This window comes from Haemorhous mexicanus, chromosome 1, assembly GCF_027477595.1.
Source record: "Haemorhous mexicanus isolate bHaeMex1 chromosome 1, bHaeMex1.pri, whole genome shotgun sequence".
In the NCBI taxonomy this organism is placed as follows: Eukaryota; Metazoa; Chordata; class Aves; order Passeriformes; family Fringillidae; genus Haemorhous; species Haemorhous mexicanus.
Window position 1 is genome coordinate 135,293,869 of NC_082341.1, and position 71,718 is coordinate 135,365,586.

General features: G+C 46.8%; 1 protein-coding gene across 1 annotated transcript; it reads right to left on the reverse strand.

Annotated features, from left to right (window-relative positions):
* Window positions 1-30,430: 30,430 nt before the first annotated feature.
* On the reverse strand, window positions 30,431-41,394 carry GDF6 (growth differentiation factor 6). The gene is made up of 2 exons (XM_059864144.1): window positions 40,982-41,394; window positions 30,431-31,349 (listed from the first exon to the last, which is right to left on the reverse strand). The coding sequence occupies exons 1-2, from the start codon at window positions 41,316-41,318 to the stop codon at window positions 30,487-30,489; spliced, it is 1,200 nt and encodes a 399-aa protein (XP_059720127.1). The 5' UTR covers window positions 41,319-41,394; the 3' UTR covers window positions 30,431-30,486.
* Between the last annotated feature and the right edge of the window lie 30,324 nt (window positions 41,395-71,718).

The following is a 71,718-nucleotide window of genomic DNA, read 5'->3' on the forward strand; positions in this document are numbered from 1 at the left end:
CCTGATGGTACTGCGTGGGTGCTTTTTTTTTTTTTTTTTACATATGCCAGCCAGGCATCCTGCAAACCTCTGCTCTCTTTTTTGTTGTTTGGGGTTTTTTTATGGTTTGGTTTGGTTTGGTTTGATTTGGTTTGGTTTGTGGAGATGAGATTTCAGGGGCTTTTTTCCCCTTCCCTTCCCTTCCCTTCCCTTCCCTTCCCTTCCCTTCCCTTCCCTTCCCTTCCCTTCCCTTCCCTTCCCTTCCCTTCCCTTCCCTTCCCTTCCCTTCCCTTCCCTTCCCTTCCCTTCCCTTCCCTTCCCTTCCCTTCCCTTCCCTTCCCTTCCCTTCCCTTCCCTTCCCTTCCCTTCCCTTCCCTTCCCTTCCCTTCCCTTCCCTTCCCTTCCCTTCCCTTCCCTTCCCTTCCCTTCCCTTCCCTTCCCTTCCCTTCCCTTCCCTTCCCTTCCCTTCCCTTCCCTTCCCTTCCCTTCCCTTCCCTTCCCTTCCCTTCCCTTCCCTTCCCTTCCCTTCCCTTCCCTTCCCTTCCCTTCCCTTCCCTTCCCTTCCCTTCCCTTCCCTTCCCTTCCCTTCCCTTCCCTTCCCTTCCCTTCCCTTCCCTTCCCTTCCCTTCCCTTCCCTTCCCTTCCCTTCCCTTCCCTTCCCTTCCCTTCCCTTCCCTTCCCTTCCCTTCCCTTCCCTTCCCTTCCCTTCCCTTCCCTTCCCTTCCCTTCCCTTCCCTTCCCTTCCCCTTTCCCCTTTCCCCTTTCCCCTTTCCCCTTTCCCCTTTCCCCTTTCCCCTTTCCCCTTTCCCCTTTCCCCTTTCCCCTTTCCCCTTTCCCCTTTCCCCTTTCCCCTTTCCCCTTTCCCCTTTCCCCTTTCCCCTTTCCCCTTTCCCCTTTCCCCTTTCCCCTTTCCCCTTTCCCCTTTCCCCTTTCCCCTTTCCCCTTTCCCCTTTCCCCTTTCCCCTTTCCCCTTTCCCCTTTCCCCTTTCCCCTTTCCCCTTCCTCCTCCCCTTCTCTGTCACCCTCTCTCTCCCCTTCTCTCTCCTGTTCCATTTTTTTTTCTTTTTTGTGTATCTAAGGACCTGTCTTTCAAAATAAGCTGAAAATTGAATCAGGGGAATGTTGGGAAGGAGAAAGTCCAAAGAAAATATTGGGGCAATAAAGAAGACCTGGTTGAGGGAGAAATCATGAATGAGAAAAGGATTTTATACCTGAGTTACATCTGAGTTTCACACCTCAGTTACTTCTGTCTCAGGGATGAGGGAAGTGTGGTTTCCCCAATGAGAAGGTAGCAGCAGGGTGGCTGGGGGTGATTCCCCAGCAGCTGGGGTTGCAGCAGGGGCAGAGTCACCTCTCCTGACCCTGGGTGTCCTGAGGGACACCAGCCTGTCCCCCCCAGTAGCACCTCAGGGAGAGCAGTGAGGGTGAGAGGTTCTCAAAGCAGAAATACCAGACATCCTGCACCTTGGAAGGGGGACAAAGGGTCACAGGACAAAGGCTTGTCCATGAGAAGATAGAAACAGGTCAGTTTTTCTTCCTGTTTCTGCTCCTGCAGGATTGTTTAGTGAAAAATACTGGGCTACACTAAACACTCAACTTTTCTGCAACTATAACAATAGAAGAAGCAATTTCTTGTGATTTGCTTGTAAACCAAAGCGAGTTCTTTTACAGTGCACCTTTTTGACAAGTCAGGAAAATGTAGCTTTTACCTAATGAACACCCTCTGCCCCCTCACCCCCATGCACCACACATACTTTCTGAATCCCAGACAGCTCACAGATATCAGTACAAAGATGAAGGTAAAACAGTCATTACTTGCATGGCTAGGGGGCATCTGATGTAAAGTGCATTCCCTGGGTTTTGGGTTATGGTTTGTAAAGAAGTGCAGAACACTTTCATCTCCCCTTTCAGCCCATCTGTGGCTTCAGTTGACAGGACAAAATGTGGCACAACAGAGCCAGACAATAAACTATTGTACAGTGGAACAGGAAGCAACAGGTAGTGTTTAGAGGAATTAAATTATTTTTGGATCTGATACTGATAATCAGTTTAGGCGAGGGGTATCCAGTGCAAATTTATACAACATTTTTAAAAGACTGGGAGCACTCAAGAAACAGATAAGTTAAAGTGCAGTATAAATGAACCATTCATGAACTCTGAGATTTCCTTGCCTGCATACAAAACACATGAGAACAGGCCTTGTTGCCTGTCATCCCAGACTTTCTTTAATTAACAGTTGTGAGCCATTCTTGTGCAGCATGTCTGATACTGGTGAAACAGTTTTGTTCCTTTTGCAGAGGAACAGAGAACATATTAATATGTCATTCCTGGAAATACAAAAAATACTGGATATCTTTCTATCTTCAAAAATCTGTATTTCATCCAAATGATAATGTGAAATCTTCACATGACATTCATCTATTAAAAACTGAGGTGCTGGAAGTCAGTCTAATGTACAGCTATTTAAAACAGCTGCTAGAGTAATGCTTATTTAATTAATCTAAGCTTTGTGACATCCTAGATGTGTGTGGAATGGTTCCCATCCAAAGCCATGCCACTTTTTGAAAGTAGCCACCGGAGATGGGCCAGAGGTCCCACCACCTGTTCTAGGCAAAAAATGCTGGAATCACCGCGGTGTAGGTCAGTAAAGTTCTCTGCTCTCATGGTGTATATTCACATATAGAAAATGCCTGGGTCTGCAGCCCTTGCTCCAGCTCTGCTTGGCAGGACCCCTCCCCTGCCAGGCTGTGCTGGGTGCTGTCACTGGCCAGGCAGCTGAAGGGGAAGCAGCACTGACGCTCCCTTTACAGGAAGACAGGGGATAAGAAAGAAAGCAGGCTCCTCCTGGTTATCTGGTAAAAGCAATAAAGGGCTTTCTACAGCTGTCAGGATGACCCAGGGAAATCTACCAGGCAGCATCAACTCGACCCTGTTTTCTGTCCCAAAGCCAAAGAGCTGACACGTCAAAACCTCGCTGTCAATTCCTGCCTCGGCCCAGATCTCTGTGGGGGCTGATCCTGCAAGGTGCTGAGCACCTCTGAGCAGAAGCCTGAAAACCCTTTGGTTTGTGAGAAAGTATTATTTGCAGTCAATGGGGCCCACACTGGACTGTTTGTTCCCATTGTGCCCGTTTTCACTGTCATTCTGCAGTGCTTGCACTTGATACAGGTATATTTTCTATGGGATGAGTCCATCTGAGGTGCCTTGTCACCTGTTCAAGGCAAAGCATTCACCTGGAACTACATAAACAGACTTAAGTCAAGTGAAGAGCAGCCCCAGAATCTATTCCATCTAGCCCCAAACAGCTATTGCAAATAAGGGGAATATTTATTTGTGTGTGCTGTTCTCATCTGGCCTGGCCCTAAGATACCATCAGTACATGTATGTGGAGGAAGTCTGTCAGAACTGAGCTCATGCTGTCAGGGATCCCGAGAAATGAGGGGAAATCAAGGACAGATGTAAAAAACCAGTGGGTTGGTTTTTTTGTTTAAGAATGAAGGAAAAAATCAGATCTTTTCTGAGGATCTGTTTTACCCTTGGAAGTCTCCATGTCTGGAGACATCCAAGGGTAAAACAAGAAATTTAAATTCTACTTCAAGTGAAAATATTAACTCAAACTTTAACATGGAGCTGCTACCAACATCTTCATTTTATATCATGTAAGCACATATGCCACAACAGAGCTATTAATTTCCATGCACAGAAACTTTTGAAGGCACAGCACCAGCTGCTTAAATATGTCTATAATTATTCACGCATTAACACCTACTGAATTAGCAGCATTAGCACCTACTGAATCATCTTGTGTGCATTTAAATAAATTAAGGCTGGGATTCAGTAGCACTGGCCTGGGAGGCTGCAGTAGCTGCAGTCATGGATGCAGTGCTGCTTGACCTGCAGAGCAGGTGAGATGTGTTGCAAGTGCCTTTTTGAAAGAGCCTGTCCTCTGACTGGCAGCAGTGCAACCCACCAGGCAACAGTGGTTGGCACTGAAACACATTTCCTCTGATTCTTTGTTTTTGTTTCAATTGAGGAAGATTCTTATAAACACCCCCCCCTTTTTTTTTCATTCCTGCACTCTTCTTACTAGCCCCCATTAGGAAACTCACATTTCTCCATCCGTCTCAGAGCTTATTTTATGTGGAAATATTTCAAACCTCACGCAGCTCTTGTTCAGTCCCATACAATTGAAAGAAGTTCAAAGTTGGGCAGGGCACCAAGTCAGCAGACATTAATAACATTACTTGCAACCATTGAAAACCTGTCATTTGTTAAGTCTGTCCCTCTCATTCCAACAGCCATAAATCATGTGTATAAATGAGCTTCTACCCACAAAGGAGAGTTGATTTTAACATCTAAGCCTGCGCTGTCACCATCAGGATTTTTTCTTTCCACTATTTTATTTTTGAGTCCAAAACCAGAAGGAATGTGACTCAGTGCAAATACACCTCAGAAACGTTTTGGGAAAAGAAGTTGAGCAACTTCTGCACAAAAACTTCAGCTCTTCCCACTCAGATCCCATATACACATCCAGCACAGCAGAAGCATCCTTCACATCCCTCTGTCAGCACCTGCATCCCTCAGGTGGGGAGAGGCTGCCCAGGGAGAGGGCAGTGGGTGTCCCTGCTGCCTGAGCAATGATGGGGCTCCAGAGGCACCATCCTCCCACACAACCTATCTCTCTCTTGCCCCCTGCTCTTCAAGCACTGAAAAGTCTGTGTCCAGTCATGTCCTTCTGCAGAGGAGTTGCCAGATCTAAAAAGAAAGTAAATCTTGACACCACCACACCAAATTGCCATGGGCCTGAGGGCTGGTGCTTCTAGAACATCCCACTCATCAGGCAGGCTCTCATCCCTGCCCTCACCCTTCTCCTGCAGGCGCCAAGATGCTGCTTCCTATGAGATAGCCTCCCAGGCACTGGGCACTGACCTCACAAATTGAAACACAAGAAATGTCATTTAAAAATAAGAGAAAAACATTTTTATGTGGAGGGCAGTCAAGCACTGATACAGGCTGACCAGGGAGGCAAAGTCTCCATCCTTGGAGATATTCAAGGTCTGACAGGGCACAGGCCTTATCAACCTGCTGCAGCTGATGGTGTTGGAGCAGGGGTTGGACCAGATGATCTCCAGAAGTGCCTGTCAGATTCAGATATTTTTCCATACTGTGACTCTGTGACTTTTCCTCCCAGCTACCCTCAGACACTGTATTTCTGCTGTGTGCCTCCCAACTCTAATACATCTTTAGTCCAAACCACCTTTCTGTGGCCAGAAAATGTCCTCTACTGCACTGTGAGGCAACAGCCCTGAGAGCACATTCACCCTGGGCAGGAGTGCCTGCTGCCCTGCAGGTCATGGGGGAGAAGAGGCATCCTTCCCTTTTCATGCATTTCTGTGTATTTCCTGCTCATGTCTGGTGCCCCCAACTAGGGCTGGGAGACCAGGCTCTGGAAGGAGGTGGTGCCCAGGACTCTGCACAGCTGCAGCCCTGCAGCACTGTCATCTTCCCACACACAGTGTCTGAGCAGCACATGTGGCTGCAGATGATCATGGCAAGTGCTGTCCCAACCACAGGCTTCCTGCCATGAGAAATTATAGTGACTGGGAAATTGTAGCTTTCTGGGACAAGCATTACAAATAAGATCTTTAGAACATACTCAAGTTTTTTGTGTTCAAGTAGGCCTGAGTCACCCTAGCTGGCATTTTTTGTTCATACTTTCACTCATGATGAACTTGGGGATTTGAATTTTGTTTAATCTGCAAAAATACCTAAGGATGATTTTTGCTTCAGTAAGAGTTGTGGAATCTCACTCCCTAGAGATATTCATTTTTATATCTCTGGAGCTAGGCAAGATGACTCCTCTAGGTTATGAGTAAACTAAGAAAGTGCTAAACCCAATTCTATTTGTCACAGTAGAATCCAGGGACTGTATGACCACTGTGACCTTCAGTGTCCATCTCAGAGTCATAATGCATGCACTGGAATCCTCACATCAGTCTGCTTCTGCTGACAAGTTTCAAACCAATTAGAAGTTTCATTCAGTCACAAGTTGCTTGGGCTCCTTCCTTCTAGTGAATAATCTCATGTGGAATACAGCAATCAGGCTATTAAGAACCTCAGCAAAGCCTTTGCTGATTTAAAATACAGTACCTAGGTGGCTTCCCAAGATGGTGAAATGCTTTGTAGATGCTGTCTTCAACAACTTTCAATCTAAGGCTTGTTCCTTTGCCTTTTTGGGAAACTTCCAGACCAGACATTGCTCTCATTTTTTTGCAAAGCCTTCAGCTCATATTTTATACCCTCTTTTAATTCCTCCTTTGACATCTCCAGCTGCTTCAAGTCTTAATTCCAACTGCAAAGTCTGTGGTCTTGTTTTAGACCTTGTCTGTGATTTCTTCTTTCCCTAATTCCAGACAAGTAATTTTGATATCTCCACCATTTGGTTCTTCTCATTTCAATGACACCATCAGCTCCCAGCCCTTTTGCCATGATTGCTTTGCTGCCTGGCTCCTGGTTGTGCTTCCCAACCCAGGCATTACAGGGAGTTCTCCTGCTCATTTCAGCTAAGAAAAGAAGATGGCAGAATCAGGGATTTCACTGAGGAGATCCCACTCAATGACAAAAATAAAAAAGAGAAAACATGTTCCACAATCACGTTTGGACTCAAAATAGCAAGATACCATTTCTTTGTTATTTCTGTCCCCCATTCCCAGGCAGTTCTCTCTTCCAGGATCACATTGCAAACACTTCCCTCTGACTGTCTTTAGCTGAACTCTGCCATTTTTGCCTACTTTTCTGCTGACCTGGCTTCATTTTTCATGTCATGGTTCTACAAGAAGTAACAGTCAGTCACTGGCTACCTGCCCCCAGTGAAACCTCTCTGCCCACACAGCTTGTCTGCCACCAGCCCTGCCTGCTGCCTACTGTTTCATTGGTGGATTTTTTTTTTTTTTTGGTTTTGCTTGTCATATACTTGCAATGAGTTTCCCCATTTCTTAGAAGTAATGTATAGGATGATTTATGCTGGCTTGTGTTGTGAGTAAGCCTAGGAAATGTCCCTGGGTGAGCAGCACCTTTGCCATCAAACAGCTGTGCCCAACACACCCCCTTTCCTACGACATCAGAGAAGGGAGAGCTGCAGGATACTCTCAACCAAGGAGCAGTGGTGCCACCACCTTATCTCAGCCATCCTGACAGTTCCTACTTCTCCTCCCTTTCTGAAGTTCTTGGGTCCTTGAAATGAAAATAATCTGTGGCCAGAAGTAGCTGATACAAGGGATGGAGGTACAAAGGATGAATTCCATGTGAGGATGAATTTATCAATTATTGTTTTTACCTATAAAATGCAGGAGCACAGAATCACAGAATCACAGAATTTCTAGGTTGGAAGAGACCTATAAGACCAGCGAGTCCAACCCACGCTCCAACACCTCAACTAGAACATGGCACCAAGCGCCACATCCAGTCTTTTTTTAAACACATTGAGGGATGGTGACTCCACCACCTCCCTGGGCAGATGATTCCAGTATCTGACCACTCTTTCTGTGAAAAACCTCCTCCTTAATTCTAGCCTGTATCTCCCTTGACGCAGCTTGAGACTGTGTCCTCTTGTTCTGTCTGTTGTTGCCCGGAGAAAGAGACCGACCCCCAGCTCACCACAACCACATCTCATGCCATCCTCACCACTCACCTCCTGACTGCTTACTACACTTTGTGCTTTCTGAACTCAACCCATCCTGCTCCTTACAGATGTAGATAGATATAGACGTCGATGATATAGATATAGATATAGATAGATATAGCTATAGATATAGATGATATAGATATAGATGATATAGATTAGATATAGATATAGATATAGATATAGATATAGATATAGATATAGATATAGATATAGATATAGATAGATACAGATATAGATATAGATATAGATAGATAGATATAGATAGATAGATATAGATAGATACCTGCAAAGGCCAAGGCAGCAGCACCAGCTCTGGACTCTGCCAAGCACCAGCTTTCCCTGGAGATAAAGGACACCTGGCCAACAGCATCTGTAGGGGCCTGTATCAGAGCTACCAGCATCCATTACCCCTAGCTTTAGATATGCTGCTTAGAAGTGCTTTGGGGTCAGTTAGGGACCAGTCTGGGACTCTCTACTGCCCAGAAAGCCAAGTTTTAAGTTTTTCAAAGATAAATATATTCCCAGAGCCAGATGCAAGTAGCTTTTACAATATCTGCAGTTTTGCTTTGCTTTATACCCTGATCCTACTATCCCAAAAGATTAAAATTTGATTGCTGCTGTCCTGGGAAACCAGAAACCGACTGAAGACCAGTTAAAACATAGCTGGGTTTTTTCTGAGCCATCATCAAAATAGCATTGAGTTTTGCATGTTTGCAAAGGTACCAGAAAAAGAGTATCAGATGCATACATAGCTTAAACACCCCCCTTCCACCCTCACAGGCACACACACACCCAGAGCAGAGACCAGGAGGAACACTAAAAAGTTCTGTAGAAGTATTTATTTTAAAAATAGAAGCCATAGCTCAGCTCCACACTGACTTGCATGACAGTTGCCTGTGCTGACTCTTTGCAGGGGTCTGTGAAGCGTTGCCTGTAGCAGCCAAAGAGGCTGATAAACCCCTGAGAGATCCTGCAGGGCTGGAGGCACTCAGCACAGTGATTCTCAGAGCCAGCCAGCAGCACCACTCTGTATTGACATTGGCAGGGCTGCATGGGGCTGTCAGAGGGAAACTGGTGACATCATGCAGCCTTCATCCTTGCACGGTGACCCACATCAAAGGCAGTTTAATGGCTGCCCAGAGGAATGGACGTTCTGTAAAATACAATGAATCACGTTTTGAAGGTCATACACAGCTCCTGGCAAATCCTGTGGAGGAAGGTGATGTGGATGACAACCCTTTAGAGCAGATCCCAGAGGGATTGTAACTGATGATGAACCAGCCCCCTCAAAGGCTTAGCCCTGCACACTGTAATGCCCGGACATGCACTGATCAGTAGCTCTGTAGGGACACTACACACCGTGGTTATCTGAAGTGTTAATACAGCTCAAGAAAGGAAATCCTATTGTACATGTTCTTGTAATGGTCAGAAGTTACCAGGAAGGTTAAATCAGTTGGATATCCATGTTGTAGGATTTAGCTGCACACAACTTGGGATCCCAGTGATGTTCCAGGCTGCCTTTCCTCCTGTCCATCCAGGTCTGCTGGGCAAAAGGCACGGTCCTTTAGCCAAGCCTTCCACCAGCAGCCAGCTCCCTTAGCTCTCTGGCTTCAGCAGTACTGCTGCACCAGCAAGGACATAACAAAGGACCATTACTTGCTTAGCCCTACCCTGCTCTTGAAGAACTGTATAATGTCTAATTGTATCTCAGGGCTAACTTGAAGCTATGCACTGACATTTAAATAGTGCTCTTTGTTGACCACTGTTACACATATCAATTTTTACTTACAGTGTTAAACACAGATGCACACTCATATGCCTATAAAAAAAATGTGTTCTTCATGACTGGATATCAAAAAAAGGTAAATAAAAATGTTTGTGAGGCTCTCTAGCATGCCTAGGTCTGCAAAACATTAATTTAAAAATTGCAAAGTCCAGAATATGCAGGGAGATGTAGCATCCCTAAAGTTCTGTCTTATTGCTCACTGCTAGCTAGGCCTATTCAGAAAACCGGGACTCTGCTTTGTGTGAAACATGAAAGTCAAGATATTTTATTTCCCTGTAGAATGAAATCGAAATACAATATTCTCCACGGATGCTACCATGAAAAAACAGACTCAGTAGACATCTGGTGGCCCTACAGGTGACCTAGATTCTCTAGTTTAGCTGAGGGGGTTGAATCTCAGTCACTGATATTCCAGGTTCTCTCCAAGGAAAGGTAAAATTCCTTCTGGATGTGAGAAACTTACTCGGCAGCTTCAGTTGGGTAGTGCTGTGTTTTAGCAAAATGTTCTACAATTATATTTTTGGATGAATCTGTGATTCTGTGAAGCATTTCCCACTAAAAGCCTTGTTCAGCTGGATAACAAATGTTTTATTCTGGTTAGTCCTACAGATGAACTCATTGGAGCCACACCTTGTCTGTCCATGAGTACCAGCTCCTCCTCCCCTTTAGTACATCTCAGGGAGGAAAGATCATAAACACAGGAGATGCAATGGGAGTTTCTGGATATCTGACATCAATTGAACATGTGTGGGAAACTCTTAGGACACAAGTGGATCTGCCTGCTGGTGCAGCTACCCCTCTCAAGTCCATCCTGTGCAAGGCCAGGGCTTGTTGGTCATGTACAGCCCCCGAGTGCCTCTGAGCCCATAGCTGAAGGCGCTCTGGGTTCTCAGCATCTGACAACACGTGCAGGTACTTCAATGCACTGAGAACACTAAGGAGCAGGACATTTGTGAACAGCTGCCTGGGAGACAGAGGTGAGTGGAGACCTTTGCCTTTTTTTATGAGCGCATTGCAGCTGCTGGCAGGTCTGTGTTCACAGTTGACAAAACAGCAGAGGAAAACAAAGGAGGAGAGGAGGCCTGTGTCTGCATCTGCAAGGGAGTGGGAATCCAGAGATGATTCACTGCAGCTGCAAGCTTCATCATGGGCAACTTCAGCAGGAAGAGTTTTCCTACTTGCCAAAAAGATCACCTCGAAGTGTTTAGTTGTCCCAAGCTGTGCTAAACAAAGTAGAAAAGTCATTGTTTCTTTGATCAACAGCTCAAAGTGGGACTCAAAATGCTAAAGCTGTTTGCAAACTCATTTTTAGTGGAACCTAAAAAAGTTAGGGGCAGAGCATGTTAAGAACTGGTAGTTACCATGTGGTGATCCACTCTCCCAACCAGGTTCCAAACAGAAAAGTGAGGATTTTCTCTAAAAATCTGGCAAGTCACAGGTTTCCTGAGTCAAGTGAGAGAGCTGCTATTTGCATAAACCACTTTCAAAGTCCTTGTATGAGAGAAAAGTTTCTTTCTGGTCTGAATACAATCAAATCAGAGCATGGAACTGCTCACCAGACTCACTCCAACTTCTCTGGCCATCTCAAAGGCAAAGCTGATGGTTTGAGAGGAGCTAGGGACAGATTTCCCGCTGACATCACTTTCCCAGCTATGGCAGGAAACCACGACGTCTTTATTGTTCAGGTGTTTAATGCAGTCAGAGCAGTCAGTAATAAAAAGTAATGACTCTGTGTATGTAACACAGACCAAAATCCAGTGATATGCAATTCTGTGCAGTCCTCAGGCTCCCTCCCTATGCTGCTGTCAGTTGTGTTCCTCTGCCGTGTAACTCTAGAATGTCTTTTTCCTATGAAATATAATTGCCTGTGTCTTTTCCTGAAGATGGCAAGAAGATCTCTCCCATGTACTGCAGGGTTCACTCTGCAAGGACCTCCACAGAAAGTGAACACTGGAAGCCTTGTATATAGGATTATGCTGCTCCAGGCACTCCAAATCACACCTACCTGGTACCTCCACTGAAACACGTTCTCAGAGCTCATATTTTCTATTACTACTGCTAGTGGGAATCCTCCCACCCTTTCTTCTTTCCTGTGTGATTAAGTCAACTTTTTTAGAAAAGCGGGTTTGCAGGAAGTTGTACTTTTGAAGGCATGATTGCACTCCTGCTTAGACCTGGACCCAGTCCTAAGGCCTACAGAGAGTACTACCCACTCTGCAAACTTGGGTCTAGTACACAGCTCATCTGTCACTAAACCCCAGGCCCTGCCCTAGACAATGACAGCACTGTGCCAGGAAGCCTTCTGCAGTTCTGGAAAAAAACCTCAGCTCCCTTTTGAAGATACACTGGATAGGATGTATGTTCATGTTTTGACACGTAAGTAGGATTTAATTGCCTCAGCTCTGGACTTTTTGGCTATTTGAGATGCCCCAGCCAGTGTCACCTGGCCCCATTCAGCTGGAGAGCGGAGTTTCCCATAAACCCTCTCCCCACCCACCACCAGAGGATGCCTTGGTGTGTCAGGTCCTCTCAAGTGTCACTAGATATCTACAGCTGGGAAGCTGCACTGGCTGGTTGGTGCCTTCACTAGGAAACTCCCAAGGGGAGGTTAGAACACAAGTGTAAATGCTTAAATAGACACTCAGTGTTTATGGTGAGCTACTTATTTTCTAAAATGGTTTGGAAGTGATTTTGTTGTCTGACTTAATTTGCAAGCAGCAGTGCATCAGCTTACATATGTGAATGTGCATTTTTTCTCTGTCAGAAAAACAGCACACAGATAACACTCAAAAAGCACCTAAGCAGGTGGAGATAATGTAGGTCTGGCTTAGCTCTAGTTGTAGGTCTTGATTCCTTCAAAGTCAGGAGATGCTGGGATCTGAGGTTTTGCAACAGACAGAGCCCTGCAAACCTCAGCTTTACTTGCTCCCTTCTTCTGTCTCCCACTGTGGAATGACAGAGGAAAGCAAGCAAAGCTGATTGCCAAGAGGGCACAACCCGAGGGGAGAATTCCTCCTAGCCTCTGCAGGGGAGCTCGTGTCTATGTTGCTGCAAAAGGCACACTTACCTCAATCTTTGCTTGTCCAGTTCCAAAGGTAATTAATTGACATAAAATTATCCAGCCATTTTTCAAACCCTGACCCATTGTTTGAATCAGCAACCTCCTGCAGTACCAAATTCCACAGGTTGACTACATACTGTGTGAAGTAATATTTCTATCCATTTACTAGCCATTAATTTCTGACCTTTGGGAAATCTGAAATATGTATGATCATGTGAAGGATCTTGAGCCATTCATAGTTGTGTGTTGTGCAAAACACATTTGTTCATTTTACCAAGTCCTGAGTTCATTTGGCCCCAACTTGAGCACCAGGCAAGACAAATTAGCCCAGAAAGCAAGAGAAATAGCAAGAAGCAAGCTGCCAGCTGTTAGATGAGCAAACAGGGAGCTAAAGAGATTCCCAGAGCCAAATTGTTATCTTATTTATGCTAGCATAAATCTAAAGTAACTGCACTGAATTACCCTGGATTTATCCTTCTGTGAAAGAGATCAGAATCTGACACTCGCTTTGGAAATTTCCTACCTCCAATTTCTATTCTTCCTAGAAACAGAATGAGACACCATTGTGACACAGCTTTGTCAAATATTTCTTTGCAGAAAAGTATCAAATAACCAATGGTGTTGAGGAAAAACAAAATCCCTTGCAAAATTTTCAATAATCAAAAGAAATCCCACAGTTTTACAAATCTAGAGGTCGCAATACCAAGAGAACAATACAGAATTAATTTTTAAAAAGTGTCCTTTGTCTCTCTGGTCCCTGCAACTATCTGCTTCTGTGAAATCCAGTTTTGGGTCTCAGTCAATCCTGGCTGTGGAAGCGAGTTTGATCAGCATGAAACACAAAAAGAGAGCAGGAATGGAGATGTTGCAAATGAAAGAGAAAGAGACACAGGCAAGTTTGAATGCGCTCTATAAATTCAAGGGCCCTCTTGTTCTTTGCTTTATTTTCTCTTCTCATTGTCCCTTACAATTTTATCACAAGGTTGCTGCAAGAGCAAAGCAAAACACAAATATTGCAAAAGAAATGCAGAAGAGATTAAGTGATACAATAGTATGTTATTCTGAACCAGTCTGTCCTGAAAAGAAAATTACTACTTCCCTCATTTCTAGTAAAGTCCTCAGCGTATTTTTTCTCACACATACAATTTTATTGCCAGGGTGTTTTATGCAAGATGTGCTCAATTTGCAAAAGTAGTTCTGAAAAGTTTCTTAAATTATTACCTTGCAAAACATTCTAGGGTATTTAATTGAAATGGCATCACTCTGTTTTAAAACATTGTAGTGTTAAATAAACTTGACCTGTAGCACCAAAGCACTCATTTTTCTCCCGCTGCGTCATACCCTTGAAATGTGTGTGTACAACAGCCTGACTTCTCCAGCTGAAAAACAAATGCGAGCCCCCATCAAAAATAATGACACTACCACCTTTCCTCTTGTCACTGAGACTAATAGAGGAAGAGGCTTTAAGGAAGAAGTGGCCCCATCTTAACTACCAAAGGAAAATGAGGTTGAACAAGACAGGTATTGAGGCATAATTGCGCTCTGTGTGAAGATCCCCCTTGTGCATTCCCAGAGCTCTGCCTACAGCCCCAGCTGGCAGCCAGCTCTGCCTGCCCATGCTCTGGGGAGGGGAGGGCAGGAGTGGGCAGGGGGATCACACCAGGAATGTGGGGTCAGGGCCATGGGCAGCAAGGGGACAATGCTCCCAGCAAGATCCGGGGCGACCCAGGAGAGCTCACCATCTCACAGCCAATGTGTCGATGGTCTCCAGCTAACCCTGCCCTTCACAGGGGCTGTGGATGTCTCCAGCTGCCTGCCAGGAGCCATGTATAACCTTTGCAAAGCTCAGGAGTCCCTCATCCCTTCCCCCTCTCCACAATTTGATGGCTGTCCATCCTCCAGCACTGACTTTTTTTGGGTCAGAATTAAAGAAAAGGAAGGCACAGCTCAGTGCAGTTACCCAAATTGCATAATGTGTGAGGACCAATAAAACTATTAGCTGCTGGCATCAAGCCAAGAATCCATTAATGACCGACTGGTATCTCTCCAGGAATGTAAAATGTTTTATTAAATAAACATTAAAACCAGGAAACTTTCAACTTCTGTCACAAGGTAAAACTTCATTGCAACTCTATTGGATAGCCAGAAGGTGGGCAAGGAAACTTCGTGACACTGATAAAAAACTATTTAGTACCAAGAAGGGCTGGTGCACTGTGTTTTTACAGTGGTTTACAAACCATGATGAATGAAGATCAATGCTTTAATGGGGTCAACACACTGACTAGATGGAAAGGAAAGAAAGCAGTGTTATGTGCAGGCAGAAGGTTCCATCATGCAGGATGACAGTCAGAAACCAGCTCACTGAATTTTGTACCTTTTCCTGTGTGGCATCACTGCGCTGTTATTTAGGGTTTTCCAGGGAAAGAGACCTGCAAATTGGAAATACAGACACTTAAGTTCCCACAGTTCACAGGAGGCCAGGGAAGTGGTCACAGCACCAGCCTGACAGAGCTCAAGAATCATTTGACAATGTTCTCAGGCACATGGAGTGACCCTTGGGGTGTCGTGTGCAGGAGTTGGACTTGATGATCCTGATGGGTCCCTTCCAACTCCGCATGTTCTATAATTCTGTGATAGCTGAGACACAGAAGGAATTCCTCTCTTGGAATTCATGAGGAAAAGAGAAAGCATTGTTATACAGCTACTTCTAGGTCATGCCATTGAAAGGATCACGGTGTGCTGAAGGTGGGCTGCAGGATAGGTATTAACACGGCTAAGGGGTGACTTAAATAATGGACAGCTGAAGACAAAAACACATGACAGGAAATTTTGAAGGCTTTCAGGGCCAAGACTCCTGTAAGAAATCCTGTGGCTTTTCTAAACTCATGCACAAAGTCATTGCAGAGAAGCAGTTAAAATATATATGCTGCCAGACAGAGCATGGCATAGAGATAAGAGAGCTTAAAATGTATTGTGAGGGTCAGTGTAAGCTAGTGTCACCCTTCTGGGAAAGGGTGGGATATCCACCAGAATCTGAAATCTGTGGTGACAGTGCTGGGTGCAGTCTCAGTGGTGCCCCCAGCCTCAGGCATCCCACCAGGTGTTTCATACCCTGCACAGTTTTGTCTGCAGAGAGCCCATGGAGCTTCCCTCACCCTTCAGCCCTGAAGTCAACCTGTCGGTTTGGCAACTGGTGCCCCAAATATACAAATTCTTCCATCCAGGTCTTCCCCAAGGAAGAGACCTCTTTGGTAAGTTCAGAGCACCCAAAATTTTAGATTGTCAGTCCAGATCTGAAACTGTTCCTGCAGCCTTGACAAATCTTCTCATGTCTGTTCCTATCCTCTGTAGAAGAAAAGCAGTCTGACACAGGTGGATGTGGTCTCAGTTGCAGGCTGTGTATGAAAGGCACCTGGGTCACACTTCCATCCAGCTTCCAAGGCCAGCATAGAGTCTGAGGAGAGTACTCAAGATATAAGAAGGCAGAAGGAGCGAGTCTGCCAGAGAGAATGCAGCTTGCCATCCCCAAAGGCAGTGTGCTTCTGCCAGGGCAAGGGCAGGAGCTACTGCTTGAACAGAAGTTGAAAGACAGGGGCATGAAGGGCTTTGGGGGGTCTCGGCAAGGGGTAGGAGGGAGAGGACTCAGAGGGACAATAGAGCACTGCCTGGATCAAGTCCTGTGGTGACTGAAATCCTGAGCTACAGGGTGCAGATCATTTGGGTGCACTCTGGCCTAGAGGCAGGGGTTAGCTGAACACTGCCATTCTGTGCAGTGCATTCTTTAAATTTTACTCCCCCATTTGCTCTCTGTTGATTTTTACACAGGATGCTCATCTGCACTGACATGTACCAATTGGCTTGACTGCAGCTACATCTATGAGGAAGAAAATGGTTTAGAGCCAGATCCTCAGCTGGAGTAAATCAAGCAGATGTGGACTCGGGCCAATTGAGACCATGCATGAGATCTCCCAGTTTCTCTTCTCAAACTGTTATATTAAACTAAACATAAGATACAGTAGCTGCCTATCTTTGCCTTGTTTTTGCACACTGATGTTTTGTCCAACTTCACATGCCAGGGTAAATACAAGGAAGGTGATCACATGAAAATTGTTTCCAAATTGCCAATGACTCACCCTCTCAGACACTTGTAAGGATATATGGGGATAGCTGTCACCACTCACTGTTTTAGGAAAGCAGAAACATAATCCATGGGATCCTACATAGATATCAGACCTCAAAAGCTCTTTATAACTGCACCCCAGTGTACAGGATCTAAGAGGCAGCCCTGCAGGAACAAGAGGGTCTGGGCAGCCCTGCCCAGGCATCACATCTCTTGAAGCTCAGTGGTGAAGAGATGTTGTGGTTCCATAGGGCACTGCCCACAGGAGACCACCTGATGCTGAAATGAGAAAGCAAAGACCCAGCACATCACCCTTTCTGGGGATTCTGCAGGATGCCACCATGTCACTCTCCATTTCACATGAGCCACCTGAAGGCTGCTGTCACTTGTTTGGTAATATTTGCAGAGCTGGTGGGCTCTGTGAGGTGTTGGTAGGAGGTGCTTTGCCCCGCCTTTTCCATTTGCACCCTGGTGTGAAAGGGACCATTACACAGCTCCTTTCAGAAAAACAAAAGAATCCCTCAACATCATGACCCCACTGGTCAGGCAAGCCAACCAGAAAGGTGCCTTCATAAGCAGACTAAAGCTTCAAGCAGCCTTTGCAGCACTGTGGGTCTTGTACCAGGAAATCCAAGAGGAGCCATGGGTGTTCCAGCACACCATGCCCCAGGACAGACCATGGGCACTTCCATCATCTGCAGTGCCCAGAAGGGCACCTCACACCCCAGCCTATTCCTCTGAGACTGGCTAAACTGGCTTTTATGCCATTTTGAGAACTCAGGTGTGCTGCATGGGAAACAGCAGCTCTATATAAGGCATAAAGGCAGCATCAGGCCCCTTGGCTCAGATTCCTTTGGAACTGTGTTTCAGTGAGCAAAAGGTTGTAGATAAAAAAGATGCTGGGTTTTTTCCCCTCCAACAGCTTGCAAATAGTACAGAAGTATTCACTGGCCTGGGCTTCCTGACTCCATAGAGATCATTCCTGTGTACAGCCCATCTAATAAACTGATGAACAATGATTGTGGCATCCAAGGGTGGCCAGTGACTTGCTGGTCTGCAACACTCAGGGGAGGCTCTTTGGTTTTCATATCTGGCCAAACTCTAACATTTGTATGACCTTTCAAAATCAGGGGAACTTCCCACGAAATACACAGGCAGCCAAATATTTAGGTCTGCAGAATTACTGTGGGACATTACTTACTTATCACAAACACAAAACTCAGGAGAGACAGAGCTGTCCAAAGTTTGGATAGCATGTCAACTCTTCACATTAATGCACTTTCTCTATTATTAAACAGAAACATTATAATTCTCCAAGAGCTTAGTCAGAGCCTGAGTTTGATATGAATAGAAACCTGGCTCCTCTATCCCAAGGTATTGATCAGGACTTTCCTACAGCATGTGTGCCCTAATTACAGGTAGTCCTCTCCCTATAAAAGCACCTCTTCTGTCACAATAATGCTGAGCACTATTCCTCCATAAAGCAAGAAATCATGGAAACCAAAGTTTGTGTCTCCTTCCAGGGTCAATAACAACACAAGGGCACCACCTCACTCCCCACCAGCACAGCTGGCGTGCCCCTCCACCACCACCCACAGTGGGCCACAGCCAGACCTGCCACCAACTGCTGCGTGGTGGCCTTTGGGCAGCTTCCAGCAGCCACTCTATTCCCAGGGTCACTTTGCTGCCACGTGAGGCATAGACCACACTTTCCAGCTGGGATCGCTTTCCTCACTTTGGAACAGGTGCTGTTTGCAGAGCTCTGACCTGCTTTGTTGCTCTGGCACACGAATTATCATCTTCTCATGGAGCATCTGCTCCCTCAGAGAAGTGACATGCTTACGTCCTTCAGCTTCTCCCCATCCTGAATGGGCAGCAGAGTTATCCTCTGCAAGGTCCAGGAACTAAGAAGGGCAGGAAATGGAGATGGCCATGAGATCTTTGAACTCCCTCTTCTGAAGTAAGAGCCTCTCACAGTGACTGGACATGTTGGAAAGCCATGAGCACCTCCATCAGCTACCCCAGGGTCCCTGTGAATGCCTCAGGGGTGCATATGAGCCAAAACCCAGAGCAGAGTGTTCACTACACTTAATAACAGCTGCTGTGGCTTTTTTTCTAACCTGACATTTATGAGCAGCTCCATCCCTCACACACTTCTGGGCATCGTCACTGTTTTGACTTTGGTTTGATTACAAACATCCAGACCTGGGGCTGTGCTGTTAAGCTGTTGCTCTCATATAAGTGACATGACCTCCTGCTCCCTTCCAGAATAAATAAGAGGAATAAGAACCCTGCAATTTGTTCTCTACCTCCTCTTTTTAATTTTTAAAAATTTTTATGCTGTTAATGAAACCAACATTTTAAAATGCAGAGCATTTTTTTGCCCATGGAACTCAAACTTTGCCATGCTCATGCACAAAGGGGACAGGAATATGCATGGAATATGTTGAAAATTGCAATGTATAAAGGCAGAAAATGTTGCAATTTCCATACTCTCCATGCAGGACATCTGTCTTTTTTTTTGCCTTTTTCAGTCCTTATTGCAACATGAAAAACCTTTTAGAAAAGTCAGTAAAATTACAGTATTTTCTTCATCAAGGTACATTGCAGGCTGTCTGCAAAAGGGAAATGCTGAGCTGCTCCACAGTCTCTACCATGGGAGCTGCCTTATGCTTGCCCTCAGGTCACATACATATTTCTCTGCTTCCCACAGCCTTCTAGGAGGAATCTCTGAATTTGTGGAAACAAGGGATGGGTTGCACCATGCCAGTTATGTCACTTTAGGTGAAATAGGAGCCAGCAGCAGGCTGGGGAAAAGCCAGTGCAGCTGAGCACGATGTCTGGGTTTATTGCTCAGCCATGCCAGGGAGGTGTGCCTGGCAAAGGCACAGTCCCTGCTCTTGGTGTCACTGTCACGTCCCAGGAAGCCCCTTGGGGCACCAGAACCAGCACATTCACCTGCACCTGGCTCCTGCAGTGCTGAACCTGCCAGGTCTTAGAGCATCCCAGCTGCCCAGCCACTCCTGCTGCGGAGGGGAACAGTTGCTGACTTTGAAAAAACCACAAAAACCAGAATGCTGGGGTGAGAAGGGTTGCTGATGAACTGAGCCTGTAATGAAATTAAAATATTCACTTTTTTTTAGAAAAAATTAAGTCTTTAGTCTTTCCTATTTTGTTTGGTGCATGGTATTTAAATAATGGAGAAGGCAGAGATGAAAAAACATGGAAAGTGATATTTTACCTCCAACCTTCTTTAATATCAACCGTGAAATTTCTTTCAGTGATATTTTTTTCACATATAAATCTCTTTTATTCTTCTTAGGAATATGTCTGTTCCAGTGAGGGGGCAGAGCTTTGCATCATAAAAATTGTAGCTTTTTTTATGTAAAAATAAGAAAGCAAAATAAAAGCTGCTGGGGAAAGATTTTGTTTTGTTTTGGTGGTTTTTTTTGTTTTGGTTTGGTTTGGTTTTTTTTTGCATAGCAGTCAGCCTCTACTTTTGCTATCAGGATTTTGCCAGACTAGTCTTTTGTGGGGGGTGGAATGGTGCGAATTGAACTAGCAGAATTTCAAGGTTACAGTGATAACTGAAGATAATGAAATTTGTGTAGCTATGACAGTGATGCTAGGCTTTAAATCTGGGAGTAAGGAAGCGTTGACTTACATGGAAAAAGCCACAAGAGGAAGAGGGAGAAGGAGGAAATAGCAGATGCCATCATCTCCAAGAGGCCAGAGAAAGGACAACATTCAGCATGGTTATTAGCTGCACAAGGTTTCGAAAATAAAACTAAGAGCAAGAGGAGTAGAATCTGCATAAGAAAAAGCAGAGGCAAGGGTGTGAGAAGGGAACATCGTTAGCCTGATCACAGGAGAGAAATTGTTATTTACTCACTGTGCTTGGCTGGGATGGAGCAGAGCAAGGCTGGAGCCTGGATGGGTGCAAGGGAGCAGAGTGGGTGATCAGCAGGCAGGGAACAGCAGCATTGAAAAGGATGGATCCCTCCAGGGCAATGGTTTATACTTGCTTCATTATTTTAAATAGGCTGAGGCAGGTAATTACTCATGAGTCTGACCACGAGGTATTTAGCAGTTGAACCACAGAAGAAGCTGTATGCACAGCCTACCTCTGCCTGGCAGAAGGCATAAGTTGATGATTAATACAGCTTAAGTCACATCTCACTTCTCCCGTTGGCCAAGGGCCAAAATGAGCCCATTTTCCTTGAGGGATAGGTCTGTCATGTACAACTCAGCTCCTGCCTGCTTAGGGATACTGTGAAATTATGCCTGCACCTTGCCAGACCATGCAGGACCCAGGCAGAGCTGCAGCTCCTCTGTCCAAAGGCAGCATTGCTCCCATCCAGATGCTCACTGCAGCACCACAGCCAGACTGAGCAAGACGTGGGCTGCAGGTGGGTGCTGCAGCCAAGGGGATCTCCAGGTTCAGGGGATCCCTGGAGACATGGGATGCAGCCCCAGAGTCAGGGGCTGGTGTCTGTGGTGTCTGGAAGAAGTGCCTCAGCCTGAGGCAGCAAGGGCTATGTTTTCCCTGGGGACAGGAAGGCAGAAGGCATGGCCATCCAGCCCAAAAGCAGCCCAGCCTGTTTGCATATGTTGGCTTGTCCACATGTACCTGTGGGTGTAGAGCTCAGCAATAGGTTGTTGGGGTTTTTTTTTCAGTTGCACTATGCTCACTGTGATAACAGGAGGCTTAATTGTGAACAGCACTATGAAACCAGTGAAATAGATGTAAGTATTAGCTGATACTCAATACCAGGAATGACCTGTCTTTTATGTCCTCTCACTGTTCTGGTGGAAGTCTACCAGAATGCAGGACACATGTTTTCCAACTCAATAACAGGTATCCAGCTGGAGAAATGTGTTTCCCTGAATTATAGCCATATGCTATATATCCCACTTCAACATATCATATCATGTTCCATCTGCACAGAATTTGACACTGCATAAAACAATCTGCTTTGAATTCAAATGCATATACTTCCTCACACAAAACAATACCCTCTAGCTAGGCTATGAGTCTAAATGCCTCAGAGCTTCTGGCAAAGCTTGTGCCACAAACAGAAAAGACCAGAGCCAAAGCTGTAGGGAGGAGAAGGCATTATCTCTGGGCTGTTCCATCTGAAACAAATTCTACCTTCACATCGAGGAATTTGTCCTGGTGGTTGCTGATAGAGAACAGAGCAGAACCCAGAGCAAGAAATATTTGCAAACCCACTAGGACTACCAAGCTGTACAAAACATAATGCCCAGAAGTGCATCCTCCTGGCTTTCTCTAAGCTGCTCTGAACCTCTCACATCTGTAACAGTGTGATATTTAAGGGACAGCTAGAGAGTACATGCCTCAGCAATTTTGAATACCATAGCTCTCACAATTAGATAAAAAAATGGGTTTTGTTGTCTTTTGAGCAAATGTGACTGCTTTCCAATTGTCTGCCACACTTCTAATGGCCCAAGGTCAAGCCCGTCTTCCTTGCCATTCCTCTTAATGTAAAGAGTATCCTTCTTCCTGAGATAAAATGTGAAGTCAGAAGTACTTGAGAAGCCTTTAAATGATGAACACTTCTTCTTTATTTCCTTTTTCTCACTCAAAACATTTCAGCCATACCTACAGTAGATGCCTAATGTTTCATGGCTCTGCTGCTTGTTTTGTCATGAATTTGTTTGTATTGTCTCCCAGTAAAACAGCCTTTGGTAGAGATACATCCCAATTTATATAGGTTTTTAGACTCTGCTCCAGAAGAACAAAAAGAAAGAGCAACTGAATAATAGAAAGATCGCTACAACTTCAGCACTGTTAATGAAAATATTCTGCTTGTAGGGTATGGACAAAAAGGGACAGCAGTATGGTTTACAGAATTCCAGCTCTAGATTATGACAGTAATTTATTTCTCTCTAAAAAACAAAGCAAAAAATATTTGGGGGCTTGTGTCATACTGGATGTTCATCTTCACTAATCAAAGAGGTGTCTAAGAGAGTTGATTAGCAGGTATGCTGTACTCTGTTCACAGCTGTGCCAAGGGTTTGCAGGGTTTCTGGATCAAGATGGACCAGACTTTTCATTGCTTTTATTTGTCTGGTCACAGTAATACCCAATACTCCTCTCTAGAGCTCCACATCTGAACCAGTATGAAATAAATGACAAACAGAACAGGAATGTTAGATTAAAACTCTTGAGGACACAAAAACAAAACCTAGTTCCTGAAAAGTATTTCAGAGTCAGCTGTAGGACACAGCTGGCTGCAGAACATCTGCTGGAAAGTGCAGATAACTGGTTTTAGGCTGATTGAGGTTTGGGAGATTTTTTACCAGAATTGGCATCAAAAGCAAATTATGCCTGGTGAATTCACAGAAGCACATTTTTGTCATGCTATGACCCATTGTCTGGTTTATGATGGCAACAAGAAACTCTCATCCAGGGCCGGACCCCATCTGAGTGGAAGTGAACAAAGGGACTCCCTCATTGTGAAGCATTCATCTGGCTGCATCAAACATAATGTCTTATACAAAGTTATGAGAGACATTTATTCCACTCTGCTCAGTACTAATGACATCCCAGAAGGCATACAGTCCAGTTTAGGTGCCAGAATAGGCATCAAAATAAATCCCCTTTGTCCCATTTCAAGAGGAAAATTCAGATCTGTGTGTCTCAAGGGAGATAACTGCAGCTGAGTGCATAACAGTTTTTAGTTCTCCTCAGAGTCAGGCATTTTATGATGTACAGATCTCAGGCACTGTGGCACTGCACAGTTCTCCACACAACAGCACCTTGGGAGCTCTACTCCCTCCTCTTTTGATGGCAAGGGACTGAGCAAGACCCACCCTGGTAGACATAACTGAAAATATTTTTCAGAGCACACAGAGAAAGAGCTGGCCCTAAGTGAGTCTTACATAGGTACTTGTTGTGCCCAGATATACTGATGTACCAGATCATGTTAGCCTGTGGTCAGTAGGCTATCAATGATCCAGAAGATACCACAAAATGATCTGTTAGATCATGATCCCTAAAACTGGCCACAGCACTTCACCTGAGCCCTCAGTAGTCTAGGTGTCAGAATATTTCCGACACCTAATATTCCAGTTGTTATTCTCTGGAATATCCTGGGCAATTAAATGAATTGTTCATTACCTTGTATTCAGAACTCATTTCACTAGACAGTCCAGATTCTTTCTTGTATGAGCATTATTAGCTAGGGATTTTTTACATTTTGCTTGATGTTATCCTTTCTTAAGTGTAATATTTTACATAAAGTGCTTAATTGTAAATTGTTGCTGTTACATTTCACTGTACTTATACCAAACTGTCCCTTTAATGTAGCAAAATCATGTTGGAAACTTACATGCTTGAGTTGCATGTCACTCTTACCAAGAAGAACATGGGACTAATTAGATATGATTTGTTCGGGATAAATTCACACTGGATATTTTATCACATTATCATTCTGCAGTTGCTATTTTATGAAACACTTGAATTTTCTGCAGTAATTCTCAAAAGTATTGGAGGTATCTGAGACAGGTCTGTAATTCTTGGTACCTTTTAAATCTTCTCGGTGTTCCTAAATACATTTGTTAATATTTCAGAAATTCCTGTGGTTAGTTCTTTAATTATACCAGGGTAAACTTCCCCAGGACTTCCTGCTCTGAGTATATGCCTTCTACTCAAAGGTTCCTTCACTTGTCTCCGTGAGCTGCATTTCAATTCCCTTGATAGTTCTAAGTGTGTTCAGCCTCTCATATCAAGTGTCTCCTACTTGCAAAGGTGGTGTTTCACACTTCAGCCCACTCTGTCATTTGTCCTTTGTTTAACATCCCCATGAAGTAATAATGCCTTTCCCTTTTTCCTAATTTCTTTTTCTGATCCCTTTTTGCACTCTTTATCCTTCAGTCTTTCCCTTTTACTTATCCTAATAGTGTCTTTGCTCATTTTCTTTATGATGGGTTTTTGTCAATAGATAACACAACTTCTGACTCAGACCTCCTGATTGTCTCCAAGGTTGTCCTCCTTGCCAGCAGGATAGGTTCCTATGAGACTTTTAACTAAGGATTTCTTCCAAACTTCCTCTTTTCTTAAGATTCTTTCTCCTTTTGTCTCCTCCCTTCAAAACTTTCCCTATCAATTGCCCAAAGTGAGGAAATCTGCCATATAGGAGTCTTTTGGTCTTGCTCTCTTCCTCCATGAGCTCAAATTGCTTTCTAGCAAGTTTCTCTTTATTAATCATATCTATCATATCTTATCTGGCCATGTCTCCCATAACTGCCTTAATACTTTGAAAGAAAGAGTTGTCCAAGCACATTCCAAAAACTCAAGGAAGTTTTTGTGCTGTGCTGTGCTGTGCTGTGCTGTTAGGTTTTGTTTTGTTGGTTTTTTGAATTTCTGATGGCAGATAATCTGGTTAGATGAAGTTAGATTACCACTACCTCATATCCTCAGGACACTCCCAGAAGTTGCTCAAAAATGTGACATCAACCTCCTCCTCAGTCAGTTATCTTTAGCAGGGTTTTACTGCTCCTCTGTTTCATCTCCAACCACTGTGTCTTTCCCTCTTTCTGGCCTTCTATACATTCCAAATATACCAGATAATAAACTTCCCTTTTTTACTGCCTCTACTTCCTACACAGATTATATTCTCCCTGCTAATATTGAAGTGCCACAATTTATTTCACTGAGCCTATGTGATGCTGATTAAACTGTAGCCTTTGTTGTGTCCCAAGACTTCTTGTTCTTCCTGTTTATTCTCCATACTCTTCCCATTAGAGTGAAAACATCTCAGATGTTTGGCAGGTTGCCCTTACATTATCCCTTTCGTTCTTCTATGGCCCTCCTGCAACTTCCCACTTCCACCAAAGCAAGGAGTTGTCAACCAGACCTCTACTTTTCTTACTCACCTGAGGTCTCTCCTGCCCACTCACTCGAACTCTGCTGTCCTAGGAGCATTTTCACTCATTTTTCTCTAGTAATAAAATTCTCACATTCTGGAAAGCAATGTTTTTTTCACTGATTTAACAATGCTCCATAGGATGGAGATTCTCCCTAAGGTTTTCCTAAAAAACGATGCAGAAAGTTGTTAGTAGGAAAGCAGTCTTATTGGATAAAGGTCCACAGTTCAATTTCAGATTTCTCAGTTCCAGAGAGGGGGTTGACAGCAATCACAGTTTAAACAAACCCCAGTTTTGTCAAAATGCTAGCACATAGGCAAATATCAAGTCCCATGCTCTGCATCAGGCTGATGTGCAAAATTAGGTCTGGGTAAAACCTCAGGAGAACTGAGGTTTCTAATTCCCAACAGCATAATACACAAAGTAGTAATGTATATTAACTAAGACAGTGGTACTTTGCAAGGCTGCAGTCATCAAGCAATAGGCAGGTGATGAGTGTAGCAGGGACAATATGTTGATTCTCCTCCCTCACAATTATGAACAGCTGGAACATCCTCAGTTTACAATGGGTCTGACACTGCAAAGAAACAAGAACAAATATTTGGAAATCTAATCACATAATATAGCTGAATGCTGACAAGAGGACCCTGCTCTAGGGGAATATACTCCTTTATAGCACATGGTTGCTATGTGAGAGAACAAATTACATGCTATTGATACCTGCTGTCCTGCTGCCCAGCTCTGAATGACTGACAAGGGTGAAGTTCAGTCACTCAACTTCCTCAAAGTTTCAGATGTGCTTCTGAAGCAAAGATAAGAGTTTGTGAAGAAAGAGGTTTCACACAATGTGATCACCTCAAATAATATTTCAGGTTAAACATTGAGTTGTTAAAAATCAACCTGCTTATTTTATAAATGCAGTAAACAGACCAACCTCTCATCTACATGGAGATAACAAGCAGGAAGACTGGATCTGCTCTTGATGGGGAATTTCCAGCTTTTCTCCCCACAAAAAAAAACATTTTCAGAAACACACTCCTCGGACAAGTGAGAGGGAGTCTGTGGTCTAAAAAGGAGTTTACTTATAAAAGGGATTGAGTCCCATGCTGGTTTTTTTCATTCATGTACTCAGAATTTGTTCCAATGCATATCTACACTTCTAAGATGAGTCAGTGATTTTCTTGTGCTTGAGCAGCACAGCCAGTGTGATGGATGAATTGTATAACGTCTGTTGATAAGTATCACACCATCAGCCAGACCAACTTCAGCTGTCTTCTGTCCCTCGTTGTCTATTCCCACTATTTCATAGATTCTGCTCCCTCTTCTGGCCAGCAACATAATAAAGGAAATAATTTCCCCTTTTGAAATGTAATTTTGAGCATGGGGAGTTGAGAAATGGAAAAGAAACTTCATATTACTTTGGCAGGACAAAGAGATCTGAGCTGTGTATCCACTGCATTTCCATATTTGGATTTCGCTGTAACAAAGGCTTGCAGTATTTGTAGCAAAATAAGCTAAAAAAATAATTACAGGTATTTTTTGTTACATTTTCAATTTACTGGGTATCTCTTTGGGGGGAGGGCAGGAGAGAGGATGGGAAGTGCAAGGAAAGAAATACCATTGATTAGCTTTGCTGTATCTATTCACTTCTCCCTCTCAGCATGATATTGGCTTTTCAAATTTGTGCAAAAGAATACTGCAGACCTAAAAAGGAAGTGAGCAGAGATCCCATCTTTAGGAGTAGCAGACTTGCCAAAATAGGTACAGATAATGTTATATTAGCTACAGCATGCAGAGCACATGCTCAAAAAGGCCAGTGTTTTCTCTGCTTCAGTAAGCAATATCCAAAAGGTGCGCCTCCAAAGCAGATACTGCAGTTTCTAACTATCTTTGGCTTTTTTCTGGTTCTCCACTCCTCTTGGAGCTAACCAACCACAGGCATTTGGGACAAAGGCCTTCAAACATTTTTTGGCCATTAAAGACATCACCAAAAATTCAGCTAATGTAGAAGAAGGTACAAACTGCACTACACTGTACACCCAGGAGAGAAAAATGTTGCCTCTTTAACAACTTCCTTTGATGGAAGTTTTCTTAGGCCTCCCACAGTTGAACTTTGCCTGATGAAGCTCCCCAAAGCCGTGTCTGAGGCGGAGCAGAAAGGACAACTCAGTGACAGCTCAGCTTGCCACCACGCGTGTGATGAATGGGCTTGCAACAGAAGCGATATTGGTTTTTACATGGAAAGGAAATTGCATTGAAACTCTCAGTGTATGGTTTTAGCCAAAGCATTGTCTGTACACACAATAATTCATTTGCTCAATAGACAGCAAAATAAAGAGATGATTCATTCAGCCTTCTCTAGCTGACAATTTTGTAAAATTTCAGATTTTACATCATGTTCATTTCCAGTTGACAATGTCTTACATATCTCAATTACCTTTCCTCAGAGAGTATATTGTAGCTTGTTGGACATCATTTGCCCATTCTTTCCCTCATTAAGAGAGCAGAGTCTTGATCCATAGCAGAAGACAGAACTGGTGTGGTCAGAACAGCAAAAAAGTTCACACCAGTCAGAACTGCACAAGGTGAAGCTGGCTTAAGAACAAAAGCCCTTTTTAAGCTGTAACTTCTAAATCTACTATTAGTAATGAACTTGAAGCATTATTAAGTATGAGAAAGCAGTATTCCTCTGGCAGCTGTACCAACTCTAAGGCTGGAGTCCTCTACAGGTCTCTGAGCTGCTGCTATTCAAACACCCGGGCCCGATTCTGCACTCCTTTGTTCAAGCACCAGTCCACGGGAGTGAAAGCTGGTCAGAGAAAAACGTGTGGGATCAGATTTTGTGATATGGCAAAAAAATTCCACTTTCCATGAAAGGAACCTTGTTTTCAAACACATTCCACAAGGTGAGCAGCTCTTTCAGCCCTTCTGCATTTAAGATGAGGCTTTTATTTTTTTTTCCTTGAGAGTGGGGCTCACAGCCCCCAAGCTGCCTGCACCACGCATCACTGAGAGAGGATCCTTCTCTTACTGAAACAGCTACTCATTGAATAGTTCTTCATTATCTAAGAGACAGCCAGGAAATATTTAATAAATATATTACCCATTGCATCAAAATAAATATAATTTATAAAACATTCATTGTCTTTTGCTCATCATCATCATACAGTGTATATTAATGTCCCCAGTACAGATGAGATTTACAAACGTTTGCCTGAATTTTTCCCCCTTAATGCATTGTCCCACTTACAATAATCATTGCATAAAATGCATAAAAACACAATGCAGCTTTATGCCACTGGCATATACCAAAGACGAAACTAAAGACTTTGTGAGAGTACAAAAAGTCTTCAGACAGGAGGAATGGCTTTAGGTGCGCCTTCAAGTGGCACTTGATCCAACTCAACTCTGCAGCATTTTAGAATTAGAGCCAATATTTACTTGAGAACTCAGAATTACTTAACCAAATAATAGAACATATAAAAGCAAGCTGACTTTTTGGGAAAAAAAATGTTTAATAATACAATGATAGTTGTAGTATCGTCCAGTAAAGGTGTATTGTAAAAATGTTCTGAATATTAATTTACCTCAGATTACTTTAGAGTTGTAAATACTTGCATTATATTGAGGTAGACAGTAAAAAAAATTATTTTCTCCATTTTTAGCACAGAATTAAAATCTTGTAATAATATCTTAAGGAAATGATAATGTTAAGTAAGGATGAAATATTTGATTAATGCTTAATTCTGTACAACTCAAATATAAACTTTTAAAAATATTAGAAATTATAACATTTCGAGTGCATATCATGTTTTGTACATTAAAAAAAGAAATGCATGTTGTTCATCTCCATTTTGCACTTTTCAGTCTGTTTAAATAAACAAATATTTACAACTTTTACATGAACAACAGTGCATCCAAAGCAAAATGTGCATTTTAAATTAATGCTCCTGGTCGAGTCTTTTTATTAGCATTTTATATTATTATTCTCTTCTCTTTTTTATCTTTTTCCACAAGTTTGTAGCTCTGCAATACCAGAAAAGCCAACAATTCTAGAAATCGGTGGGGAAAAGCTTGAAACTACAAACATTATAATTACATTAAGAAAGGGCTAGGCATAGCTTCGAAGTGCACTTTCCTCAGGTGAAGCCAAAGGTGGGAAAGAACCAGAAATCTTACACAAAACGCCTTTTCCAGCGCAACATTTGCATATAATACTGCTGCAAATTGCGAGGGCCGCCGAGACACAGCTACCCAGAGACCTGGCCATGGCATCCTTGGACTCTTCGTGGGACCCGAAGCAGTTTCCTTTCCAATCCACCCCGGTTGTGCTTTCTGTAACACTTCGCTCTTCACAGTTTGCTGTCTTAAAATAAAACCTAGCTGATAATTACAATCTTAAGCAACTCTCGGTTGATTTTCTTTTTTTTTTTTTCTCCTTTTCTCTTTTTCTTTTTTCCCCTTGGGGAGAGAGAGGGAAGGGGTGGGGGGGCGTAGGCTATTTCTGGCTGGTAAGCTTGCAGGAATGTGAAAGAGAGAGGGCAGAAATGAAACAGCCCTCTTCAGAGCAACTTCAGAGAGAGGGATCAGTCTGCTCCCTCTCCCTCCCCCGACTCTTTTTGTACTTGGTAAATTGCCTTCACCTTTGGAGGGAGGAGGACAGATCGCCAGATAAACCCCGGGGGAGGAGAGGGGAGAGGGGAGCGGGGAAGGGACCGGGCGGGGGCCTCGCCGCCTGCCCGGCCCGCTCGCCCTTCCCCGCCGGGCAGCCGCGGGCCGACGCTGCCGTAGCCGCCGCCGCCACCGCGGGCAGCGCGGCGGAGCCCCGGCGCCGCCGCCCGCCCTCCGCCGTGCCCTCCGCCCCAGCCGCGCTCGGCCGGCCGCGGGACGGGGGCCCCGCTCGCCGCTGCCGCCGCAGCTCCGCCAGACGCAGACCCGGCCGCCGCCGAGGGGCGTCCCGCCCGCTACCTGCAGCCGCAGGACTCCACCACCATGTCCTCGTACTGCTTGTACACCACGTTGTTGCCCGCGTCGATGTAGAGGATGCTGATGGGGGTCAGCTTGGTGGGGACGCAGCAGCTGGGCGGCGTGGAGCCGGGGTCCATGGAGTTCATGAGGGTCTGGATGATGGCGTGGTTTGTGGGCTCCAGGTGGGAGCGCAGCGGGAAGTCGCAGACGCCCTCGCAGTGGTGGGCCTCGTATTCCAGCGGGGCGATGATCCAGTCGTCCCAGCCCAGCTCCTTGAAGTTGACGTGCAGCGGCTTCTTGCTGCAGCGCAGCCGGGACTTCTTGCCGTGCCGCTTGCCGTGCCGGCTGGCGAAGGCGGTGCGGCGCTGGCGCCGGGCCGGCGGGCGGCGGGCAGCGGGCGGCGGGGGCGCGCCCAGCTCGGCGCGCAGCTCCCCGAGCAGGCTCCGCCGCCGGGCGCGGGTGAAGACCACCAGCAGCGCGCGCTCCTGCGGCGGCCGCGGCCGGCGCGCGAAGCCCAGGGCCCGCAGGTCGAGCCAGCGCCGCGGCCCGCGCTCCGCCGGGGCCCGCAGCTCCAGGCACAGCCGCTTCCAGGGCCGCTGCTCCCGCAGGCTCTGCCGCACGTCGAATACCTCCCAGCCGGAGGACGAGGCCGCCCGCGGGTCCAGGGCGCGGGAGTCCAGCGGTCGCGGCGAGAGGCAGGCGGAGAGCTGCACGTGCAGCGGGGCGGCGGGCGGCGGGCGGCCCTGGGGGGCCCGGCGGAACAGCCGCAGCTCGGCCCCCACGAGCTCCTCCGTCTCCGAGAGGGTCGACACATCAAACACATACTGCTGCCGCCTCAAGGGAGCGGGCGAGAGATCGTCTGCGAGATAAAAATAATTACAGTCAGTTGCGCTCGGGGGGATCTGCCGAGAGGTCTCTGAGGCGGGAAAGGGAGGGAGCACCGCCGGCTTGCCCGGCCGGGGCCGCTCCTGCCTGCCTCACCCCCCACCCCCAGCCGGACCGGGACCGGGGGAGGGTAGGGAGAGGAGAAAAAAGGAGAAGGGAATAATACGGAAAGGAAAGGGAAGAATATAGAAAGGAAAGGAAGTATGGAAGAACCCGCACCAGACAGCTCTCCGGCACTAGAGGCAGACCCTGCTCCACGCACATCCTCTGCCTATCAGGCCCATATACACGTATCGGTGCTCCTCTGAGGAAAACCTGGACTTCTTTTTTGACACATCGGTGTACAAAGTGCAGAGCAGAAAGCAAACCAGATTCCCTTGAGCTGCTTTCCAATAAAATGTTTACAACCCAGCAAATACAAAAATTCCCAAAGCCCCTGTGTTTCCCCAGAAGCTAGTAAAGCTTGTGTAGATTTCTATAGTAAAAGTGTCACTGGGGTCTCTGTTCAGCAGCCCCTCGCCGCTTTTCCAAAATCAGCCCGCCCCAGGGGTAGAAACAGAGACTAAAGAAATATACACCCGCCTGTTATTTATCGATATCAAAGGTCATTGCGATTCCTAATCAGTATGTTTCACAACCTCGGCTCTACCTGACAGGTCTCTGGGAACCTCCTGCGGGCAGAAGAGACAAGGAGATGATTTATGCAAACCAAAAACCTTCAGACGTGACACGGCGATGTAAAAAATCAATGCGGATTAACATGCAGTTAGTTAATCAGCGCGGATTAGCACACTCGACAGTCGCCCTGCGTCGCTGCGTGTTCCCCTAGACGTCAGCAGGGAGATGGAGCGTGGAGTGCAGCAGGGACAGCGGGAATTGCTGGGAAAAAGACCTGCCCCGCAGCCAGGCCAGGGGATCCTCCTGCGGAGCCTGGCTGCGTGCCGAGCGCGTCCCCCTCGCTCCTTGCGCCGTGGGAGGCCCCGCCGCCCGCCCGGACCGCGCCGCGCACCCACGCGGCACCTCCGGCTGCGGGGCTGGGCCCCGCACACCTGTCCGGCTCCCGGAGCCAGTGGCCGGAGCATGGCCGCGATCCCCGCCTCGCCCGGCACCGTGGCACGAGGAGTCGGCAAGGAGAGGGAGTTCCCGAGCCGGAGCTTCCCCGCCTCCCGGGGGCTGCGCGCCGGCGGGAGCGGTGCGGAATAGGTTAGGCCTTTCTGGCATCCCGGAAAAATTTGAACCCAGGCCTTTCGCATCCCTGTCTCCGCCTCCCACTTCAGGCTTGTCTGTTTTCTCGCGGTGGGGCTTCTCCTTCCCAGCGAGGGGCGAGAGGCAGCCTGGTCGTGCATCCCGCTCAGGGAGTGCGGGAGGAGACTGAAAAAAACTCGAGCAAAGCCCGAAAAATGTCGTCACAGTCCAGGTGACGACAACAGCTGCTTTACTGAGCTGTGAAAATAAAAGTGAAACCCATCGGGAGCTGCCTAGAGGTGCTGGACAGTTTAATCAGCACTGCAATTACAGACCAGGATTCGGTCCATGAGTCTCCTGTGGGTTTTGGGGAAGCATGGGGGTAGTTCTGCCCTTCGCAGGCACGGGCTGTGGGCTGAGGTGCACGTGGTTGCAGGAGGAGGGTCCAACAGCTCAGGAGATCTCTGGTATCATTGCCTCCTCTTTCAAGGGGGTCCTGGGAACTTCAGAGAAAAGCGGACGAGCCCTTGGGTAAGAAAGCGCAGGTCCTCCTTCTTCTCTTCTTTCTCGTCATCTTGGTAGGTTTGGTTTTGTTTTTTTGTTTGTTTTTTTTTTTTTTCTGCATCCAACATCTGTCAGATACCCAGGCATCCGACAGGGCGCAGACCGATCTCCTGGCCCTGCCGAAATGCCTCGGACCTTCGTTCAAGGGCTCCAGCGACCATCGAAACTAGATCAGCATCTTCCTCTGTGGTTTTCCCCAGCATCGGGATGTGGGCAGAGCCGGGCCTGGGCACGGATTCCCTTTTAATCGCTCTCGTTGCTTAGGTGATGGAGAGGAGGGTGTCACGCTTGGTTTCAGAGAGAGATGCTCGCTTTCTTTGATACTCCCAGTCGCCATGGGGTGGGGGTGGGGAGAGTGCTGCTTCCATCCAGGCCACTGTCCCTCCGGAGCGGACAGTCCCACATACACTCCTCCTTGTCCTGTTCTTGACCAGCGCCACGGTCCTGGGGTCCCCTATATCTCTGCCGCGGTGTAGAAGCAAGGCAGCACTGCCCGGCAGTCTTAGCTTTCACGGAAAGGGCAGCCCTTTCCCGAGGGATGAGGGGACACGAAGTTGACAGCTCCTCTCCCCTTCCCGAGGAACAGTCACGCAGGTGGCCTGTAGCAGCGCAGGAAATAATCCCATTCGAGGGTGACATCCAGGCATGCAGCTTAGACGGGAGGGAAGCAGAAAGAGGCTGAATTCCCCGCACGTCCCCGCTGCTGAAAATGGGCTTTAAAGGATCTGCAGACCCTTGTCACCCGGCGGTGTGGGAGGAAACCATCTCCGGCACTGTGGGTGCCAAAAGGCTTGCTCAGGGGTGCTCCCCAAGCAGCATCTTTTGAGACTCTAGTTTGGCGAGGCTTTGGGGCGTTGCACGGCTGGTCCGGGTTGCTCGGTGCCATGGCACGCTGGCGACACGGCCGGTTGGCAGAGAAATGTGCCCCCGCTCAAGTGGATCTCTGAGACGGGTTTCAGCAGCACCGAAACTCTGTGCTGGAAAAGTCCCACTGGCTCAGGCAGCTGCCGGCTCCCGTGCCTCTCTCGGGAGGGCAGGGAAAGGGGCAGGGCTGCCGGTTGTTTCAAATAAGCAGCTTTGAATCCGATCAGATAAACGCTATTTATTCACTCTTGTAACCTAATAATTCCAGATGAATACATAATCCTAAACCAGTACTGGCTCGCTCCCAGCGCAGTCGAGAGGGTGGGAAAAGCAGCGGAGGGCGGGGAGGGAAAGCGGGACCTCCGGAACCTCCACAAAACGGGGAGAGACGGGTCTAGGTTGGGGACCCTTTGTTCCAGCGAAGCTGTTGCCTTCCCAGCACACAAAGAGCTGCAGCAGAGACGGCGTGGGGACACCCTGACTGTCCCTCTCTCTCCCTGTGAGCAGAGCACAACGGATACGGGCTTGTCCTCTTCAGTTTTTCTTTAAACCCAAGGAGAGATTGGGGTAAAACCCGGGGTTTCTAACAGCCAACTCGAGATCTGCCTTTTTCTCAGGCCAGCTGAAGCTGACCTTACAGATATTCCCGTTACCGAAATACTTGGTGCGAACAGCAAAGTCATTCCAGCTGGGCTGGGGAAAGCCACATGGCAAAAAATGCACCGGGGAGGTGTGTTTATATTTGTAGCGTTAATGTAGATTAATGTTAGCTCCACAGTAAGTATTTGTTCTATTTCGACCCTATGTAGTTCATTCTTTTTTTTTTTTTTTTCGGGTGAAAATAAAATATTAGGAGCGGGAAGGAGGGACAGAAGGAGGGAGTAGGTCTATCTGAAATTTAAGAATGTGTCAGTGGCGGATGGGAGAGAGCAGCCCTACTCCGTTCTGCCCCTCGCGAGGTGCTGGGGCAGCGGCGTGCCCGGTGCTCCCGCGGGCATGCCGGGCCGGGCCGGGCCGGGGCGCTGCGCCGGGCCCCCGCCCGCCTTCCCCCACGCTTTCCTTCGCCGTGCGGTGGCTGCGGTTTCAGCATCTCCGAAGCTAAATGAATGACTGGGTTGGGACGTTTCCCTCAATTCCCTGTGTGAAGCCTCTCCCGTTTCCCGGGTCGCTTTCTCGCCGCAGACTGGGCTTTGAGGAGAGACGGGGGTTAACGAAGGCTACACAAAGTTTCCCTTTTCATGGCAGATCAGGTACTGGGCTCCGAGCCAATTCATCAGGGCTCAGATCTTAACTTTACATCACTGCAAATTATACCCAAACCACATTCAAGAAGAATTTTCCCATTCCCAAATTCTCTTTCAAGCCATATTTAAACTCGCAAACCAAAAGCACATTTTCAGTTTAAAGACACTTTGCAGACACTCGTACAACAATAATCTGGAAATTAAAACATATATTGTCCCTAATTGCGAAGGTCTGCCCACGCGTTGTCTGCGGAGTCGCAAGGCTGACAGGTATTTCTTTCGGAGCATTACCCAAGCTGTGGAAACAAGGGGCTGACTCTCCATGTGTGGTATTTCTCCGGGTTTCAGTTCCACATCTCCCAGCGCCTGCCTCGCCGCGGTTTTTTATTACACCGAGTGATTAGATTTAAATGTATCGTTCGCTTCGCTATCGAGTAACCGAGAAAGACCACACCTTCCTCGGACGAATTCCCAATCCTGCCAAAAAACACTAACTAGTTGTTGGAGGGCTGTTTCTTTTTCCTTTTTTTTTTTTTTTCTTTTTTTTTTTTCTTTTTTCCTCTCCTCGGAGCTGGGAGGCACCTGGCTGCGATGTACCTTTGATCACCGCTGTACTGTACCTGCTCCGGGAAGGCTGCCTGCCCTTGCCCCACTCTCCTGCTCGTCGCAACCTCCCCGCTTGCCACGAGTGACTCTCGGCCCTCGGGCATTGAGGGATCGCTGCAACACCCGCGGGACACGTCCCGCAAGGCTCCGGGCCCTCGACATCGTCCCAGGAGATGCGCCGAGGCGGACGGGAGATTCCTTGCGGGGTTTCTACCTGCTGTAACAGACCTTAACCCAGGATCTTTCCCTTTCCCCATGTGCGGTGTTTACACTACCCGAAATACTTCGACGGAGGAGAAATAATTCCTCCGAAATTATTCGTGTTGAGAAAATCGGCCTGAATATTCCTAGAGCTTGGAGCTAAGAAAGGAAGCGAAAATATTTCTGAGAGATAAACGTGGAAGCGCGAAGATACAGCAGCAAAGCATACAGATCTGGCCATAACTAGCAAAGACTGAAACATCCCCTTTCGCTCATAAATCAGACTTCAGGCACTAAAGGACTCCTACCCTCAGTTTTAGCCTGCCCTGAAATCGCAAGGAAAGGAGGGTTTTCTCCGATCGACCATTTTGGGGTTTTTTTCTACTATGAAGGGAAGAGGTAAATGAGGAGGGCGAGGCGCCCCGCTGCCGTGCCCAGCACCGAGTGGCCCTGGCCTGCGCCGGATTTTCTCCCCGCGGGCCACTCGGCTGCCGGTTGGGGCCAGCCCAGCTGCGGCATTGCATCTCCCCGCGGGCGGCGGAAACTCCACAGCTCCGAGGTGGAGACCTCGGACCTCCGTCCCCCACGTGTCCCCCCCTCAAAAAAAAAAACAAAAAAACAAACAAACCCAAAAAATTGCAACCTCTTAGCAAGACCCGCAGGAGTGTTTCTGGATTAAAAAAAAAAAATAATAATAATAACGAACAAAATCAGGACCAGGTCCGAAATGAGCCACCGGAATAGTCTGATATGTGTTAATTACTCGTCCTGTTAGCAGAGCGGCTCCGCGGCAGCGCATCGCCCCGCCAAGTTGCCTGATCTGCGGAGCTCCCGGCGCCGCTTCCCCGGACCGCCCTCCCGTACGCGAGCCCCCACGCCTTCTCCAGGGACAACAAACAAAAGAAAGATAAAACTAAAAAGTACTCCCCCCGCTGACAGCCCCTATTTTTACTGGGAAGCGGCGAGAGGAGCAGCCGCAGCCGCCGAGGGGACGCTGCGCTCCGCTCCGCCCGCGCCCCGACCTCGCGCTCCGCTCCCTCCCGCAGCTCCCGCGGCGCGGGGGGCAAAACACCAACCCCCGAAACACCTCCCGGCACCGGCAGAGCGGAGCCGCCGCCGCGACCCGCCCGCCGCCGCGCCACCGGCTCCGCGAGCGCAGAGGCCCCGCCGGGCCGGGCCGGGCCGGGCCGGGCCGGGCCGCTCGCTCCTTTCCCGAGTGCACTGCGGGGATGAGGAGCGGCAGCTCGCTGCCGCGCTCCGGCCGTCTGGTCTGCATTAGTGTTTTTATAAGGGGCTCAAACAAATCGAATACAAGGTCACCAAATAATTAACAGTTGTGAATTCCCTCCTTTCCCATTAAAATACTTCCCTGTTTATATTTCATTTTCCTTCTGCCAACGACAACACTGCTTGGGCAAAGGCGCTGCACAGATTACACCACATTGCAGCTTTCGGTCCACCCAGAAACCCTCTGTTTTGCATAAATATGTTGTACTAGATGAACTTCAAGTGAGATTTACACTCTTTTCTTCTGCCAAATGCACAGCCGGGCCATTTTCAGTTTCTGCACACGGGATCCCCCTTTCGTCCTAGCCGTCTATTCACCACCCTCACGACCCTCATGGCAAGAGCAAAATAACGATGTTCGGATCCCTGCCCATCCGAATCAGCTGCCTCCCAGCTGGAACGCGAAACTGCATAAAGAAAACGGGGAGGGAAAAAAAGGAGACGATCTTGACCTATTTCGATGTCCCCGTCCCTTAGGCGCGGACCGCAGCATTTCGTATGCGGGAGCCCTGCCTTGGTGCCGGTGCTGCGGGCTCTGCAGACACAAAAGGGTGAGGCAAGGGGCACTCGCAGTAGCCGGCCCTCGTGGCAAGCCCTTCCCACGGAGATCCTTTCGAAAATCGTGCTCCTTCGCACTCCAGCTATTTCTTTTTTGTTTTCGATTTGTTCCCAGCCATGCCGCGTTTCTTGCTAGCTGTGGGATTGCTTGTTTATAACTCCCTTCTCCAGCTCCCTCTCGCTCTCTCTTTTTTTTTTTCTTTTTTTTTTTTCTTCCCCTCCTAATTGTCCTGCCTTACTGTGGAGCTCCAATGCTGGGGGTCCTGAGGCCAGTGAGAGCACCATCTGCGTTTTAATGAGTTACTTCATGTGCCAACAGTAATTTTCCTACATTCAGCTAGGTCCTGTCTGATCTTGCGACCGTAACAAGGGGGAGCGAGTGGGGGGCGGTAGGGGGTGGAGAAGGGGGAATCGCAAACCCTTTCCCCCCTTTTTCCTCTCTTTTTCTACCAACGAGGGAAAAAATTATATATGTATTAAGCAGTAGTGAGTCTTCACTCCCTCTCACGCTACCCTGAAAACGATCTTATTAGCTTCAAGCGGGAAGGGAAGAAGCGAAGCAACGGGAAGCGGCAGCCGGTGTCTGCCCCGAAGCGCTCTGCCCCGCAGCCTCGGAGGCGGTGGGACGGGCGGCTCGGGGCTGCTGCGGCCGGGAGCTGCTGCCGGTCAGAGCCGATCTCCGGGCAGCCCCGCCGGACACACAGGCAGAGCAGCCCGCCTCGTACGGGAAGGGTATTTCTCGGCAGGATTAAAAGTTGCTTCGCGCTGCAACTCTGCGGGCTGCTGTCCCCCCGAAATGCTGCCATGCAGGATGGCGTGCGGCAGGTGGGACGGCCACCGCCATATCCCCCCCGGAGCTGCCGCTTAGGTAAAGAGCAGCCCATCTAATTGGGTCAATTTGGGCGGCTATACTGTCTGCAAATGAAGTGACAGAAAATCTGGCCCCGCTTTCCCTGAGCAAAGACTGTTCATCATCAGCACAACTCCAGCTCGCCAATTAACTGGGCTAGGAGCCCACGGGGAGGTGGGCAGTAAAATAGCTACCACTTCAGAGGAACGGAAGCTCTCTTGAAGTTTTTTGGTGATGTGCCATCGGCTGGTCCACTTCATTATGGGAGACTAGACAATATTTGATATGTTATGACATGAACACTCAATTAGATCACTGAGTTGAAATACTCCAATCAGTGGCTTGATGCTAAGCAACCCTCAGAAGGTCCAGCAGAAGGTCACAGCCTGTGACACATCAAATCAAAATCAATGGAGAAAAGTGAGGCTTTTCCTTAATCAAACCAGGACTTCTGTTAGCAAATCACTTCCCCCGGAGTAGAATCTCACATGCAGCGAGATGAGCTAAATTTGTTAAATTAACTGTCTTTCTTTTGGTTTTCAAGAATAAGATGATATCGAGCGCGGCTCCATTTCCTGCGGCTCGCAGAATTAGCACCCCGTTTCCTCTCCGTCAGGGGGAGCGGTCCAACTCCTTTCTGACGGCTGAATTTTCGAAACCGTGTTTCTAGGAAGCGAGTCCTCTTCCCCCCACCCCCGCTTTTAACAGCGACGAAGAAAAAACCCCCATAAGGCGAAAGCGGAGAGCAAAACCCCTTGTCCCCTTTCCCCTCGAAAACGATTGCGGGCGTCCGACCGCGAAGGGCACATACTGTGGGCGCTCGCACGCGTCCTCCCGAGCCCAGAGAGACGCGACGGGCGCCGAGGCGGGAGGCGAAGAGCCCCGCCGAGCACCGCCGCGGAAAGAACTCCCCGGAGCCAGGGGTAGCAATGGGGCAAGGGGCTGAGCCTTGGGTGCCGTGGGCGGGGAGACGCTTCCGGCTCGGGGAGGCGGTGAAGGGGCTCGGTTTGGGTTCGATTCGATTTGGTTTGGGGCGATATGCTTCTGCAGCTCCAGGAAGCCGTGTGATTTTCCCGGCGCTGTGTTTTGCCATAAAACGGCTGGGACACGGCGGGAGGGAGGCGAGCCGCCCCGGCTCCCGGTGCTGCCAGCCACCGGCAGGTACACCAGTGCCCGAGGAGGAGCGGACGGAGGGGAGGGTCTTCAGATGTGGGAGAGGGGTAGGAACGAAAGCGCAACCTTCATTAAGAACTTGTTAATTAGTATGTTCTTAATGGCTTACAACCAGGGTAACGAAAAAAAGGAGGGGATGAAAGGGGCAGGAGGGGAGTTTTTATGAAAGGGAAATTTTACTCCGGATCGGCGAGAAATGTGCACCCTCGGCCCCCGGTACGAGCGATACGACGACGAGAGAAAAGCCCAGGAGGGCCCCGGCCGGGGCTGCAGGTCACGGAGAGGGCCCGGGAACCCCGCGGCACGGATGCTACCCGGGAAGCTCTGCGGCCCGGGATAGCGGGCCCCGCTGCCAATCCCGGCCCGGGGGTGCGTGAGGACCAACCCCGCACACAGCTCAAAGGATGAGAGCCCGAGCAGACGTCAGGTCCGGCCGCCCCTGGCTGAGTCCCGGTACCGGGCGGTACCTGGGCTGCACGCTGCCCCCCCGCAAGTGGAGCCGCAGGGTCCCAGTCCCTGCGCTCTCGGAAGGGGCCGGGGCTCTTCCAGGTAACCCCGATAACGCCACCCGAGGCGAGAGCAGCTTCAGGCAGATTTTTGCCTTCGGTCACTTAAAACTTTCTTTTTGCCGTGCAGCCGCGTCGATAAGAGCCACCCTTTCTCCGGCGGGTGGAAAGAAACCAGAAGAGCGATATTTAATTCTTTTTTTTCAAGGTTGAATTTACACCCAAATTCCGCCTGCAAAGCTGGGGCGTGTTTTCCACCACCCCATGACGATTCGGGGAGGAACACTCGTGCTTCTCGCACGCAGCACTTAAGGGCTGCCTCGGCTCGAGTTTAGTGCCGCGGGGCCGTTTGCTTTAAAATAAAACACCGCGACTCCCAATTTACCGAGAGATCTGCACTTGTCTGCAATACCGGGGCGGGGAAGAGCACCGGTGACCACTGCAGCCCGCTCCCACCTCCCCAGCACCAGGCTCCGCGGGACGGCAGCCTCGTACCGCGGAGCGCAGCGGGAAGGGGAACCCACAGCCCCGGGGAGACCGTGAGGGGCGTGGGGGGGGCAGAACTTACCTCGTCCCCTGTCTACAAAACTAGTGATGGTGTTGGCGGATTTGGACGACTGAAAAAAGCTGGCGTTGATGCCCAGTTTCTCCGCGATAGAGTAAGTCCTGAACAGAGACAGCATGTACTCGTGGGGTTCCGCCCGTGGGAGCGCCCGGTCCATGGCGTGTCCCCCTTGCCGCGGGCGGTTTTCCCGTGGGGACCGCGTCACTCTGCGGCTGCGACCACCTTTGGAGGAAGAGGCGAGCTCCGAGGAGGCAGGGAGGGAAGCCGGGAGGCAGCAAGGTAAATCCCAGAGGAGGCTGGCGAGCAAGGCGGCGGAGAGCAGGGCCCGGCGTGCATTCATAGCGAGAGGCGGCGGCGGTGGGGAGGAAGAGGAGGGCGGCCCGACGTGCGGCTCCGGCGGCCCACGGAGCGGCGCGGGGACTGCGCGGCGGCGTGGCGCGGAGCGGCGACTGCACCCGGGCGGGCTCGGCCCGCAGCCGCCCGCCCCGCCCCGTGGGTACCGCCCCGCCGCGCACCGCCCTGTGGGGGCACCCAGCCCGCCCCCGCGGGGCGGTCCGCGGCGGGGCGGGACACCCCGTGGTCGGGTGCCTGGGGGTCCCTTTGCTCCCTCCCCGCTGTGCTCTCCACGCGGGAAGCGGACGCGAGGGCCGGAGAGAGATGCCGCGCGTCTTGCTGCCACCTCTCGGGTACCGCTTCTCATCAACCCAGCGGTGCTGTCATCTGTTCAGGTGCCTCACAGGTTCTCCGGGTTTGAGTGTAGGCAGATTCGTGAGATGCTAATGATTTTAGCATCTTGCAGACTTGAGGCTCTTTGTATTTCCGTGGCTACGTGCCCGAAAACTTGTCACAAAGCAGGGGTCTTATAAGAAGGAGAATTTGGTGGCAAGTGAGGGACTCACCTTGGGATGTGCCAGCTAGCAACCTTGAGGCTGGCCCTGATACCCATTAGAGAAGAAGGGGAAAGCATAGGAAGAGCCAGAGACCATTCTTGTCTCAAAATCTTTAAATCAGCCACCAAGAGGGGACCAGCCCAAGTGGAGCACAGTGCCAGGCTGGGGCCTGGCAAAAAACAGCGCTGGGCACTACTGGGCAGTCAGCACTGTCAAGATAATCAGAGTAGCCTAGGGCAGGCAGGAAAGATTCCTCAAAGCAGAGTACACATTTGCCTTGTCCTGGTCATGCGAAAGACAGCAGTGGAGCAGAAGTACGAGGATTCAGAAATTCACTCACCCCTTTTCATTTGGCTTTTCCGAGGTGCATTCTTCAGCATAAAACTGGTGTCAGTTCTCCAATGGTTTCATCCAACCACCTGTCTAGGGTTCACAGCCATGACAAAGCACAGAAACAGGCTTGTATTACTCTACCTGTCCTGATCACTACTTTCTTCTCCTTCACCTTCTCATCCTCCTGCCTGAACCATGGCACTGCTGCTGCAGGCAGCCACAATCCACCCTCCTCCACTTCCCCGTGTGGCTTTCCTCTGCCCTGTGCTGAGCGTTCCTCCTTTCCTGTCCTGATCTCCCACTGTCCACTTCTTCCTATCTCTCCTATCTGCCCCAGCTCTGCCACTGGTGGATTTCCTTGTAATTCCAATAAGAGGTCATGTGTGTTTAGCTATGAAAGCCTGGTCCATAGGAAATAAAGGGAATCTGAGATCTCTGACCATGCTCCTCCATCAGCTGCCATTCTTCATGCAGTCATACACTGGACTTGTGAACTCGTCTTTTTCTTCCCTGTTCTCATTTTCCCCTAAGAGAGCGCAGCTCATGCCTGGGCTTTTGGCACCACTCCCAGTGCAACACAGGATCAGCAGGATGAGGCAGATCACGACAGGGCATTTGAAGCAGGCTTCTAGCCGTGCACATCCCAGTTTGCCTGTGGGGTGCTTAGTCCCACTGTGTTCCCCATCTCCTATGGAGATATGCTAGGGACTATGAGGAACACAAGGGGAACATTCAAAGCAAGTGACAGGCTCAGGTTCCAAGTGAACCACGCTGCATCTCTACTAGAAAAAAAAGATAATTCCAAGACAGGAGCTCACACTATCCTCCAGCCCTCCATACATGGCTTAGAGAGGTCCCTGGTGTAGTTTTGGCCCATGCCAACTAGCACTTTCCCAGCCAATACCCAGGTCTGTTACAAGTTATGGCTTGTGCCAGGGGCTGTCCCAGATGGCCATTTGGATGTGCCCATGTGGATGTGGGACACATCATACAGCTGGGATTAGAGAAAGGGGCCCATCATTGCCTTGGCTTCTTTTTAGCACGATAGATGTACTGCGAGGTGCTGGCAGATGAACTGTGAAGAGACAGAGCTACAAAAAAGTATCAGTGACAGTGCAGAAATGAGGCAAGTGTTCTGCAAAACCATTTCCCACTTCATTCTGTCCCATTTCTTCACCCCCTTTTATTTATTGTGCTTTCACTTCTCCTGTGTATCCTCTGGCATCACTGACACCCTCCTGACCACTACCCTCCCTTTTCATCAGCTGCTTTCTGCACTGGAGCGTCCCCCCTCCTCCTGTCCCTTTGGCTTCTCTTTTCTGATGCCTCACTTTTGTGGCTTCTGCTCCCCTTTGCCACTCCCATCCTCTCTGCTTTGTAATTTGCATTTTGGCTATTTTTTTCTCACCATGACCCAGTTCCTTCCGGAGCCTTATCATCACTTTTTTGTTTCCTTCTGCCCCTTTTGTGTCCTATTCACTTATTCCATGCTCCTGCTGGCTATCTCCAATCAGCTGCCCAGCTCCAGTTTCTCCTCTGTCAACTTCTGCCCAACCCTAGCCCCCCAGGCTCTTTCTTTTCTCTCCTGCTGTATTTCATTGTCCTGTTTTTCTTTTCTGATATTGTTCCCACTTCCCACATCCCCTCCTTGTGGTCCCAAATGCTGCTGCTGCACGGCTGCCCTTTCCCACTCTCACTCTGCTGGTTTCCAGGGTCCCCTCTGGTGCTCCCGGAGTGTCTGTTCCCTTCCTGCCTTTGTCTCTTGGTCTGTCTCTCCTCTTCCCTCTTTGTTCTCAGCTTTTTCCTCCCTTGGCCTCCTCCTCTCCCAAGGGGAGGTGGTTTCATGCTAATGCAAAGCTGCAAGGTCTCAAGAGGAACTTCCATCAGCCTGATTTAATTTCTACCTGCTGCTTTTGCGTGTTTTAACGCATTCTCTAAAACTGACTTGGATGGCTGCTTTGCAGTGTCACTTCTTTATCAGGGGCCCGACCTGAAGCCCTCTGTAGCCAGCAGGGGCTTTCCTCTGGCTCTTGGGACCTTTGAGGCAGTGTGGAGGCTGAGGCCCTGCTGAGGCAGATGTCCCCCGTAGCAGCCCAAGGCTGTTGCTTAGCGGGTGAGAGTGCACACAGGTAGCAGTGCCAGCCATCAACAGGCAGTGCTGCTTTCCAGCCTGTTTCTCAAAGCTTTAGGTGGCTCAGGGTTGTCCCTGTGCCGTTTTGGAATACAATGCCATTGTCCAATACAGCTAATTGCCAAGACAGTCACTTAAGGGAATGACAGAGCATGGAACTGTGGGGATGTAACAATTGTGGTGCCTCATGGAGCAACACAGGCAGGTCACTGAGAGGGACTTGAATATATTGAGCCATCTTAAGAAGTTCTGGTTTTGATTGTCCCTGAGAAAACTGTGTGGAACTGGACCTGAGAACTGCAGGCAGGAGTGGGCACTTTGTGGGGCAGCATGAGAATGAATCAGTGCCTGTGAGACACTTGAGATCCCTGCTTCAGTGCATGGCAAAGAGTGAAATAATGGCAGCAACAATAAAAAGAGTAAAATAATAGCAGCCACCAGAAAAGAAGAATAGTGTTTAAAAAACTTGTTTCCTTTCTGGTTTTCTCAACAATAAAACTTGGCCAGATTTCAGTTTATAATTGCATTATACATATTTTGTAACTTTTTTTTTAAATTTCAAATAAGTTTCTCAGAACTAAAGCAATTTGGAGACTGCAAAAATGCAGTTTTAAAACTAGTTTCATTAATTTGCTTGCACTAGCACACATCCCATCTTTCACATTTTTTCTTTCTGTGAATTTGCTATTCTGGGGAAAAGTAAAAATGAATGGAGACAAGTTTGAAAGTCAGGAAGCAGTCCAAATCAAGTGCGATTTCTTTCATCTGGAAGTGTAATGGAAATTTCTCTTGCTATAACCATAACATGAGTGGCCATGTTGAGGAAGAATGACAGAGGTTAAAATTCATCCCTGAAAAGTGGTCAAGCTAAGACATAAGCATCAGTCATTTCACCTCTGGTTTGTGGTATTTTGTAAGACTTTCTGTGGGACATAAGGGATATGAGTAAAGAGTTGATCAGTTTGTAGACATTCCCCCTTAGTATATTTTTTTTCTTCAAGCATCATCTAGGTTGAGGCTTGTTTTAGCATGAACGATCCGTTGTAGGATTTTTATTTCTGTGAACAAAAATAATCTTTTATTAGGATGACTAGAAAATGTACCCCCTCAAACTATGGGTTTTTCCCCACTTTAGCACAATAGGCTCCAAAAAGGCTGTGGTTACACCACATAATCAGGGGGCAGGGATTCCTACCAGCACAGCAGTTAGCACATTTTCCAAACTGCCCGTGTAGTCCATATGTGCTGGTTTTCAGAAAAACACCAGCCTCCACAAGCCTTGGATTTGAAAATGAGATTTTTTTTTCAAAGGCCCTGGTTCTGAGGCATTAAATTTTTACTCTTTTAGCCTCAGCATTTTTAGCACCTCTAATCTTTTCTGCAGTGCTCCTGAAAAGGTTGGTTTTTAGTGCTTCACAGTGTCAGGAATATTTCTTTTCCAGTAGCTATATTTTGGCCCAGGAGTTGTTTGCCCTTCCCCACATGGATCTTCTCTTATGGATAATGGGCCAGACCCTCTCCCTGCCTCCCTCCCAGCTGAGCTGCCCTGCTTTTGGCTGAGAGTACCTTTTGAGATGGAGCACCAAGCTCCTTCTCTGCTGCCCTCATTCTGAACCATCATATTAGCCAATTTATTTTCCTTTACACAGAAAACCATCCTTTTTTCCTAAACATATTTACTTCAGCATGCCCCATCTCCAAACCATCAACATAAACCTCAAAAGTCTATGCAGATCAAGATTTTTAATTGCCCAAACTATGGTGTGTGAACTAATAGCAGACAAAGGAGCATACCCAAATAAATAGGGTTGCTGTAGGAGTCTGAAGTACCTCCTGCATTGTGGTCCTCCAAAGAAAGTCCTGTTTCACTTTCCAAGCATCCCACGAGGGATCTGCACCTCTCCCAGCACTCCACAGCCTGCAGAGCTCTTCCAGATGAGTCCCTCCATGTTCCAGCTCAGTGGAGGCTTGTGCAGCCCCACAGCATGGGGACAGGCTTTCCCATCTCTCTGCCTTTGGCTCCTGCTTTTGGTGGTTTGTCTTTTCACAAGAAAAGTCGGGAGAAGGAGCAGGGCTGAGCCTATGCATCACTGTTACTTTTTGCAGTGTTTTATTTTGCCACAAAACAGTGGCAACTTTGCTTCTCTGCAAGCTCTCTGCATTTTTGTCACTGTCTTAGATTGGAACCACATTGTCTCTCACTCACAGTTAAAAACTTAATACATGGACGTGAAGAGTGAAGTCACTCCTGCATTCTTCGTGCATCAAAACACATCCTGACATCAGGAAAACAAATTGCAGCCTATAGATCAGGAGGAAGAGAAGAAGTTTGCAACAGTGATACTGTTTTCTTTTGCTCTGATGTAGAAAATTAAAATGATGTAGGAAATTGTTTTTCCTGTTTAGGAGAGATTTGATTTTGAAAAATTACTGCTACCTTTGTAAACATTAAAATAGATGCAATAAAGATGTGAAATTTCACACAGGGGATCCACAATGTTTGTATAATTATAAGCATATGGTTACTTTACACGAAGTCTCTGTTATACTTTTATTTACTAGTGCTTGGGGAAAACAGAGGTTCTCAAATTCAGTGTTTATTTACATGTATAGGGAATGTCACAGTCTCCATTAACCTGTCATAATCTGTATTTCTGTCTTGGAACTTCAGCTATATAAACCAAACCCCCACTCACACCATCATTTCTAATTTGTTCAGCTGCTCTGCTTAATCAGACAATTTCTGTAATTTTAAAGAATGTATATCCTGCTGCTGGTGGCAGGATGAGAACTGTTTACCACCTCAGTGCCTGCTTATTTCAGCTCTTGAGGGGGTAAAAGTGAAAGCTGTTGCTTCGATGCAGTTTTCTTTGTTCTGAGGAATTTTGTGGGACTTTAATTTGTTGTTTTCTCTTTAGTCTGAATTTCTGAGACTGTGAACCAGCCCTGGAGGATACTCAGCATTTTTTCTTTGATATCCACAATTCCTGATTTTTTAGGACACAAAAGGAACTCAGATCCAGCAGGATTCAGCCCTCAATTTGTGGGCTGAATTACATTATTTTTTGTCTTTTATACTGAATGGCCATATGCCTAGGGCTGTTCTTTGCTTCAGGAAGTGTGGGAGCTCATATATGCACAGTAACTTCACATTTTAGAAAAAAGGTGAAATAGTTAGCAGAATTTTTTTTCATTTTTCCCTTCTATGTAAGAATAGGGACAGTTTTGATAAGCTAGATTTAACTGTGCATTTGGGTTTTTTTGGGGGGAATACCTCAGCTCAGACTTCCATCTTTGGCTTCACTCAAGCTGGTGCTATTAAATGACGCTTGCTGTTATGAATGATCAGAACCACACGTTCTGACTGGAGAGGGACAGGGACATAGAGGAAATTCCTTTCAAAAGAAGATGAAGGAACCTATTCAAGTGTTGCATCACTGCAGTCTGGCCTAACAGCACAAAGAAATTTATTTGCATCCTTTTATTTTACAATTCCTTTCTCACCCATCTCTTTTTCCTTCATGTCCCTCTTGTCACTTCAGCACTGCATGGCCACGTGGAGCATGGCAGCTGGGTTTTTCTTACAGACCCTGAGATAACTTCAAGATGTCTTGGTTACTGTTCTGTTACCAGTTCTGGAGAGAAAATGAGCACTTACGTGACACCTCAGAGGTGCGGGTACCAATCTCATCCCTACTCACACTACCTCAGGAGTGTCATCATGTGTCTCCTTACTGTTGTTTCTGCTTATTCATTGTTTCAGCTACAAACTCTTCAGGACAGGATCTACTTCCCACCATGCCACTGTCATATAATTATTTTCTTTGTAGGGAGAATTTAATTTTTCCCTACATTAGTTCAAAGCAATCCACCAGTGCTAGCTCTGCCGAGCCCACTGGGTGTTGCTTACTGCCTTCCCAGACCACGACCTGGAGCCATTTGCCCTAGAGAAACCCTTCAGGAGCAGTGCAGGAGAGCCACTGCATACAGATCCAAACCAGGGAGATGCCAATGGAATAGGCTCTGGCAAACAGAACAAACTCCTGGGAAGTATAAAATCCATTTTGACCCTTGGTAATGCTTTGATATTGGAAGGAGTTGGGCTGCAGCTGTCCTCAGGCTGGGGATAGTCCCTTGTCCAGAGAAGTTGTGCCTGAGGATGGTGGCAGGGGAAGGAGAGGCACAGGCTGAACTCTGTGATGGTGACAGCTGTCACAGTAATTTCACCCTTTTCCCCTTCCCTGTTCTTTGGTTCACTGAAGAGGGAGTGAAAGGCATAGAGGGGAAGAGGAGGGGATCAAGGAAAGACAGGAAAAGGCAAGCTGATAGTGGTTTTATGCCAGAAGGTTAGAGGCCAGCTAGATCTTCCCCATTAAACAAAGGGACTTGCTGTGAATTCTACTCCATCTCAGAAAACATCCCCGCGTGTTGCAAGTGTTCCTTTCCCTTTACATTTCTTTCCTGCATTTTAAAATCTCTGTAATTTGGAAAAGCCACTTTTCTTATCCCTGTGACAAGAGAGACAGGCACAGCAAATGGGAGCTGATGATTTGCCCTGGAGGAACAGTTGAAGTATTTCTGCAAGGGACAGTGCTACAACACAGTCCCATGCCTGCCAGCAGCCACAGGGAGCCTCCATGCTCCTATCCCAGCCAGCAAGAGCATCCATCCTTTATAGGTCCCAAATTAACTTAGCTACTTTGCTCAGGAAAAGATGATTAAACAAGCAGTAAGATGCTATCATTAGAGGCTTCCTAATAAACTGTGACTATAAATACTGGCATAGGAAGGACAAAGCTTTCTCAAGCTAAGCATGTCAGAAGGCAATATTTCCTTCAACATTGTCCACAAAATGTATTGGTTGACCAAAGTGTTTATCAGTGCTACCTCTTAGGAAATCAACAAGTTCATTTTCAGTTCCTCTGACTGCTTTATATTTAATGCAGTGATGTGGTTACCTATTACATAAAACTGCATCATTAAATAGATTCCTCAAACCATTTCCACACCACAAAGGCAAAAGACTTACTCAAAAGAATGGCAAGGCTCAAAATGAAGCATTCACCAGCTAGAGAACAGCAAAGCCCTCTTGCCTGTAGCATATTTTGTTTCCTTTGCAGCTTGATCATAATTCTGAATTCCCTTATTTTTAATGCTTGTTCTGGGATTAATTAAATCAGCTGGTCTGATCCTGGAGCTGCTGATGTGTACATTTATTCTTAATGTATGGTGGGGTTTTTTCTATATAAGGGAGCAGTGGCAGCAAGCCGGAGCAATGCCAATGTGCTGTATCAAGCAAAGAGCTCTAAAGCAGAAGTGTTTGTTGGAGTATTCTTCCCCATTGTTGCCAATGCTGCCCTGGCATGGGGAATCACTTCCACACCTCCTACATGTGCATGGCTGCTGGTGTGAGCAGACACGGTGAGTCAGGAGGGAACTGGGAGTGATGGCAGAATAAGAATATTAGTGCATTTACAAATAAAATTACGGGCATGGCCTTTTCCTGGGTATTTTATCTGTGCCAATCAAGCAGCAAAAAAGTCCTTTAAAAAAGCCAAGCTGAAACTGTGCAAACAGTGTAGATAACAACCCTCACGCTCACTGCGGATCTAACAGAATAGATGTGCGATAGCTTGGGAGGTGCTGGTTTGCCTCTGAATGTCTGAGCTGGACAGATTTGCTCACTTTGGATGTGGGCCCAAAGCCATCCACAGGCAAGGGGAGTGGGCTGGGGCAGAGAGCTGACCTTTTTACTGCAGGGCTGGCCTACGGTCATGAGGAGAAACCTGCTGCCGTTCAGCCCGCAGCGCCTTTTCATCAGCGCTGCTCTCACTGACAGTAATGGGAATTATGGTTGCAGTTTAACTTTCTCCTGTGCCAGGGTAGAGCCGCACACAGTCCTCCTCTTTATAAAAGAAGACCAGGCACTCTATAACTGCTAAGAACAAGCTGTCTGAAAGGTGTTTTATTAACTAAAGTTGGGGAAGAAAATGAAACTGAAAAGAATACGACTGCATATTAAACTACATGAAGTGGTCATGACAACTGGGAATCTCAGTATCATAAAATTTTCACAGCTGGATGCAATCAGTGGGGATTTTCCATTTTCCTTTTTTGTTAAGCTTAAGAAAGAAAAAGAGGAAGAAGAAAAAAAGAAAAATAAAAGCTTCATTTTACTTGAGCAAGCTTTTTATCCAGCTCAGCTTTCTTTGCTTAATAACAGAAGTTGTCTTTACTTCTCTATAAATCTCAGCACTGTCCTTTTCCCGGGGCAGGGATTCCACAGCTGGAGGTGTTCAATATCCCCAACAGCAGCACGACAAGGAATGGAAACCAGAGAAATGCATGTTATAGGGAGACTTCCCCCGTGCATATGCAATTTTCAGAACTTACCAAATAATTAATCAAAATCAAATTTTGCCTCACAATTCATCAAAACTCAACCGTGCCTGAAATCCCACAGTAGTTCTTCAGCAAAAGGACAAAGTTCCACGGTAAGTCAGCAGAAACAATTTAATGTTTGGCTGGGCATCTTCCATTTCTTTGCATGTAGTCTCAGCCCAGGCTTTTACTTAGGTACCTTTCTTTCTTTAGCACTGCTTGCTTCCTGGTAATGTCAGCACTTGCCTTGAGGTAGCTGAAGAAACATTTCACAGCCTGAGCTTTATCAGACCTATAGAAACAGAGGGCATTACTGAAAATAATACAATGGATTTCCTACCCCCACAAAAAGCACACGTTTAAAAAACAAGGTCAGAATTGTATATAATTTATGGAATGGTATTCCTTGATAGCTCCAGTGAGGACTGGCTTATTTGTCCAGGGAGTAATAGGATATTATTCAGCATAACTGAGTTTGATGGCTCTCTGTCTGACTTGCATGGCTTTGCTTAGGCAGCCTTATAAACAAGCCTGTTTCCTCAGTTCATTGTTATTTCTCTGTCTGTTAAAATGCAAACTGACTCCAATCTTCTGGCTTCACCTTTCAATGCTTACATATGCATTTTTGTTTACTAAAATAACTTCATTTTTCCTTTACTGATGGCTCATGAAGCCTACAACAGCATCCACACAACTGAAGAAAATCTTCTCTTGTTGCATTTTCAGCCTCCCTAAATCCCACTTGTCTCCAAAGTCACAGGTTTTCCAGAGCAGAGGTTGAATTCTGTATAAACTCCTAAGCCCTTGTTTTGAGGACTGTGGATGTGCTTTGCCTTTCCGGAGAGACTCAGCCCTGCACATTCGTACTGAGGGTCAGAACAAGGCAGAATGGAGCTCTGAGGATGCAAAAAGAGCAGATGTCACCTGGGGAATTTTCACCTTCAGTCTCACAGTTCCTTCAATGGTTGCCCTAAATCATGTTTTCCGTGTTCTTCCACAAAATAATTTGGAAACACCTGTAGAAGAGCCAAAATAAACACTAGCAGATGGTGTTTGGAAAATGTCAGGGGCTGCACTTTGATGAGGTGCCTGGGAAGGGAGCCGAGCACATCACCTGGCAGTGCCCCTATCAGTGAGCTGTGCAGGAAACTGGTGGGCAGTGAAATGCTGGCTGGGCTTGGTGACTGCACAGACCTGGGATGGAGACTGTGTCAGGACTGTGAGGGACTCCTGAGTGCTGGGCTTGCTTCAGTCCCAAATGTCTCTAATGGAAGTAAGCAAAGATGCTGTGTGTGCTTTGAGCAGAGGTGTAAACTCAGAGCCACTAGCACAAATTAAATGATCAGAGCAAAGAGACAAGAGATAAGCTTTTCTATAGAAAGCTGGTTCAAAGTACAACCAAACCACCATGCTTGGACTACATTATGTATTTCAGAGGCTTGTGCAAGGCATTGCATGGGGTTAAGAAAGAGAAATTGCTGCTCAGGGGGTCCTCGGGAGGATCACCGAGCCATTCCACACATCACTCCAAATGAACTAGCAGCATCCAAGTGAAAACCCGGGCAGTCAGGGAATGAACGTCCTCGGAGGGAGATGTCTGAGTGAAAACGGGCATCGTGCTGGCACCTGATGGGCGGCACCACTAGGTGACACGAAATGCGCTCTGTGAGACCGGCACTTGGGCCCCGAGCAGCCTTTTCCCCCTTAAGGCCAACATCTGAGGAGTGCGCGGGCTCTGCGGGGGGCACACGGCGGAAGGGCTCTGCTCCCGTTTCCTGACCTCCTCCTCGCACCTCCAGCTTGCGGACGGCCCGGAGAGCCCGGCGCGCTCCGACCCCCGCCAGGGAGAGAGGCCAGAGGAGGGCACGGGCGGCCCCTTCCCCCAGTTACCGGGACAGGGACCCGCTCCGGTGCCGCCCGGTGCCGCCCGGTGCCGCCCGGTGCCGCCTCGCTCCCACCCCCTCCCGGGGGCGGCCGGGCCGTGCCCGGGGCGACAGCGCCACCTGGCGGCCGGAGCGAGCCGCGCGGCGGGCCCCGGCCAGCCCCTCCCCCACGGCCTCCGCTGGGTTCTCCCGGTTGGGATTCCAGCTGGGACACACAGGCGCCCTCCCCGCTCTGTGTCCCTGAGCGCCGCTGTGACAGCCACACGGGCCTTTTCGAGGACGGTTCCCTTAATTTTGTCTCCGTTCCCTGGAGCAGCGCTGCCCATGGGGTTGTTCTGCTGGAGGGCCTCCATTTCCCAAAAATTTCTGAGCTTTTTGTGTTCATTTGTTCCACATGCTTATTCGAGTAGGATAAGCATGTGGAAAGCAGGATCCCGCAGACCGATTCTCCCGTATGACACTTGCCTTGCATGCTGCAAGGATCTAGCAGGAATGACAGCGCAGACAGGGAGCAGCTACCGAGAGCATCCATGCTGAGGAAACCAGAAGGTAAAAGCTGAAACAGTGGGCATCCAGCTAAATCACACAGCAGGATTATGAGATAAAGGGGTTTATCACAATAGCGAAGAGGAGAAATGCCAGAAATATGAAAAGTTGAAAGTTATTTTCCTACACTTAGCATAAGTCTGGAAAGAGTGAAAGGTTTGGAGAGAAGCAGCTCAGTATGTGCTGGTCTGTGGGCAACCTGATGGGTACAGCAGCTACCCAGGGGACTCCTGTGGCCTTTGCAGCAGGTGTTCTCGCATAGAATACAAATTTTCCAATGATTTATGGTTTTTTCTATGTCCTTACAGGACAGCTTTGTAAGTAAACCCTCTGTGAGCTCTTCCTGAGACTACAGGCTGACAAAGGTACCCTGCAAAATGATAATGCCAGCATGAGCTTCGGGAGCGGTTCTGTAACTCATGCAGACCTGGGCACATATATGAGGTTGTCCTGGAGCCAAACCCTGCTCCATGTGTCACTCACCAGTGCCAGAAACACCAGCTTTGTCCCTAGATTACTCTTTGCTACAGGTGTAGAGTGCTAGACCACAACTGTGGCAGATGGAGTCATGTTACGTTCAGTTTTGTCACCTCTGCTAGATAGCAATGACTTCTGTCAAACCACCAAGAGGCTGGCAATGCCAACAGGCACAGTAATGTCTAACAGAGTCTGTCTGTCTGTCTGTCTGCAGGAACAACATACAGGCTTAGCATCCAAATGGTCTCTGAGACGATACATGTGATTCTGCAGCTCTGCTTGCACAACCAGGACTCAGGTGCAGAAGTGAGGTTCTTCCGTGGCACCCAAGCCCTGCAGGTCCTCGTTTTCCACTCCTTAGAAAGCTTTCTTCTTGATGTAGAATGAGCTTCTAATGATTTTTCTTTTCTAACATTCACATACATTCCATTCTTTCAACTTACTGATGAGTGTAGCAGCCTGCTTTCCATTTTCACAATGTGTTTTGCCCATGAACTTAATTTTCTCATCAGATTTTGGGAGCTGCAGAGGCACTTGGAAAGTTCTTGGCTCATATGCACTGCACCAGACCACACCTTCTCCTTGAGGAATTCCCAGGCTTTCAACTCAAGACTGTGATCTCTATAAACCCTTGTCTGTGATGTCTGAATATTTGTAATAGTTCTCATTGTTCAGGATTTAGCTCCATCCAAGTGCATGGGGTGACTTGCCATTCACCAGCAGATATGTTCCAGGCTTCCTCCTGCAAATTTTTCTCACCTCTCCAAGCTCTGCTGTGTACACCAGCAAGCTGTCAAGGAAGACAAGGAGAAGAAAATTGTGGTCCCCTCAGAAGTCAGCAGAAAACTTTTCACCTGCTTTTGCAGAGTCCATGCCATGCCTTCCCTGCTGACCCTGCCAGTGCTTGGGCAGTGTCCCAGCTCAGCCCTCAGTGAGGACTTTGGGCTGTTCCTGTTGTGAGCTGCAGCCCGGTGAGGTGCCTGCTGCCTTGGGAGGTGTGAGCCTCGCTCAGTGCCCGTGTCCTGCTGGGTCAGCCACTGGCTGTCTGTGCTGCATCCACAGAACTGCACAGCTGCAGGTCTGGAAGGGGTTTGTGAGAGAGAGGAGAAGGACCACTCCTAAACACAATCTCTGGGTGTGAGAAAGATGGAGTCTTCAAATTGTGCCTGGACTAACTCAGTGCTTTGTAAGCTTTGGTGCAAGAAAAGGGAGAGCCTGGGATTTCCAGTGAAAGAAAAACGTCTACAGAAATAAATAAAATTTAAGATTAATGGAGCTGTAAGAACAATAATTGCAGAACTACATGCTGGTAAATTTTTATCACACAATAATACATATGGTACCAGCAAAGAGAGACTGTTTTCTTTGCTTAAGCAGATGAACTACCGCACATTTATAAAAGCAACCATTCCTATTCTCTTACACTGTTTGGAATATGTTTGAAACGCACAGTCAAGTGTGGGGAAGTGTCCAAAAGAGTTGCATCTGTCTGGTTCATGACTGACAGGAAAGGCCAAGCAATTATCTGAACTCCTGATGGGACAATTTTGTTCAGATGTATTTTGGGGTCAGGAGGAAAGGATTTCATCAGAGAGAGTTCTTCAGCTTATGAAACATACAATGTGTCCAAAACAAGGTCTGAAGTTGATTAGACATAAGTATTCAAAAGGAAATGATTTACATGACAGCTCTGGATGTATCGTCCTCTCAGTAAGATCTGACCCAGCAAGGCTGAGATAACTCACTTATGAAATAGGGCTTGTGGACCCAATTAGGCTTTTTTTTTTCTTTTTCCATTGTAATGTTTTGCAGAGAATTAGTATATAAATCTTCAGGAACCAGGTGGAAATGTAGGAACAGTTCCTCAGCTGGTGTAAATGAGCGTAAGTCCACCAGCTGGAGTGCTGGAAAACCAGGGCCGTGGTTTCTAGATGGGCTGTCAGGTTTTGCTGTGTTTTGATGCTGTTTGGCAGGGCTTTGAAAGAGGCAACACAATTGCCCAGGCAGTTACAAGGCTGCACACGTGTGTGGCATGTGCTGCATCTTTTCCTCCAGTGCAGCAGATGCCACACACATGCACAGCTCTGTCATGGCCACAGGGTCCAGGGGGTCTGCTCAGGAGAAAAAAAATTTTGCCCTTGTTACACAGGGCTTTGCCACCGTGAGTATTTTGGGGACACCTGCTGCTGGCACTGAGAGGCAGCAAGAGCATGAGGATTTTGTCTGGTGCAGCATTTTCCTGCTCTTTTTCACCCACAAACCATAGAGGCTGAGTGCCTTCATAGGAAAAGATCACACAGAAAGTATAAAAAATAAAATAGTTGCCTTTCATGTCTCCTCCTCCATTTTCCTGTTGCCTTTTTTGGTTTTTTGAGGAGGGCAGAGTGGGCATGGTAGGACAGCAGACAAAGCAGTCTATTTGCAAATGTTTCATTCCTGGTGTGTTTAAACATTGTTGTTTATTTCTATGCATTCTGCATTTTAGTCTTATACATAAAACATAGAGTTTACTGTGAAAGACTGAGAATGAATATTTTTAAATTCAAGCAGGTTCACTTTTTAAAGCTTTCTTCTCACAGATGAGACCTCTTTCTCACACCTTCCTAGAGGGCTTCGCAAAGGTCCCTCATGCTTTTAGCAAGACAGGCTTGATGTCTCTGGAAGATTTATTAGGAGTCACAACTTAATCAAGGAACCAAGGAAGATTCATTTTTCATGCAATGTGTACAGCATCATCACCTGAGAGGCTCAGCACTAGTAAATCTTGCTGGCATACTGTGGAGGGTGATCCCAAATTTTCAGACTCCCCAAATGCAAACTGAAGGGATACACTGCTTTATGTCTCCTTCCAAGCTGAAAAGAAATATGTTTGAGAAATAAGCCCTTTAGATGGCAATTTAATTTGGGGCAGATGTGCCCAACAGCCATGACATCATCCTTAGGCAGGTCTTTTCTCCCTCTCCCCTCACCCCCTCCCCAGCTTTACAGGAAAGGTATGGAACATAAAGGGATTTATCAGGTGTCTTATCATAAATGTGCTTTATATCCTGAAGTGCATCTGTGAGCTGGTTCTCATAGGTAAAACCAGCTGTTAGTTTTGAATAAGGACAGATAAACAGAAAAAAAAAAAAAGATTGTACGCAGGAAAAATTTCCAGCCATTCTGTATGTTGTGAGAAAGAAGAATAAAACCAAGAATAGATATTTGGTCTCTAAGCATGTGATTTCTTTCAATGTCAGGACTGTCATTGAATTTGCTTTCATCTGAAAGGAAATTCAGCTCTGCATTCAGCAGCAAGCAGTGCTGTTCTCTGGGCACCTGGAAAGCCATCTTTGGCTGAGAGATGAGGCTCTGTCCATTTAATCACTGGCACCTCTGCCGAGGCAGCCAATGCAGGCAGACAGGAATCCTGCCTGTCACGTGGCCAAAAGGCTCTCTGAACTCCCCTCCTCAAAACTTCCAGCCACCAACAAATTGATTTAACATTGATTAACAATTATGCCTGAGGAGCACATGGATGTCAGAAGTTAGGTGCCAGTGGCCTGGAAAGCACCAAATCAATTTAAGTATCCCTTTGGAGAATACAACCCTGGAGACTAAATCACAGCCTAGGATCAGGTGGATTTTTGAGTCCAAAGTCCCAATTTAGATGTGTTTTATGTTACCTAGATCTTGCCCCTGTTTCATACCAGAAGAATTATACTAGAAGGACAAAACATGAAGCTTCAAGCTGTGTCAGGCATAAAGGAATCTTGTAGCATGCTTTTGTAGGTGTAGCATGGAAAGATTTTGTCTCCATTTTACATAGGTATATTGGGAAGCATAGAAATACCTGAGTCTTTTTTCAGAGTTTTTTAATGTTGTGGTTTTGGGGTTTTTTATGTGGAGGCCTTTCAGTTTTCAAAGAGCAGCAATGTCCAGCCGTCTGAAAAGAAGGAAAAGACCTCTTGGTACAGTGCAGCTTGTAAAGGGGAGCATATAAGATACCTCATCGTTTAGCCAGCGCTCGTGCTCAACCATGCTGAACCCACTCTGTGGCAGAAAACCCCCTGTGCTTTCACCACACAAACCCTGCTTGTTTTCTTGGGTGAGGGGGAAAAGTGCCTGCTGTGAGGAGAAAGGCTGCTGGGACAAGGAGTATTGCTCATCACCACGCAGCGCCTGCTGGGAGTACAAGATGATCTGTGCTGGTGCTAATAAACCAGGGGAAGATTGTCATGTCCATAAAAGCATAAAGATCTGCCTAAATGAAAAAAGAGGAAGGAAAAAATGCTAAGTGAGAATAAAAGTGAACTTCAGAACTCACTCTTTTTGCTCTTTAAATATCTGTGGCCAGCAATGCTCACAGGGAGTGCCAGGAATACCAAAAGGTTGAGGAAGGGTGAGTGCTAGCAGTCTCAGCCTTTTCACACTTGTTGCTGCTGAATCATAAAAACTCCACATAGCTCCACATAGCCCTGTATGGGGCTGTGTGAGCTATTGCCAAGAGAGTGATATCTCTGGACCAGCACAGCTTTCCAATGTGGGGAACTGCACTGACCATTCTGAGGGAACCAGGGGGTAAGGTTTATCCAAACATAATAGAAATTGTGTGTCTGGGGGTAAAAAAAAAAAAGAGATCAGGATGAAACTAATTTTTACTGCAACCATTTATTTCTTGGCTTTGTGAAAACTGTTTCAAGTCATTGCCTTTCTTTAGGAGGGTCAGGAGGCCAAATCCAATGATAAATACAAAACTCTGAGATCATTATTCCCTTCTTGGACTTTAACTGACGAAAAGCCCCATTCTGTTTGGCTGGGCTGCTGTCCAAAGCCCAGTGACCACCCTGCTGCAGCAAAATGCTGAGTTAGGGTATTCTTGAAAACCTAAAACATCACTTATGCTTTTCCTGATAGGAAACAGATAAAAGTCCACTGTGTCTCTATCTTTAATTGTCCATACCCTTGTGGTCCTCTTCCTCTAGACTTGACAGACCCCTATTGCAGTTGAAGGGTGTAGCAGTTGGGGCTCTTGATGCCAGCAGAGGTTTTAGTGCCAGGATTTCACCCCTTGAAGGCAGGGGAAGACTGGCTGCTGGCCAAGCAGCATGTGGGCAAGGCTGCCTTAAGCCTGACTCTGCTGAGCTTGTGCTCCTGGCTGAGCAGGGACTGAAACACCCATCTAGATGCTTTTTAAAGGTGTCCACCAAAATCTGGGTTGAGACTATCTTCTTCACTGGTATTAGCAACATCCACAGGATCTTGGTTAAAGTACCATTTGCCTTGTTTTAATCTGGGGCATGAATTCAGTGCATTTTCTGAACAGTCTTCAACACGGATTTCCAGTTATCCTGTATGTTCAAGCTGGAATATTTTAATGTTAAACTTCATCTTAGTTCTAAGTAAGGATGAGCATTTCAGGACAAAAAGAAACCCAAACCCCTTAAACCTATCCCCTCCCACTGCAGTAGGTGAAACTCACTTTCCACAAGAATTCCCAAGCAAATTATGGCAAACTTCCCCAACTTCTCTGCAGCTGCACTGGCAGGGGGCCAGCAGGCTAAAGGCAGTATCATATTGAATGTAAAGGTGTAATATACATAGCCCAGAGCTACCAGCAAAAAAGGCTCTGTCCTGAATCCTGTGGCTGCAGAAGCTGCTGTGACACCCAATATACACTCAGCCCTGGGCAACCAAAAGGTGTACTAAAAACTATTTGTCTCTTCCCTAGCAATAAAGTTCTGTCACTCCTGCAGCATCCTCTTCAAGCTCGAGCCTGAAAAGCGCAGTCTTCTCCTGTGCTCTCCAAGGAGAATGTTCCTTTTCCCTCTGAAGGATCCTTCACTGAAGGAGCGTTCCCCATGCATGTGAGGGCTGCACAGAAATGCTGATCCTTTCTTGAATCAAGGAGAATGTATCTCACCTTGAATTGGCAACAATCCCTTGGCCTTTCTGGGGCTGTGGGTGCTGCTGCTCTCACTGTTGGCTGCCAGAGATGTTGGGTTTTTCTTTGGAGCACCCACATGCAGATGCAGGATGAGAGGGAAGGAGCCTCAGTACAGGCTGCTCCCTGCAGGGGATGCTGCCTTGCTCCCCTCCTTCCCTTCTTAGCTGTTTCCTTGGGTGCTTGGTGCAATACAGACCCAGGATCACTGCAGACCCCAGCACTGATCAGCAGAAAAAGATCATGTATTGAATAATCTTTTTTTACAGTTTTAAAATAGCAATTGCCCAACTGAGTGGGGCATATGAATGTTTCCCCCATGACTTTCTCATACAGACAGCTAAGGAGAGATGAAATCATTAATCAGTGGGTGCACAAGTGGTTGGAAAACATGCTGAACTTATCATGGTTTGTCATCAAACTGAAAATTCACTTTTAATAGGGTCACCCAGAATCTGTTTGGGGCCTTTTTCAGTTTGATATTTTCATTACTAACTGGGATAATGGAATAAAGTATGCTTATAAAATTGGCCCATCACACTAAGCCAGGAGGATTGTGAGCAGATTGGGGCCCAGGATTAAAATTCAAAATAGTTATGAAAAATTGGAGACCTTTTCCAGAATCAACAAATGGAACCAAAAAAGAGATACATGAAAAGTGCTAGGAGGTCAAAAGGCCTCGTACTGAAACAAGGAGTGACCAAGCAGGCAGCAGAAGAGACCTTGAGGTGAGCACACCCCAGCTGACCACAGTGACACCTACAAGGAGAGGTGTGGGATATGAAAGCTGAGGGCTGAGAGGTAACTTCATGGCATTGGGAACTTCTCTACTCAAGTTTTGCATCCAGCAACTGGACATCACCTTTTAGAAAAGACATAAATGGAATAAGAAAACCCTGAGAGACCGTTAAGGGTATTACAAGGTTTGTAAAATTTGACCTGTGAGGAGAGATTGAAAGATCTTGGAGTTGTTTAGTCTAGTGAAGAGAAGATAGATAGGTCCAAAGGGAGTGGGATAACAGCCTTCAAATTTTTTTCTGTAAAGAGGATGAAAATCTGTTATCTTTATATCCACTGAGAGTGGACATAAGGAGTAATAGATATAACAGGATGCAAGGGAGATTTAGCTTAGATAGTAGGACAAACTACCCAGCTATAAACAAATGTAAGCTCAGGAGCATGCTGCCTTTGTTGACTGGGGTAGTGCAGTCCTTAGAGGTTTTTAAGAACAGATTCTATGAATGGCTGTGGCAGACAGCCTGTTACAGCTCTTCTCACCTCAGCACCAGAGAACAAGCCACTGGGCCCTTTGCTGATACTGCTTTATTTTTCCCTGCAGTAATTTGCTGGAGTAGCTGGAGCTGAAGGAGCTGTGCCAATAGCTTTTGTTCTGCTGCTCTGTCAGGAGGAAAACCGAGCCATCTGCCTGGGACGTGTGAAAGCACCATGGCTGGTACTCACACAGGCAGTAGCCACAGCCGCATGCTTTTGCTTATAGAGCGAGTCATTGCAGGGCTCCAATTCAAGCAGTCCTTGGGCTTCCTTGCTCAGTTGGATCTTCCCTTAGCACATCTCCTAAGGCACCCAAAGGCAGTGATGAAGTGCTTCTCTCAAGTCTCATTCCTAATGTTTTAGCAGATTTGATCTTGGAGGCAGCTCTCACAGACACCGTTCTAACAAAACTGAGTTGTTAACTGAGTCAACCTCCATGACAGTTCCTAATTAAAGGGAAAAAAGTAAAACATCCAAGCTAAAAATGGCAAAGGCAACCACACTGCTTTGTACATTAAAACAACTGTATACCAACAATTCATTGTCTTCTGGCTTCCTTTCTTTTTTTTTTTTTTTTCCAGAGTGATACAGACTGTGATAAAATATGTTTTAAAAATCAGATGGTTAAACAAGATGTGTAATCTGCTTATTATTATAGTTTCTACCCCAAGCTGTGAATCAGTGCCTCTTCACTCTGGCAGTCTGAGATTATTTAAGCATATAGGTTTGTGTTATAGGAAACAGTAAAAATTGTCTACTCAATGATAAATAATTGCTTCTTCTTTAGAAGCACTTGTTATCACCTCCTCATACTGAATATTTTTAGTACTAGCAAAGTATCTTCTTTTCAGCTCCCTTGAGACATCTGTTCACCATATGGTGGACTTGCCTCTGCTTACACAGCCGCTTTCTGGGAAAGAGTCTCCTGGTATGACAAATTGGAATTATTTCCAGGTCTTCAAACACTCCACTAGTTCTTGACTCGTGTAATTGAGCCTAACAAGTTCTGCAATATTGTACATGTTTTAATCCCTCTTGCCTACCTAATTTTTGTCATATTACCTCCACTGACAGCAAGCTGCCCTTAAAACATCAACACCAGGCTGTCGGCAGCAAAGAGCCACTTAGGAGCCAGTGCTGGTGCTGAGCCCTGCTAGGGTACACCACCACACCATGCTGTGCTGCCCCTCTGCTCCTTGAAGCAAATCTGCAGGAAGCAGCATGGTTACCCAGTCCTGGCCATGACCATGGGGCTGCCAGCACAGGAGCACAGCCTCTTTGAACATCTCTGCCAGATCCTTAGCACTGTGACAAGTGCAAGAGAAATGGGGCCACCCCATCTCTATGGGCCACACTATTTGCTTCCCGTGGTTTCTGAACTGTATTCTGGGAAGTGAAGACCCCTACAATCACACAGAAAGGAGACAGCTTTTTTTTTTTCTCTTTGGTTTGATAGCTAATGCCAGAGGATGAGAGCTAAAAAATAATCACTCATGTTTGTGTGTTAGGCATATATATATAGTTACCCTCTTATTTCCCTGATGTATGGGCACTCTCTGACCTTGCACTATAAAACACAGGCACTATTCAGATATATTTCCTCATGCCTTATTACAGAAACTGCCAGTTTGAATCTTCCTAGAAGCTGTTGCAGTACTAAGAGACACAAAGCTCTGTCAAGTGATTCATTCCACGCAACAACCTGATATTGCAAGTAACAGTGGAGGGAAACCACACAGATGATACTTTAGGGGCAAGACTTTCAATAGAGGACCAGTGGAGACACTGAATATTGATACTTCCAACTCACAGTGTTTGTGCGTTTTAGTAACACTCAAAGCACCCATTTTCCTTCCATGCTTGGAGAATCAGGGAGGTGCCACACCAGCAGAAGGGAAAAAGCTACGTGCATGGGGAGGAGCAGAAGCAGTGTGGGGAGCACTCCAGAGCAGCAGTGCTGAGCCCCCAGCATGCTGCTAGAGGGAGGTTGTACTGAATGGGCTGTGATTTTGTCTTGAAAATCTAATGCTTTCATTAATTCACAGAGTATTTTTCCCCAGAGCCAAGGGGGAGACAAAACTCCAAGGATGCAATATGTGGTCATGAGAAATGCATCTAACCATACTATTTCTTTCTATGGTAAATATTAAATCCTTCTTAATTAGAAAGAAGTCAAATGTTTTGGCAGCAGAGTGCCATATACAAAGTACCTGGAGAATAGAGAAGTACTCTGAATCCTTCTGAGAATAATAGGGGCAAAGTAAAAGCAGAGTAACCCAGATGAAAACTAAAACCTGAGGGAAAAAAAAGTTTTTCTTAAATCCTGGGTTAGTGAGATATTAACCTACCTGTCTTTTTATTATTTAAATAAGATATATGGAACAAAGATTTTGTTTCTTACTAATTAATATGTGGACTTGCTTTTTTGAGATAACTCAGAAATCTGCATTTTATGGAGTTGCGAATAAACTTTGCTTATGAAGCAGAAGACAGGGCACATTCAGCAAGCATGTTATTGCTTAGCTTCCACGTATGAGACAATTTCTGCAGCTAAACAATATTAAATGTTTCAGTAAATCACTGCATCATTAAGAACCTAAAGGGCAAAGATGTGTCAAACTGAGTATGCTGCTTTGTCTCAACTTTTCCTACATCCAAGGTTACAGCAGGACAGTTCAGTGGCATACTCCCAAACACTGAGCCACTGCCAACTTTTTCTTAATGGGATTAAATTCTGCTTGTTACTGTACAAAGACACATTTTAAGTACACTTGGCCATTTATTTGATGTATGATTCTCTTTGGCTGAATTATTAGCCTGGAACTGTGAATAGTAAATTCTTTATTTCATTTCTTGCTGTAGTTCTAAAATTTATGCAATTAGCAATAGAGATATTAATAGAATGGAGAAGTAAGATGGATCATTTAGAAAATGTTCCCTTCCATTAGTATCTCTATCAATACTTGAATAAATACTAGGAGAAGTAAAGCATATGTACATGCAACTAAAAACCCTTGAAGTGATAAACAGCTGTCCAGAAGGACTCTCCTGAGTTGACACCCTGCCTTGCAGAATTGGAAGGAAAAGGATACATATGGCAGCAATACTACCACAGCTAAAACAAGGCACAGGCTGGTCAAAGACAGGACTCAGGGGCTGGGATGGAGATGGGCATGGAACTTCTGTTAAACTGGGCCTCTGGTACCTTTCTGCTGCAAGCAATAGAACAGCAGGGATCATCCCTACAAAGACATCCTTGGGCCATGACATACATGGCAGCCACAGTCACAGCAGATTAAACACGATGAAAATATTTCTGGTTGCTGCAAACACTAAATTAAAATGTAACTAAAAGGTGGTTTTCTCCCCCTTGAAGCTGGCCAAGAAAACACGTACAGTGGCCCAGGTTTACCAGGCTCTTTCCTGCCAGCTCAGCAGCAGTGCAGCAGCACACACAGCCTGGCTTCCCCTGCCCTGGACCCTGCAGCGGGGACTTCCACCAGGTTCAGCAAATCATGCGGGCGCTGCCTATTGCAGAGGTGGGGAGGAAATTAGAATGTTGCAATTAGATCTGTTATATGTAGGTGTCATCTCCAGGCAGGTGACACCCCTGCAGGACCCCAGCCAGCAGCTGGAGACCTCTGCATTCCCAGGAGTGGGTGGCTCACCAGAGGGCAGCCGTATGCTGCAGTCTTACAACAGTCGGTATCCACTCAGACACAAACTCTTACTGCAGAGTTGTTAACATCATCAAATACATTCTACAATAATTTCTGAGAACTCCACACTCACCATGAACACGTCACAACTGAGACTCTACTCCTGCAATTGTCCTTTGCTTGCTAAAACATTGATTTATTAAAGACTTGATCCTGATTTAATTTCACAGCTATATAATTCCACTGCTATGACATTATCCCAAAAGACTTTAGAATACAATGCATAAATGTGGAAAAATTAGGAGGATTGCCAAATGGTACATGGGCAGAACATCCCTAGATTTGATCTTGATACTGAAGACTATAAACCTGATCCTCCTTTCTTGAAGACTGATAGAAAACAGGGCATGTGTATGTTGCAATTGCAAGGGTAAATATGAGAGGTTAATTAAGATAATGTCTTCTATCACAGATCAGTGTTGTCTTGCATTTGTTTATTTTCTAAAAAACTTCCCATTTCTGTGTATAATCACCAAGGATGTGCATTGGTGACTGACTGTGCTTTGTAATGAAGCACAGTTGTCCAGCTCCTTCCTACAAAGGAACAAGTCAACGCTACCAGGGTCTGCACTGCTAACAAGGACTGCATCGCTTCCAGTGCAAAAGCCACCACTGGTAGAATTAAAACAAATTTATGGCAAAAATTAAAACATTTATATTTTAACATCTCCAGACTTTATTAGGTGTTCTTTATACAGTCATCTGGTATGTTTAAAGGGTGAGCAATCATATAAAAGGAAATATGGTCATAACTGACTGAAGTAATAAAACCCTGAAACTAAATAACATCTCATAACTCATTACACAGCATATATTAGATTTCATTACATCAGTATATGACTTAGTAGTAAATTCTCCTGATGGTCATAAACCTCTAAAGTGTTGTCATCCTGAAAAATGAAATTAAAAAAGGGAAGAAGACAATGCCAGGACATTCTGGTGGTGCTTGTACTCTTACAGCACAGCCCCACCTTGCGTCAGGGTGAGCTGGCCTTGATTGGTGATGCTGGAGATGGGCGATGTGTTTTTCCCCACTGTTATCATTGTGTCAAGGACAAAGCCACCCCTCCACCTGGGGCATTGGCATTGCCAGGGGTTCATTTTTGTGCAGCTGACCCAATGCTGAGCTTGTCACCCTTGTGTGCTGATGAAGCCACCTGCATCTTTGGCACTGGGCAGCTCTTGCAAGGGTGGTGGCTGAGCACAACTTCCCTGAGTGCGTCCCTGTCTATACAGGGGTTCAGGAACCCCACTGAGCAGGTGGTGGGGAAGCAGCAATGTGCTGGTAACAGAGGCCAGAGCCGTGGGCTGGGAGCCTGTGTTCCCTCTGCCGTGGCACTGGGCAGCATTAGCTGCTGGTGCTGTTTGCTGCTCACCACGCCGGGCAGGCCATGTGGGGGTGGTTGCTGCCCACCCAGCTTCCTCACCCTCCCCATGCTTTCACCTGCCCTTGTTCACAGCCCGAGGTACTGCTGCAAGCTGGCAAACATGGCTCTGTCACATGCCTGGGCTGCAGGGAGCTGGATGGACACCCCAGCTACTCACCACTTGGACAGATGGCATGGCTGGAGCCCAGTGGGACTGTGATCTGGAGCTCTCAAAAGGGACCTTGGAGAGGAAATTCACCAGTTCATGTTACCCACGGAAACACCAGCATGGAGGATTTCCAAAATCCCCTCTCTTTTTAAGGCTGAAGCATCTCCCAGCTGATTTCCAAAGGCTATTCATGGTGCTGGTGCCTTCCCAAATCCTTCAAAGGGCTGAGCAGAGGGTCACCGATGACCTGAGCATGCTCCATGAGTCCAGTGACCTGCTGGTGTTTAAGGGAGGGAGCAGTCACACACAGTGAGGAGAGGAGCCGGGCTTATTTCTGTCATGAGCTCACTATGCCCACCACGTGTTTGTGCTACAAACAACAAATGCTTCAGAGAAACTGCACAAAAATGAACCTTGGAGCTGGGGACAGGCTCTGGTAAGTGTTTGAGCCACCCAGCTACAGCATCAGGGACCTGCTCCCCATCTTCTTGCAGCTCCCAGAGTCTTGAACTCTTGCTGCGCTGCGGCACAGCACCAACCCCTCATCTGGAGCTCTGTCCTCCAGCTGCTCAGGCCAGGTCTGAGCAGGGGACCAGCCCTGTGGCTGGGAAAGCTGATTTCCCCCAGGGCCAGTCAAGTGGCAGTTTTTACCCAGGCTGCCTCTTTCCATTTGAGTGTAAGGGCTGGTATATGCTTCTTCAGGATCAGATGGGTTTCTGCTGGTGAGGTGGGCCGCAGGTCCCTCATTCTAGGCTAGGAGATTCTGCTAAAAGGATTTCTAAGCAGATTTGCTAGGATCAGTCCACAGCAAACCCCTTGCTGTAAGGCTCATCTCTATGCAGCAGGCCATAGCTCAGGTCTAAGATAGGCTCTGAGACATGTCCACTCAGGCATAAGCAGAGACTGTTGTGTCCCTCAGTGTCAGCTGTGAACAGTGGATCTTCCTCTCTACAATTCCCCAAAAAGCTTTTATGTTGTTTCATTTGAGAACCAACCTCCCCTCCTCCATCTGACAGCTTATAATTACCCAGAGCAACTGATCAGCAACTACACCATTTGCAACATCTGGGAGATCTTAAGGCAGATCCCAGCCCAAGCTGCACTGATGTAATTGTTTTGCTGGGTGAAGGATGATAACTCTCCTCACTTAAGATTATACTCCTTCGAAATAATCCAATGGTTTTTTTGAGGCTCACTTATGTCAACATGTGCTTTATTGTGTCTTATGTGTTTTTAAAGTGCTGGGTGGAAGAAGCTGGAGGAGAAGTCCCCTTTCAAAGCATACTTCCTCTTGTTCTTTTTGAAGTAGCTTGTTGAATAAGGCTTTAATGGCTGTTTTGGACATGTTCAGACACATCACTGGGTTTGATATACTTATGAAAAGCTAAGGATGGAAAATCATGAAAGAGATCCCCCAGAGCTCCAAAGGTGAAGGTGACTGCACCCTTTCTTTCCACAAGAAAGAGCAAGAGTCTTTGTCCAGAGAAAAAAACCAAAGCTGTACTTCTGAAAGGAAATATGGTCTGTTACTTTTATTTTTCTCAAGAATTTTTTGGTGTTGTTGCAATATCAAAAATATAAAATAAAGCATGTCTAGTCGCTGTCAGTGCAGCCCCATGTCCTGGCTTTGCCCTGCCCCAGGTGCCTCCATAGAGCTCTGAAATGATGATCTCACCCCTTCTCTGGTACCTTGGCTTTTGCAGTACACAAAGCAGAGCTGAGCCAAGCCTCACCTGGCAGCAGGATGCATCTTGCTTTTTTAGCAGAGCCACCCCTACACTGCCACAACAGTGTGGGGAGTCAGCAGGCTGGCTGAGTGCTGAGCATTGCTGGGGACCTGCTTGCACATTGATGGAGTTTTCACCCACATTCTTCAGGATGAGAGACTGTGGTAGAGAAACATGGAGAACTTGGAGAACTTTTAGTTAATTGAAGCAAACCAAACAGATCAAGCTGCTTTTATGACTATTTCATAATAGTATCTTTTTAAACTAATACTCCACTGGGGAACGCAACTTGCAGACAGAAAACCCTCTGAAGTGCCTTGAAGAGATCTGAGCTTTGGACTCTGAACTTTGCTGCTTATAAACAATCATTTCAATCTGCTAGGCCACAGTGGGAGTATGAGGCTTCATAAAAGGGCTTAGGTGTTGGAATACTGAGTGCAGCAGTGCTTAACTCCATGTCTCACTATGCAGCCACCCCTTGCAATCCAGAAGATTTAGACACAAAGAACCAGATCCATGCAGGCCAGTGGGGAACCACTTTAGGAAGGGCTGAGGAGAGCACAGCCCAGCTGTGCTGAGTTACCTCCTTCTGATCAGATTTCATGCTCCAGGTCCTTTCCCAGCACAGGAACCAAAGCAGCACACTCTCATAAAGCAGCAACAATTCCAGCACTTGCTTAGGCTTTGGAAGAGAAAGATCCAGTGCTCCTCATTTCAGCAGAGATGTTAGCATCCAAAACTCAGACCTACCCTGTAACTGTGGGGGCATCTTCTTGAAGATGTTCTGGTTTCCATGAAAGAAAACAGATGAGGTTGGGCCACAGGAGAAGGATGTTTAAGCCATGTCTGGGCACCCTGGAGGTGCAAGGACAGCTTGGATTCACTCACAATAAGGTTCAGTGGATGACCTTTAAATATTCTTTAGGGAAAACTGAAGCCTCAATGACTACCATGAACTTGGCATTCCCAAAGTTAGGACACACAGGTGTCACTCTCCACAGTGGCCTAAAAAGAACCCTTGTCTTTGTCAAACTACCTCATACCTCTCTTCACATGCTCATACTCAGTGGTCCCATTTCCCAAAATTTATTAAACCACATGTTTGCACATAAATGCATCAACTCCACCTCATCCTCAGCATGCAGCTCCAAAGGAAGCAAAGGAGATTGAGGTCAATTTATATTCCTTATACTTCCTTCAGATCCCTGCACACGATTCCTTAATCCTGGGTCTGCCTCAACCCCTCACCCACCCTGCATTCCTCACTCAAGCCCTTGGCCTATCTCCTTGATCCAGGGCCAGGGCACAGGTACTACAGGAGAGAGCAGGGCAGAAGCTGGTGGGCAGTAATTGCCCAGACAGGCAAGTGCCTCTAGGCAGGTGGAGTTAGGCATTGCCCTTATTTTGAAGCACATCATAAACTAACCTACAAAAAAGCTCTAAGCAACTGATTTGAGTCCTCGTGTCTCCTGGTACAGTTTATCAGATCTTTCATCAGAAGAGAGATAGCCAAAAGGATTAATAGTCCCACTTGCACTCCAGAAAATATGTAAATATTATGTAAAATATGTAAGCATTCACCAAGAAGGGAACTGTGAATCCACACCTTTTGTGAAGAAAAAGTAATTGAGCTGACAGGCTGCCAGCATAACCTAGCATTAAATCACCAGTGAGCAGAAGGCATTGAGGGCTCCTTCTCCAGACGTGTCTTAACACGTACCTTGCCAGGAAGGCAGGGGTGCAGATGCTTTCTGGCACCTTGGGACAGCACACTTGCCTGTCACCTCATCCCAGTAACACCAGCAGAGGTTCTGGCTGAGTCAGGAACTTCTTAACACTGAAGGCAGCTTACAGCTCCACATGGTCTGCAGGGGAGTTTGAGGAAACAGTTTTGGGGTCAGGCCCCATGGTATTTAGATGCTAACACACTGTTTGCAATGAAGTTCGTGGCCTACAATTTTTCAAGATGTTAGCCCTTTGGGCCCTAGATAGCTAAGAGAGGCTATGAGAAGTGAAGTCACTCAGGTGTCACCCTGGAGGGGTTGCCTCTACCTGTTCTGCTGCCCAGGAACAGCCCTTGCCCTGGCCACAGTTTCAGTCCATGAAAACCGACTGCCAACCCTGAAGAAATCCTGAAGGTCGTCTTTGACCTTTGCTATCAAGAGAGAAAATGCCTCAAGTCAGAATGTGTTTACCATAATACTGCTAAAACGCTTCCATTAAAATGACAAGCACGATGTTTCATCAAAATTCTTATGGGATTTGTATCTGCTGTAGCTCTCTTTCAGATGGAAGTTGGATGTAAAACAAGCATATGTTTCTTGTTACAGTGCTGAAAAAAATCCATTGTTTTGGGGTTGACCAATTCAAAATTTAAGGGAATCAGTCTGACATAGCAAACATGATCTTCAGCAATCAAAATGTATTCTTATATTTCATTATGTATTTAGTAAAGAGAACTTCAAGTGAAGCACAGGTTTGCTCAAAAGTGATGAAGAATAATTTAAGCTAAAACTATCATCAAGCTGCAGGACTAGCAATGTCAGCTCAGACTCCTAAATTTTATACACATAATTTGGATGTGGTGAACTACAGAAACACCACAATAATTTATGGAATCCCTACAAAATTTATATCCAAAAAACTACATTAACAAAGGTGAAGGTTTCAAAATCAGGAATACAGAGATACAAGATTTGCTGTTGCATTGTACATGATGATATGACCTTAAATTGCAGGTTCACATTTTAGGCACTCTTCTCATTCAGAAATTCTTTACAATCCTCTTCAGTGCACGACTCATCCTTGCTTTCTGAAAGTACCAGGTACCGGCCACAAATACATCATCTTCTATGTAAGTATTTTTGCACTTACCACCAGAGGAATGAGGACTATGAGAATCCCTGTGAAATTTGCTCCTGCTACCACCACCTGTATCCATTGTGTGTATGGATAAATACCAACATTTACACCTAATATTTTCAGAACCGATGAACTGAACCCAGACATAGATGTGATTACTCTGCACTTCTGCAGATGTAACTCCAAGCACAGACATATTAAGCACTTAGCAAAATTCTCATGGAGCTTCTGTAAGCTTAGTATTACAGAAGAACCTTGGAATAGCAGAATAAAGAAATCCCAGTTCTCCAAAGCAGAATGTCCTTCCCTTCCACATCAGACTCGACCTTCCCTTCCCTTCCCTTCCCTTCCCTTCCCTTCCCTTCCCTTCCCTTCCCTTCCCTTCCCTTCCCTTCCCTTCCCTTCCCTTCCCTTCCCTTCCCTTCCCTTCCCTTCCCTTCCCTTCCCTTCCCTTCCCTTCCCTTCCCTTCCCTTCCCTTCCCTTCCCTTCCCTTCCCTTCCCTTCCCTTCCCTTCCCTTCCCTTCCCTTCCCTTCCCTTCCCTTCCCTTCCCTTCCCTTCCCTTCCCTTCCCTTCCCTTCCCTTCCCTTCCCTTCCCTTCCCTTCCCTGTTACTAAGCTTTTCCTTAAAATGAGGCAACTTTGCAGATAGCAAGCTAATGGCTGCACAGGCTGGGATGATTCAGAGAGCAGGATCCCACTGAGAGATGGACAGGTGGGGTAGAATCAACAGTGAAACTGCAGGTCTGAAACCCCATTTTTGCAAACACATTCCTTCCCATCCCAGATATTTTTAAGCATAGCTGCAAGCATTCAAAATTTGGAATCAGCAGGATTCAAATCTTACATACAAGAAAACTCCCATATCTTCTGGCTAAGATTAATGCTTGTCAACTCGGTGTGCACAGAGGGGAACACCAGAAGGAGACAGATGAAATGTCTCTCAAGCTGCTCATTCATTAGCCAGTAGCAGAAGCACACATCTCACACCACATATCCTAAAGAAGAGTTTGGTCTCTAACAAAAATCTGCTATAGCTCCTGGTTCCCAGGCAAGAGATAC

What these genes read in the sequence shown, in the direction of transcription:
- GDF6 (XM_059864144.1), bottom strand. Translation starts at nt 41,318, where the DNA reads ATGAATGCACGCCGGGCCCTGCTCTCCGCCGCCTTGCTCGCCAGCCTC. An exon ending in TTTTGTAGACAGGGGACGAG is followed by an intron (nt 31,350 to 40,981) that starts GTAAGTTCTGCC and finishes TTTATCTCGCAG; the next exon opens with ACGATCTCTCGCCCGCTCCC.